The 72,089-nt window shown below is 39.4% G+C and overlaps 1 protein-coding gene across 1 annotated transcript; it reads right to left on the bottom strand.

Moving 5' to 3' along the window:
* Positions 1-39,598: 39,598 nt before the first annotated feature.
* LOC145657963 (eukaryotic translation initiation factor 4 gamma 3-like) lies at positions 39,599-69,086 on the bottom strand. Its single transcript, XM_081714843.1, has 9 exons — positions 69,076-69,086; positions 43,174-43,327; positions 42,961-43,080; positions 42,689-42,835; positions 41,659-41,856; positions 41,329-41,475; positions 40,934-41,170; positions 39,866-39,970; positions 39,599-39,781 (listed from the first exon to the last, which is right to left on the bottom strand). The coding sequence occupies exons 1-9, from the start codon at positions 69,084-69,086 to the stop codon at positions 39,599-39,601; spliced, it is 1,302 nt and encodes a 433-aa protein (XP_081570969.1).
* Between the last annotated feature and the right edge of the window lie 3,003 nt (positions 69,087-72,089).

The raw sequence follows: 72,089 nt of genomic DNA, 5'->3' as shown, positions 1-72,089 counted from the left end.
CAAATGTTGCTGTTTTGTATTCACAGAGAACATTTATCCAAGTATGTGTACTGGTCAAAAAGTTGGGATGCGGCTGGGAGACAGGAATCCATCTGCCTCTGAGATTGATGTGTGAGTTGGGGAGGGGAGTGCAGTGGCTAGAACACTAAACTTGGCGAGGTTTTACCACAGGCACACAGAGGAGCATGCAGCATACAGTGGGAGGTGCTGCGCTGCGGCGGTGGACATTAGCTGCTGGTGGGCAGGATGAGAGAGCAAACTGGGGGTGGAGGAGGGTGGGGGGAGCCAGGCAGAGACTGTGGGGGCAGGATGCGTGCAGACGCATGTCACATGCTGCAGGAATCTGGACCATGTTGCTGACAAGTTCATTGAATGTTTTGAAGCCAACTACAGCACATGCATGTCTGTGTTGTATCTGGGCTTGGTGGATTAGGGTCAAGGAAGACTTATTTTTAGCTGAAGATGTCTATCAATAGCAACACACTTAACTGCAGATAACCATATTTACTGCTAAACTTTGGCTGACATCTCAAGTGAGGCGCACTTCATACAGAATGAATACAAGAGTTAATTTACTGTCTTGTGCAGTTCAATATAACAAGCTCATGGTTCATTGCAGGTGGAGCCACCGTCCTTGTTGATTGAAAACCTTAAGAAGCAGAAGCAACAGTCCTATTCCAAGCTAGAGAAAAAAGGCACAGGACTCTCACACAGCAGACTCTGAAATGGAGGATCTCTCACATTAAGGTATGGCTATGCAGCCTTGAATTTTTATCTCCAGACATTCTTGTGTGGTTCCTAGATTTTTCCCACATTCCAGTCCTTTTCTCAAGTACACTTTAAATAGAAAATAAAGTAATTAATTGAAGGGAATAGCCGGTGCCATCTTTATTCTGAGCTCAATGTTGCATACAGACGAGGTATTGACCACAGAATGTCTAACAGTCTCAGGTGGGTTCAATATTTATACATTTTCATCAAGTTACAAAACCATTTTTTTTTTTTAATTGTATCTTTAGGTGGTATCCTGGCCTCAATCCTGGACTTGCCACAGAGGCCATATTTGGTCATTCTCACTTCCTGCTTACTTCTGAAGCCTAATTTGGTCTTTTACAATTCCTGCCATCATATTATTACATTAATAATTTCATTTTATTACCTCACTTGAGTACACCTCTAGCTGGATATTGAACCACTTGGTTGTAATCCTAAATGAATCAAGAATGATACAATCAAAGGATCACTGCTTGAAGCCAAGCAAAAAAGTTTGATTTTTCACATTCACAGACATGAAGAACCAGCAGGACGAATCAAGACTCATGTGAACTGTGTGGGAAAGTAGACTTTTCACAGACTGTAGAACAAAACCGCTTTGATGAAGTTGTAAGCAAAGAGCTATTAAGAACATAAGCCTGTGTAAATCCTGATAAGCAATTGTAGTTCAGAAGTGTTTGAATATGTGTATTGTTTGTTTGTATTTTCACAGGCCAAAAACAAGTACTGATTAGCAAGATTTACTACCTCCCAGTACACCATTTCTTTTTACTGCCTGAGTAGATGTTGATGGAAGTCAAAAGGCCAACAGAAGCAACAGCCATCTGGTGGTTGCTTCCAGACTACCAGATCAGCTTGATATTCTCTATTGCCTCTCTCTGGCAGAAGACCCACCAGGTCATTCCACATTTGCATAGTTTTGGTGATGCTCTTTGCTTTGGCTTCAGTGTCACTTTGGTGGGCTTCTTTGGGTGGGATGATTCCCCCGCTGAGAGTGTGCGGGCTGTTGTGGAGAGAGGATGTGTCTCCAGAGTCACATCCAGACCCACATATGGCCATCGCAACCAGAAAAGCACAGGTGAGGAAGGCAAGGCTTCTGAGAGCTACCAGCCAAGCAGGTGTGGACAGAAAAGAGGTGCTCTGTAGCAAAGAGAAAGGAAGCTGATTGCTTGGTATGTAAAAGGACAGAAACCTGGAAGCTGGTGTGGATAGTATGAAACCCACCAAAAATGAAAACAACTGCTTCATTTGGAAAGAAAACAAAACAAAAAAAACCAAAAAAAACCACAAAATGCAGCAAGAGAGAACAGGTCTTTGCTTATCTTAGATAAATCAATGTTTGAGATAATCAATGCTTAAAAAAGCATGGTAGCCAGGAACAAAAAAGTAACCAAAAGTATTCAAGGTGAAATGTGCAGTGTATTGGCTCAGTCATTTCAACTGTTCCCCATTTGTTTTATATCAATTTTCATCTCTGACAAGGAAGATGTGGAGGGGAACCTGGGAGCCTGTTGGACAGGGTAATGAACTGGATTGCAGGCTCAAACACTGTATGCACTTGAAGGACAGTGTTCACTGCAGTTCTGTGTACGCCTTTTTTTCTATCGTGACTTTGTATCAACCGGGAAGGAGCAACTGTCATTCACACCCAACAGGAATGCAGCTAGTTGTGACCTTGAGAATTCTTGGCTATGGAATCGCCAAAAAGTATCTTAAGCACTTTAGCACCATTCTAAGACAACCATTGACAATAATTACTCACCTTAATGAATGCTTTGTCCGCATCTTGGCTGCATCTGAGCTGGTGGTTGAAAAGCAGGGCCCGCAGCTGTCAGTTCTGGTGCTGGATGTCATACTGCTCAGCGGTCTGACAGGCACGCACAACTCGTAGGTCTGTTCAAGGTGGCGCTTGTACACCTCAATTTCCATCGTAATTGTCCTATACAACCATTAAAAACTTGACAGAAGTTAAAAAACAGCAGAACGGTTTGTTACAACTGGAAAAAAATAAATAAGAAAAGATTGTTTGTTGTACATGAAAGTCAGTGAGCCATGAGGATAAGCCCTCTTGTCCAAAGTTCTGATCAGCAGTTATGACCTCCTAACACTGCAATCAAAATGCACGGGCAAAAGATGCATTACTAAAAAAATACACTGCAGATCTGGAATTCATGTCACCACAGTCAAAGTTGAAGGCTTTGTTCGGTGAAAAGAAAACAAATGCATCAAAGTTGGCGTTATACTCAGTAAGAACTCAGTAGAGTAAGAAACTGCAAAATACTCAGAGAACTCTGTGCATGAGTCAGTGGCTCAATAGTCCAACTAAAATCAGCCAGGACCAAAGTTTAGTTGGGCTAAACATGAGTCAACTAAATCCTTAGTCAGAGAATGATATTCTGTCTTTGCTGCTTACATGATCAGCTTCTTTCAAATAGCCATGTAAACTTAGTCAACTTAGTTATTTAGGAATAATATCAAACTACATGTGGGCCATCAGATCCTGTTTGCCCTTGAAGACCCACTCACAATCTCTGCCCAAGTCAGAGACTATTTAGAGCTATTATCTTAATTCCAGCACTGGACATGCATTACCTTGCACAGTTTCACAACTCTGGCCCTGCAATAAACCCTGCATACGTCTTAACTAAGAAGGCAACAGTTCAAATGGAAAACCTACTTCCTTTCTGGGAGTGAAGGAAGCCAGCTGCTTGATCTTCAGTGTCTGGTTGAGTCTTGGGTGCATCAAGCACAGGGACACCAGCTGATACCCCATGGTTGAGGTGCTCCATATATTGTGCAAGGATTGGTTCATTATAATCACCATTCTGCATTTTTTAACAGCAGCAACAGCATAAAATGGTTCAGTTAAGGGTGCATCATTGGAAGACTTTCACTAAAATATGTCCTCACCATGTCTCAAATACAGCAATACCTCTTAGAAGCCATTGTACTGCACACAGAATGGACAGTCCCAGCAGTTTCTGTTCCAATATGGAACCTCAGTGTTTTGATTACAGAAAAAGCAATTCACAATGACATGAACTGGTTTCTTCCCATTGAATAGGGAGTTTATATATATAACTGAATTTGATCAAACTGTAGCAATGATTGTGAGCAAGGATCTTTCATTCTACAGCCTAAAAATGAAAGTGACAAATACATGTATGTTACAAATAAACCAAACTTGAAACTTTATATGAATAGCTTCATGTTGAATATACACAGTTAATCAGTCATTAAAAACTACATTCTATTAATACAGAATGTTTATGAAAGTTAATTTAATCTAATTAACAATAAATGAACAGTCGAATATTGTAGTTCAAACAGTCCAATAGCTGTAGTAATGGCTTAACTCATTTTGCTTATTTAGAGAGAACGATCAATTTGAAAACCCACAGGTTTGTGGATTTGGGTCTCTAAATTATACAAAAGTAGGTTTTCTATTGCTGAACAGTTAGCTAGCTAACAAACTACCAGCACCTAAACGATCAAAGTTGAAAGCTGAACAATGAAATGGTTCCACAAGGAATGGTTTATAGCCCCGAGTTTGACACTCGCTGACCTCAACTATTAGCTAGCTAAATAGCTTATCGCTGTGATAAAGCGATACAATCTTTAGCAATGAGGACATGAATAAAGTATCCTTTACAATTTTCACAATATTGTGAAAATTTAATTTGCTGGCATTGGAGGTTATTAAATATTCACAATATCAATAATAATTCCTTGGCTCACAGAATCAGACATTACATTTTTGCTGTTATGGCAGCTGTTATAAAGATCATATTTATACAGAACGCTGTTCAGTTAGTGCTAGTATTGACAAACCATTGCATAACTAATAGCGGTACAGAGACAGAAACATCATGTGTTCAGATGAATAACTGGATGTGTGTGAGACAGTCTGTGAGAGGTTTGCATTTGTGTGTGTTGCATGACTATGAGTGGAAAAACCATATAAAGGTAAAAACATTACCTCTGCAACAAGGATCTCTTCTATTTGAAGGAAAGGTTTAAGTTAGACACAGTCTCCACAGAGTAAGTTAAATCTGTCTGTGTTAAGACCAGTTGACATATCAGTGGTTTATCACTGATTATGCCTGCCACTGAGATACCACAAATTAAGGACTCCAGATTCCAAGACATAGAGTTGTGCAGTGTGAGCCATACATCAATTTGAAAACTTCAAGTCACGTAATGTGTGCATGGCCACTGAAATACCACAAATTAAGCACTCCAGATTCCAAGACATAGAGTTGTGCAGTGTGAGCGATACATCAATTTGAAAATTTGAAAGTCACGTAATGTGTGCATGGCATAAGCATATCAGCAGGTCCCAAAAACATTTGCTATCAGAAATGATTTCATCATAGAAAAAAACTACAAATTCTAGACTTGAGAATGTGAGCATCAATCCCAGTAACACTCACATACTAAAAGAGCACTCTACCACTTGAGCTAGTTCTCCTAGAGTGGGACTTGTTTGCAGATCGGACAAAAGCTGAAGACACAGTGGAATGGCAATTCTCTAGGAGATCATACCAAATTCTGATATGCTATGCAAACACTATAAAATGTGAGCTATGTTCGATCTGGCAGCCGATGCCTAGGTCCCGCAGGAGTCTGCCTATGTTCAGTTAGAACAGGCATCAGTAAGACAATACTCGCTGTACTCACTCATTATCTTAATACTGTTCATTAAATTAAGTCAGCGGTTTATATTGAGTTTACGTCATTTGGTACGACGACTCTACAGTCTTGAATTGATTTCTGCAGTGTAATATGGATATAAATGTTAAAATGTTCTATTACAGAACACGACACCTATTGCGTTTTATATTTTATATTATATCTCTGATATGACCACTGTAACATAAAGTTGCGGTTCTAAGTACGTGAAACATTTTGATCGACTGAAATGTAGATGTATGTACATGCAATATATTTGTGAGAATGTAAATCAAACAGCTATTCTTATTCTTATGGCTAGCTAAATAGATTGCAATTTCGTCGTCTTCAAGGCATGGCATAGTGTTTATTCATTCTTTGGCATACAAAATGACGCCTTTTCACGTTGTGGAACTACAAATATGGCGGCCTTTTTTCTTTAGCGTTTTAATGACGTAAAAGCAGAGTCGCACCGTACAGTCGGGCAGGAGGATCTGGACTCATTTATTTCTTCGTATCTTCCGCCATCTAGCGGTCAATAACGGGTAGTCTTGACTTGATTTCTATCGCGTAATACTTTGGATATAAATGTTTAAATTTCCTGTTGCAGAACAGACAAAGTATAGTCAACCAGTTCTAAACTTTTGATCAAAACTTGAACTTCAAAGTAGGTGAATCTATTTCCTTAAACCAATCAGATCACAGTTCATTTACATAACATCAATGCTTTGAGTGCTTTAGATATGAGAACATCACAGTGATCTTTCTGCTCACACATCAGTCAGTCTATAATTCTGTATTATGTGTTTCTATAGCTTCCAACTTTCATGAGTTCCTTGAATCTGTGGAGAAAAGTGCAGACCAATGTAGTTTCTTATTTGTGAACATTTATACATTTATTGTAATTTATTTATCATTTAAATGTTTTATTACTTTTACTTTATAGACATAAGGACACAGAAAACAGTTCATATACTGAATGAATTGTTACAAGGTAATATTTTCTAGACTGTGTTTACCATATGTTTTTATTTCTAAACGTTAATGCAGTGTGTTAATCTGTCATACCGAGGCAGAAGGGGTGAATCTGATATACCCCTCTTCCATTGTCAACTATTCAGAGTCCTCCAGTGGAGCTCATACAACTAAAGAAACACATACAGAGGTCACTGGAGGTTCTAAGTTACATCTAAAGTGGTCTAGTTGTGACGTTGCGAGGATAAGCAGGATGCGGGGACGAGGCACGATGAAACGCACTTTTATTTTTGCAAACATGCAAAACATACAACAAAGCTCAAATACTATGCACATCTCAAACACCAACACACGTACTATGACACACGAGACATATATACACCCAAGCCGATTACACATAACAGAGAACAGGTGAACGGCACGAGAGGGTGTGGCAACACAGACGAACACACACACACCAAGATGTTTGAGGAGGGGGCGGGGCCACAACATGACACTAAGCCTGTACACACTGTTCCAACACTACCCTGTAGGGCACCATCTCCATGGAAGTTTATTTTTAAAAGCATGTTTGATAACCATATTTATACTGGAACAATTTAATCAAATGAGTTGTGTTTTTTGTTCCTCTCTAAGACGGTTCGGATGCCGATATTGAGATTTGAGTCTGAGCAAGTTGAGAAACCCACTGTGAGGGTTTCTGGGTGCTCTGGAGGAGCACCCAGAAGTCGTACACCTGCACCATGCCTGAGACCCCTCTGCCCCTGACACAATTGCCCAGGAATGTGGGCATGTACCTAGACTATGAGGATGGACAGCTGTCTTTCTATTACATACTAACATATCTACATATTTATTGGAAACCTCCGGGAGAAGAAGCTGTATCCCCTCTTTGCGCTGCTGGACAGACACACTTATGACACTGTACTCATCAAAAGCAGCACCAGAGATGCACTGAGTCATATCCCGCTACACACCTCTCAGGCCAGCTTGTTTGCACATTTTGTCATAAAACTTAAGATGTCATTTGTTGCTGTTATATATAAAATTACCAAATTAAAAAATAAATAAATCAAAAAGTACTTGTGGCTAGAGAAGCACAGCCAATCACATAAACAAGATATAATGTCAGTAATGTTTGCGGCAGGTGTTTCAAATGTGCCCAGACTCATATTCAAAAATATCCATGTTTCAACAGTTTGAAGGTGGCCATGACACTAACAGTCTGGTGGAAATTCCACAAACTATTCATTCTCCCATTTGGAACAATCCAGACTTTACCATGAACAAAAATATTAAACTTTACATCTTGGATAGAAAAGGGCATTACACACCTTAAACATATTTATCATAAGACTTCTTTCATGTCACGCCCACAGCTAGCCCCAAAATACGGTATAAAGAGCACCCAGTTCCTACAATAACATCAGCTAAGATCACCTATGTGTTCAAAAATCAATTCCGATACCTACATCCATATCAGAATTTATAAACAAACATTCTTAATACAAAAAACCTATTATCTAAGATATACAAAATAATAGTGAAATCAAATCTCACAGTTACTCTCCCATCGAGACAATGGGAGGAAGATTCATTACCAGCCCCCGACGCCGCAGTTTGGATTAAAATGTGTAATAATCATTACCACATGACAGCAACACTAACCTACAATGCATTCAGTACAAAATAATACAGAGTACATTATACTACACATTGGATGTTTAAAATTGGTTTCACAAGCTCAGCAATCTGTACATACTTTACTCAAAACACAGTTGACGATTACATTCACGCCACCTGGCAGAGCACACCTATCAAGCAATTTTGGCAAGTCATCATCAAGTTCGAGTTCAAGTTCAAGAGGTTTTATTGTCATTTCAGCTATATACAAGTACACAACAAAAACGAGACAATGTTCCTCCAGGGCCATGGTGCAACATAAAAACAACAGTGCAACAGACAACATGCTACACAAGTGCAAACAGTCCAATATAGTGCATCACCAACATATCCCATACTTTAAATAACCATATCCATCCAACACCATCTTTATGTCTCCTAGGAGACATATCATCATCCAATATGACAGGATACTATGGATAACATTATTATATTGATATAATAAAAATATTATTGCAAAAAAACAACAAACAAAAAAACATACTCATGAACTGGAAAACAAAAAATAATATTAGTGTCACGCAATAGAAAATCTATTGATAGAGTATATATATCAATAGAATAATTCTCAGAATTAATCAATAACAGAACCAATAATCTAGAGTGGACACCTTTGATAAAATCCATACAGAGCCAATCCATAAACGATAAATATCACACTCTAATACGTGTACATATACAATCCAACATACACGTACTCACACATAACCATATACATAGATACATAGATACATACATACATACATACATACATACATACATACACACACACACACACACACACATCATTCCTGTAATGGTGCAGATGGCGAATACTTAAAAATATTATATATACATTTTGCGTTTGTCTGTTCATCTGTCTGCCTTATTTTTAATAATAAAGCTCTAAAGGTCCACTGATGGGGGGTAATAAATTCATATATTTATTTCTCCAGATTTCTAACTCTGAGAGAAAAAAAACGTCCTTTTACAAATTGCACCTCGTTGTGGACCTCAGCTAAGTTTACATTCCAGGTGAGTATTTTTAAGAGGCTAGATTTGTGCTCACAAGCTGCGATGGTGGTTTTTTCATAGCTTCTAAAAGAAGAGGCTGTGGTCAGGGTGGAGTGAATCTTTGATAACCAAGATTGTTGTTGTTTTGGCCTTCGAATAGACAATGGCATTACCCAGGTCTTTCTCAGTAAACTGCAGAGAATGATATAGAGGGCAAGAAATGGTCAAGCACAGTTTAATTGGGTGTGTGTCTGTGAAAAACACTAGAGCTCTCTGATACATTTTTGGTTCAAGATTTAATCATCATGCAAATGATTGTGATTAATGCTTTGTCTGTTTAATTCAAATATTATACTATAAATCTAATATTTTAATAGGGTTGGCAACTTTCTAGATCCGATTACTACATGTGTTGTTCATGTAACTGTGCAAAAAAACTGCAAACACAATTACTTTTAGAAGTATCATCCAGTTTGTTTTCACAATTGCCAAAATGTAATGAATCACAGCCAGTGTTCTAAAACAGAGCTGGAATGTATTCCTGGTTGATGTGTCCTGTTTCTGGTAAAAAAAAAAAAAAAAAAAAAATTGGTGGATGAATTTTCAATGAAAGTGCTTCACTCAGCAGCCATTAATGATTCTTATATCCAGTATGAATAAATTTAAATTCCTATCCTTGTATCAGGTGCAGCAATTATGTGTAACAATTGTGAAGCAAAAAAGCAAAAGCAAAATTGTAATATAACAATATTGGTAATATAGAACTTGATCTAATGATATTAATTAGGCTATGCAAATAACACAACTATTTCGGTAGCACATCATTTATGCCTGTTGAATAGGCAGTTTTCTGCTTTGCAGATACTTGAAATCTTTTACTAATCTTTCCCCAAATCCAGTAGGAGCTGCCTTTTACATTAACATGCCAGGATACACACTCACTGGATGTTTAATCTTTCTAGTGGTTAAGCTATATTCTTATAGTCAAGAAAGATATTTTTAAATTATTAATCAGTTAAAAGGATTTCTTACTGTAGGCCTATTATAAACAACATGGAGGAAATAAAAATAAAAATACTTGAGTTAGACAGTGGACACAGGTTGCTAATAAATCAAGTAAATGAAACTGGATGGACTGCTTAATTATGTAACAACACAACATTTATGGCGACGAAGATGTTTCACACATATACATTCTTACGTGATGCTGACCTCGATATCCATATTTCACATTGATACTGTAACACTATAGATGAACCTAAACCTCACATTCTCGTCACGTTGATAAGCTTTTTGAAAGTTTGATCATGATCAAAGATCATGATCTTTGTTTTCTAAGTGTGTTTCCAAATTGCCTTTGACTGCTGTATGCCTAATTGCGGCATTTAGCACCTCATTTCGTCTCTAATTTTTGACATGTACTCTTGACATAAGTCTTGCATAAGTGGAAAGTCGATCAGCCCCCATTTAAAAATGGTAAGCTTTTACTGTCACGTTAATAACATCACGCACACGCACACATAATGCTTCGACTGTCCTACACTTTAAATATCTTTTGCACATTATGGAGTGTGAGCATAGTTACCAGTTCCCTTCATGCAAAAGGGTTGTCTTAGGTTACTGTAAAGTCTAATGCACATTTGGAATTATTAAAAGTAGTTTATAATCAATACGAAATTTTACTGGGAGCCAAAGTAAAGTAGCTAAGATATGATTGATGTGATCAAATTTTCTAGCTCTATTAAGAACTATGGCTGCTGCATTTTGAACTCGCTAGGCACTTTAGGCACTTAATAGCACAGCTAGATAGTAAGGGATTACAGTAGTCCAATATTGAAGTAATAAATGCATGGACTACCTTTTCTGCATTATGTGTGGAGAGCATGCTCCTAATCTTTGAAATGTTTCTAAGGTGGAGAAAGGGGGTCCTAGAAACATTATTTATTTACGTGAGCTTCGAACGAGAGACTGGGATCCATAACTCCAAGATATTTAACTGTTAGAGAAGATGTGATTGGGAGACCATTGAGGTTCATTGAGTAATTAGAGAGTGGAGACCTAGCTGACTCTGGGCTTAATAGAAACACCTCTGAATGTCTCTGAATGTTAGAAATGAATTAAAAATACTAATGTCAATGTATTTACAACGCATTTATTTAGGACGTAATTTTTTCAATCACAACAAAATATGTTGTTGTATTTTTTGCATTATGCTTACTACAGAATTAACAGTCAACTGTTCAGTGACTTTGCATGCAGAGTTGTAACACTGCTTATTACTAGAACTGTGGCTAGAATCAAAATCAACGCTAGTGTCGTTCCTAAATCCCCAATCAGCTAGTCGTAAAGTTAACATTCAAATAGAAAATAAAGATGCAGACTTCAGAATTAGTTAAAGAGAATAGCTGAGAGAATAGAATAGAATAAATTACTACCCCTGTCTTTTATCATCCCTCCATCCCTACATCCCATGCCATCTTCCTCTATTATTTGCTTTTCTATTTTGTTCTGGTATCTCCTTATCTCTTTTTAAAAAAAACATTGGCCAAAAGACTAACGAAAACACTGACATACTTAAGACCTTTAATATTTTTTTAAAATATAACATTAAAAGGAGAATGTTACTTATTTCACCCTGACTGTCCACTTATATATCTGTTTTGAGTATGATTTTCCTTGTTCAAGTGAAAACAGTAACAAATGTAGCATGTCACAAATATATACATGACTATGTATGAAAAATGAAAGACATCAACATGAAACACTGGAGCTGATTTCAGTTAAGCACCTAGTTATGGAAACTATAAAGACTAACATTGTCATAAAAATGTTGTGAATGTTAATGCTTAGAAGATTACAAGTGGCTAAGACATACCTTGCTATAGGCTGTGCTTACTGATGTACACCAGGTGGACATAGTGTCAAAGCAGAGGGTCTGATGGAGCAGGTGGAACATCAACATTTAAAACAAAAATGAACTGCTTGTATTTAGTGAACTAAATAAAGCATAAGCGTCCTATGCATGGCATACAGATCCCTATAAGCTTTGATAAAATCCATCCTCATGTAAAAGATGTATTGTCCCAATCATAGTAAGTGAAAACTATGACATAAAAAACTTTCTTTACCTAATATAAGCAGGCAATTATCTTTTAATTTGACCTACCCCAGTAAATCACGGTACCTAAGTTGATGAATAACAGGAATAATCACAAACTTCTAATGAAGCAAAGTAATATATAATTACAATTATAAAGGACTAATTTGGTTTGTCTCCCCCAAAGCCATTAGAATGTTCTTTATATAACAGGTGAAAATGACCTAAACCAATGTGATATACAAACCAATCCTGCTTTTATTACACAGAAGAGCTGAGCAATTATGGGGAGGCACCCTAAAAAGTTGAGGGTGGAATTACCTGTCAATAAACAAAGTACAGAAGAGAAAAGCAAAACTATTCTGTTGCATCATCTTTGAAATGACTCTGCAAGGAAAATGTTGATATGAATAAATGCTTGTATTCCTTTCTGATACAAGTCAAAAAATATATTTATAAATATATTTAAAGTGGGTCAAACATGAGAACTATGTGCATTCCTTCACAAACATATACAAATCAATGAAAAAATCTCCCCTAATATATTTATATACACAAGTGTCTGTGGGAGCCCCAAAGCTATATTATGCATTCAAATAACAAAATATATATCACAGTCCCTACAAAAAATGAAAGTAAAAAAGCAAACAAACAACAAAAAGGGGAAAATCATAAATGAAAATATCCCAAAAATAATATACTAATGTCATGTTTGTAAGCAGCCCTGCTTTCCTGCTTCCTAAAATGGTGACATATTTTAGGTACTGAGGCCACTGGAAACAAAAATATACACAGCAGTTCTTCCACACATTTAGAGGAACCTGTTTTTTTTGTTAGATAAATATGTGTCGGTTATGACCGTTAAAAAGACCTGAACAAAAAAAATGTTTGGATTTTTATTTCCTGTCACCTTTCATCACGGACAACATAAAAATTCACACTACTGCAATATCGCTAACATGTTACTGGCATGCGAATAAGACACCTGAGCACAGAGAGAAATCCAGTGTTATGATTACAGTTGACATTGGAACTAGCTAGATAGCTCATATTAAGACACTTCTTTGGAGAACACGTGCTAAAGTGTTTTCCGCACAATCTATATGCATAATTTATTTGCCAACTGTGACCAGAGAGAGAACATACCTTACTCACAGCCTAGGACATGCATGGATTTTGATGAGGACTGCATATGCCTGGGATCAATTCAAACACGTCATGACGATGATATAAAACCTGATGAAACAAACTTGACAAGCAGCAGTTCCGTTTTTCCGTGAAAGTATCAAACACAGATGAAGACGTTTCTATGGTTATCTCGGTTTTATAAATATTAGCCTATAGAGTTGGGCTTAGTACGTGAATAAAAGATGGAATTAAACATGCATAAATTACGGTGTCCTGGAAAACCCATCGTGCTGCAAATACACAAAGCATATTCATCAAAGTGGTAACACACTTTAGAAATGTGGTGCAAATTTAGAAAACGCATACAACTTCAGGAACAAATCCCGTCACAACACAACGGAAGTGCAGTTTCCGGAGGACACGGAAAGGGGCGGACTTCTATGAGATTAGCGTGAAGTCTATTGGAAGTAGTGACAACTGAGTAAAAAGGGTTGTTGTTTTTTCCAGTTACCACGGTGTTATCAAGGGTAGGTATGTGATACAGAATGGAAGACTGACCTATTCATGCTCTGCATTCTTGCATATTTATTTATACATAAGGCAGCCTTAAAAACATGGGATGGAAATCCCATTTAACAAAATATGCACTGTTTTACAGTCAGAGTGAAATAAGTAACATTCTCCTTTTAATATATATATTTTAAATGTTAAAATTCTTAACTATGTCAGTTAAGCTGCCAAAAATGCCCCTTTTGAAATTTGTATTTCTAATGTCACAAGAACACTTTATTGACCTATCTCTGCCTATTCAGCCTATAGAGGTTTAGCACACCCACTTAAATTGCCTTTCTCAGGCATTTCAGCTCTGAGTACCTTTTGAATGAAGCACAATACAGGGCCACCAATCATAAAGGAGCTCATTTATCTTACATCCGTCTTAAAGGTGCAGTAGCAACAGGTGCCTGTTGAATTCCAAGCGATATCTATAGAGGTTGGAAATTGGTTGTGTAAAAAAAAAAAAAAACAGGCTGAAAACGAGTCGTTTCCGCTCTGTGAATTGGGAGAAAGGGACAGTGTGTGGAAGCCCAACCCCAGTCATATAGGTTTGCTTCTAACAGTACCATTACCATCACCCACTCTGGTGCACTAGTTTGAGTGTATTAGAACTAGTAGCAATGCTGAAGCATTACATGTATCTATAACAAATATTCTGACCATGATGAAGTGATAGGTTTGTTAAGGCAAACTGTGTATGCAATACATGTTGCTTAGGTCACTTGCTCCAATTGTACACAACTCTAAAGCTACACAACTGTACATTAGTTAAAGTCTACACAGTGTCAGTCATGTGAAGTACAACTGAAAGTTCCCCTGTTGTATTCTTCCAACAATCAAGTTCTGTGTAAGTGGGGGCAAAATAATATGACCTTCACATCAAAGAACATTTTAAACAAATGGACTCTCTTATCAGTGGAGGATGCACTTGCTCAAACCTTTCCTTTAGATTCCTTTTGTACACACTACAGACTGTGACCTCGAGATGCTTGAATGAATGTTGAACATTCACACTTGTGTATGAGTGCCGACTGTCAGCTAATGCATCATGATAAGCCTATCCTTTTTGAGTTACTTATTGAGATCATTCTCATAGCGAGTTCATTACACCTTGTGTACTCGATGTAGTGCGGTGAGCAGTTTCAATCTTAGTTACAATCTTAGTTATCAAAGACTCACTCCACCGACCAAAGCCTCTTCTCTTAGACAACATGACAAAACCATCCCAGCTTGAGAGCAAAAATCGAGCCTTGTAAGAGGTGTTATGTTCCATAGGCAGATTGACATCTTAATGCGATACACATGAACTCAATTTTCTTTGCATACATGTACATTGCACTTGTAATGTTTCTGATATTGCTTCTATCCTGAATAGCTCAGTCAGTAGAGCATCAGACTTTTAATCTGAGGTCCCTATTCAAGTGAAAATATTGTTCTTTGCCACTAAAGTGTGCTTGAGAAGTTTCTTGAAATACCTCTAGATCAAGCTCAGTCAAGGGACAGGACCCTGTTGCCTTGAGCCTTGCCGATTAAACTGACATTTCACATCCGTTTCCCCCAGCTGTGATGCTGTGCATTGGCTGTCATCCCAGGTTAGGCTAGCTAGTTCTGCTGGCAAGCTTGAAATATCAAAATCCTTCCTACTTTAAAAAAAATCAACACTTCTGAGCCTATCATTTTTGAGTTAATTACTGAGATCATTCTCACAGCAAGTTCATTACACCTTGTTCACTTATTGTAGTTCGGTGAGCAATTTCTATATTGGATGAGAGAAGGAGCAGACTTGTTCAAGTCACAGAATCCATTTACACTTAAAAAACAGGAGCTTGTCAGTGGAGGGTGTACTTGCTCACACCTTTCTTTTCGATTCCTGTTGCATAAGGGAATAAGGGACAAGGTAAGTCATTTTGGAACAAACCTGTGAGGCAACTGTCTTTGAGGCAAAGTGTCTGTATCCAGGCAAGAACATGTGCATGTTCAAGTGCTTGCCCTGTACTTCATTCTCTGAAGTTTACTGAGAAAGACCTGACAGCAGTTGAACACCTTTGGTTGTTGTCTGCTACCTTGTCTCTGTCTCTCTCTGTGTTCGCATGATAGGCACCACTGCATGCCATGCACCAGGCCTGCTTTCTTGTGAGGCTGTCCCTCATGACATCTATGGAGTGCATAATTGAAGACTAAGTAAAAGGATTCCCTTAAGATCCGAATACCTTTGGTTGTTGTCGTACATCGTCTCTGGCTCTCTCTGTGTTAAATGCAGTCTGCTCAGGTCATGGTGTTGACAGCTTCTAGTATTTTCACTAGATCCAAAGCAGTGTCAAACCTGTTTTTACATTTAAATGTTTTCACTTGGTTTTACATTTTAATGTTAAGAAACAATACACATTATAAACATTAGGTAGCTACATATTTGTACTTCTTGTATAAACTAAGAAAATAATAGAACACTAATTTAGTTGTGTGACATATTGACACCTGAGCAAGACATGAGTGAGGGATAAAAAGGCAGGATATTAGTCACACAAAGCACTGCCAAAAAGTTTTAAAAACACAGATGTGGGGAAGCTCATGAAGACAGGCTCAGCTTTAGTCCACAGTATGCTAAATGGGAAACACTGGAGGATGGTACGTGAGGGGTTTAAATAGGGAGAGAGTTAATTAGTAGCAGGTCATCGTGATGGTTGATAAGTGTGTGATTGTGAACTGAGCAGTGGTCGTGGTAGGTGATTTGTGCAGATATGTGTGTACGTGTCTGTGTGTGCGTTCCTGGTTGGGTGCGGACCAGAACCTGACAACTTGTTTCCACTTGATATCAGAATTAGTTGAAGAGAATAGCTGGTCCTGTCCTTTATTGCAACTTAAATATAAACATGCTTTTGAGGGACCCTCTGGAGAATGCCTGAGGGGTACACAAGAGTTTAATTCTTATAAACTTTTTCAAGGGCAATTATGTAAACAACCCTCCTTTTTTTTCCATATTGTTCTTTGAAGTTTCCACCATTATGCTCAAATTACACATGACATTATAAAAGCTAGTCACCTATGAACCTGCGGGCTTATATAGAAGGGAAAATAAACTATGGACTATTCGTGCTCTGCATTCTTGCGTATTTATTTATACTAGGTGGTACATAACGCAGCCTAAAAAACATGGGATAAAAATCCCCATTTAACACAATTCAGGTTCTGTCTAAATGCATGGCTAGCTAGCTAGTTATTTTATAATCCCATTTAGAACATATATCGTCGCGAATGTCCTGAACAAAATGCGCTGTACCTAATCCCCAAAAATGACATATCTGTCACTGAATAAAAACTTGTATGCTTCAACAGTATACAGTGGTAGAAATGGCGATCACCTTTAAAAGGATTTCTTACTGTAGGCCTATTATAAACAACATGGAGGAAATTAAAATAAAAATACTTGAGTCAGGTGTCTGTTGAATTTCGAGCGATATATATATATAGAAGTTGGAAATTGGTTGTGTAAAAATGAATTGTGATTGTTAAGTCACACAGATGTAAGTGGACATCGAGGGAAAAAATAGTGTGGGTGCCAAGTATGGTGATTGTATCTTAAAGGCTGTAGGAAATGTTACATTCAGAATGTTTCTGAGACAAAAAAAATAACATATAATTACTATCCATGGTATAATTGACTGTGTTGCAGACAACATAGGCAGGGATTAGACTGAAAAATGTCAGAGTATTTTTAATGCTGTTTATTGCTGTCGTCAGAGGTTATGCAGCCATATCCTCCCTAGCAAGTACGGCGTCTAATACCTGCAGACACAAATACCGTGTTGAGCAATATTTAATTACATCTACTTGAAATGCATATTTAATTGCATTGTTAGTATTTATGGAAAACAAGTGTTAGGATTGCTCTGCTGCATTGCAGACTTTCTCACTCTAACAACTGTGGATTCCATCTCCTCAATCAGTTGGCCCATATCATGTTCACAGGTATCATACTGCATCTTTATGAAATAATTCAATTTCACCTCCAACTATGAAGAGAAACAGTGTTAAGCAATATTTAATTACATCTACTTGAAATGCATAGTTCATAGCATTGTGAGAATTTATGGAAAACAAGCGTTAGGATTGCTCTGCTCCACTGCAGACTTTCTCACTTTAGCAAACACGGCTTCCAGGTCCTCAATGCATTTATCTCTCTCAATGACATTCATATCTTTAGGTTCCACCTGTAGATATGAGTAGAAATATTGTTGAACAGTATTTAAATACATTTAATTGAAATATGACTTTAATTACATTTTGATACATTTGGAATTTATAATTTGAATTGGACTGGAAAGGAAACAAATACAATTTTTATCGCATAGCCGTTATCACACAGCCTGCAGGCCTAATGATGTAAAAATGTGCCCCCAAACATCAAATGTTCAACAGAAATAACAGGACCTGACACACTAAGGTACCGTAGACCCATTCAAATTGTGCTATTGGAATAATAAATTCCAATGCATTCAGTCATTTTAGCTAGTGTTGATTTTGATTCTTGCCACAATTATACTAATAATCAGTGTTACAACTCAGCATGCAAAGTCACCGAACAGTCGACTGTTAATTCTATAGTAAGGAGAATGTAAAACAAACAAACAAAAAACCCACCAACAGTATTTTTTTTTCCTGTAACTGACAAAGATTGCATATGCTAAATGTATGTGTCCTAAATATATTCTAAATACATTTACATTAGTGTTTTTAATTAATTTCTCGAACATTTGTTGAAATGCATTTGTAATTTATATTCAGAGACATTTCAGTGTACTTAAGTACAAGCATTCAATTAGCATCACTGTTCACCATAGCTGTTTTTCCATTTTTTGTGGCTTTTGTCCATTGCCACAGTATGGCTTTAAATCATTCGTTTTGGTTCTACTTTACTTACTATGGCTGATTGAGTTCTCTGAGTAGTGAAGTCCTTCTTCATTAAACGCTTTGTTCTAGTATCTGTTTAAAAAGTAACAGAAAATGTCTTATTAGCGTTGTATAGATACTTAGAACACTTCGACGTAGATCTCTCTCTCTCAGACAAACACACACACACACACAGTTCATCCAAGAAGTCATCCTCTATTCTGGCAGGGATCTGGGCTCGTGTTTTTTCCGTTTTTCTTTTTCCCATATTTACCAAATATCCCGTGCTTTTCCTTTTCATATTTCTCAGAAGGAACATGTTCCTTGCGTCTTGGATTGCAATTGTAACTACCGCACTGACCCATAATAAATTTAGTGTACCCGTTATCTGTGATCTGTAGTCTAAAAATGGGTCACAGAAATTGTTCATTTGAAAAATCTGTTCTTTGACTACATCATAATCGCTTAATTGATGCGGCTGCATTATGACATCACACGCCACCCACTGAAATAAAAGCTGAGGATGTCATTGCAAAGGTAGGAGGAGCCAGAGTAGAATATTACAGAATATTACATTGCTTGAATAGTGGCTCTGTCTGCCCTGGGGGTATTATTGAAACCCAAAGGCTGAAAGGATGGGGAGAGAGAGAGAGAGGGAGCGAGCGAGCATGTGTGAACATATTCTTGTCACGGTACGCCCCCCCCCCCAAACGTCTCCCCGTGTGTGTTTGCTTGTGTGTGTGTGTGTGTGTGTGTGTGTGTGTGTTCATCCGTGTGGCCATGCTCCCTTGTGTTTCACGGCTGCCCTTCATTGTGTTGTTATTGTTTGCGTATATAAGTCCTTTGTGTCAACGTTAACGTTGTCAGTGTTTGATCCCACGATAGCCTTAGTGCTACGTTGTCTTCCATGTCTCTAAATAAACATCGTTGTATGCATCTTTGCTCCTCTTTTGTATCCTGCCAAGCCTCCCTGCGTTACAATTATGATAAAATTTGATAAAATACTAGATCATAGTTTGCAGTCTGAAGTACTTTTGACCTGCTGAGAGTTAGCCTGATTTGACTTAGCCTGTTCCTAACCTTTGTTTAGTATGTTGCATAAAAGCTCATGGAAATATTTCAGATGTAACATACATGTAACTGACCTAGTAGAGCAAAATTACAGAATTGTAAGGAGGAAGTGACGTTCTTGGGGCATATCATTAAAGGGGGAAATACACACAAGCTGTCTCAAAACCGACCACAAGCCATAATTTCGCTACCTAAACCATAGTGGCATACTCCCCTCTTACTGTTTTAGTCCCACACGCATTACACCGAATACTGCAGGACCAAAGAGTGTCACACTTATCAGCCCAGTGGTAGCTGAGATACCACACCACCCTCTTAGATATGCCTAATATAACTGTCAAAAGGTGTATAACACTGAACCCAGCTACACTCCTTCCTACGGAGGAGGATGGAGATCCACAAGACTGCACAGCAGTCTTAGCTGAAGTATATATACCGCGGGTTGATCTCTTTGAAGAAGCCATAAGTAACCCAGACCTATGTCTCTATGTGGATGGGTCAGCATGCAGGGACGACACAGGGGTCAATAGGGAAGCATACGCCATAGTAACAGATCATGAAATACTTAAAACAGAAGTATTACCATCCTCCTATTCAGCGCAGGCTGCTGAACTAGTAGCACTGACGGAAGCATGCAAACTAGCTGCAGACAAAACTGTTAATGATTTTGGAGCCATATGGAAACATAGGCAATTCCTGACAAGCTCGGGTAAATATATTAGACATCACCATCTTGCTAGAAGCCATTTCGCTGCCAAAGACAATTGCAGTTGTTAAGTGTGCAGCTCACAGGACTACAGAAGACCAAATCAGCAAGGGGAATAATTTTGCAGATAGAGTAGCAAAGGCAGCTGCAACTAAAACCGCTGTGCAAGCAATACAGGAAACCGCTGCTACCCCGCAGGCCACATTACGGGAAATTCAGTCAGGGGCTACCGCCACTGAAGGCACCAGGTGGAGACAACTAGAACCTCCTGTTAACAACCCACACTGCTGTCAAAATAGAAGGACGAGGAACCTGGGTACATCACACACACTGTAAGAAGGCTCCGACACCAGCCCCAACTCCAAGCAGCAGCACCCAAACAGACTAGGTCGGAACTGTGTTGAGTAGGGTGTTAACGGCAAGGCCTACCCTTTCGACACTCGGAACCGTCAAGAGACGGTAGAGAAAATCAGACACAGCTAACACAGTCAGAACATAGACTGAATATTAATATGGATGAAGAATCCCATGACTTATGAGAAGACTTGTTACCATTTCAGGGTCCCAACGCCACTGAAGCAGAATGATTAGCAGCTAAATGCCAACAAAATACAGCGTGTATGTCAGCCCTTGTGCATGCCCAACATATCGAGCAAGAGTACCTGGTGTGCCAGCACACCAGTGTTCCAAGGACTGTAATCCCTCTGAAAAACGCAGACGTAGGAGAAGTGAATATGACAATCTCTATGTGCCAGGTTATTAACCAGACCTCAAACTGTCCCAGTCCCACTAACCCCGCACCACCGGAAATGATGCTGCATGTGGCAGCTAGTAAGGGTGAGATATTTGTATAGCAGATGAAGCAGCAGGTGCCGGAAGTCTGGTCCAGATGCATCGATTATGTGCAGGTGCACAGCAATGGCACTTGCAGTGACTCCAATAGCAGTTCCCTGTGGAATTGCTCCATGACAACCCTGCAGGGGTATTGGAATGTAATGTGGGTCGGTGGTTCGGTGGCCTATGGTGAATTGCCACAGAACTGGACTGGTTGTTGTTATCCAGCTGTAGTGCGCCCAAGGAAGCAGGTGTATACACTTCCCCATGCCAAGCAGCACAGGGTGAGGAGAGACATAACCAGCACAGACTATTGTGGTAGAATTCTGAGGGACCCATGGACCACTCCGGGTGAAACCATTGGTTGGTCCCTTTTCCTGGGCGGTGGCACAGTAGCAGCCCTGCAAAAGATCAATGGCTTAGCTTATCAGTTACTGCAAGTAGTTAATGACACCTTAGCAGCAATAGGTGCCTTAAAGATAGAACAACAAGTGATAAGGGCAGCAGTGCTTCAACATAGAATGGTATTAGATCTCCTAACCATGAAGGAAGGAGGAGTGTGCAAAATGATTAACACTTCCTGCTGTTTTTACATTCCAGATCTCAGCGCTAATATTACTGATTATATGAATCTTATGTGATCTGCCTTCACTCCGCAGCCTACAGTTCCAGTAGCGGCTGTAGCGTTGCCCATTCTGCTACTCATTCTTCTTCTTTTTCTTCTTCTTCTGTGTTTACCTCCTTTTTTGTCATTGCGTGTCAGACGTCTTTCTAGTGTGTTCACCATGCCAGCACTCAGCGGCCATGCCAATGACCAACCGCAGCTCAGTGAAGACATTCTGCTCCCCAAGATGGGCGGTGCTGGTGATCCACATGAAGACATCGTAGTGCTATTTGCTGAATAAATGTGTGATAATGTGTGATATAGAATAAAGGGGGGAAATGTTGTGGGAATTTACCTTACTTTACCTTACTTCATTTTGTGGAAATTTACTTTGCTTTATTTTACTTTGCTTTATGTTTCTATAGTCACAGCATAACAGTCTGCAGATAAGCATTTGAGTCAGGTACACCAGCTGCTCACATACCGTTCTAACCATAGAGATAGAAGAAGCCTTCAGCGCTCAGGCTAACCAAAACATGAATTAGCCGATACTCTGTAGGAGTCGTTTTTCTTTTTTTTCTCTTTCTTCTGTTCTCTGTATAAGGGGAGGGGGACCGTACTGCGCGTCAGTCCTTTTACTCTGTTATATAGGGGACAGAACTCAATAAAATTTTACTCTTTACTACTCAATGCATAAAGCTGTCTGTGTTTGATGTGCTCTCATTTTCCCACCACATCCATTTAGTAGTACTTCTGAATAACCGAAATGGCTTAAAACAGCTGAGGGGATGTTTGAAACTGAGTGATAAGATGTTCAGCAATTTATATATGATAATACAAGGCAGTAAATTAAATTTGGCTGAACTGGACAATAGTAGCTGGCATGAAAAGTATGTCGTAGAGAGAGTAACAAAAAACTCAACCTCTCACCTCGTGCTCTGAGATGTCTCCGTCACTGTCTGTAGTGTCCTCTAGGATACTGCTGCCCTCACTAAAGTGTGTCACCCTGACCGGGTCAAACATCTCTTGAACATAATAACTACACAATGGAAAATCAGCTTCAAGTGCTGCATTGAGCAAGAGTGCACTTTAAATGGCCAGATATAAATGGCAATGTCAGTAGTAAATTTATATATGCAGTCATGGAACAGGACCTAGGTGTAGAGCACAGCTTTAAGGTGCCTATTATGATGTGCTCTTACCAATCATCCTCCTGGCTGTGTCTTGCTCTTTTGGCCAAATGTTTCTCTTCCAAAGCAGACAGACCAGACTTGCTGCATATTACTCCGTGCACTATAAATAAACCACATGTATAATGCCTTGTAAACAATGGAAGAAGGGAAATTTGAATTGTGACTACTCTGTTAAAGGGGCGGATAAGGCAACCCACCCAAACCCCCCCGAAAGCTGTTCTGTTATCTCTAATTGCTATGCAATAGTCCTGTGATTAACTCAAAGGCTGGAGAAGTTTCACCTTTCTCTACTTGAATCCTGAAGGCTGTTCGGTTCTGTCGCCCACAATGCATCCTGTGTAATTAAACATTCACATCATAACTCGACCCCGTGTAAAAGGGCAAACTCACTCGGATGGGGGAAAGGATCACAGACTACCTGTACTGCTGCCGCAACTCTGCGGCCATTCCAACAACATCCACATACATTCCAGCAACATCCTATTATAGGACAAAGTGGGCTTAAGTACACCCATTTAATAGCATGTTGGACCTTCTTTGGCCTCCAGAACTGCAGCAATTCTTTCTGGCATAGTTTCCACTATGTGCTGAAAATACTCTGCAGGAATCTTGGTCCAATCTTCATAGGATATTTTCTCTCAAATTACATGGAGGGACTGACATGTTCTAAACTGCCTGTTATACTCTTACAGCCGCTTTGAAATACAAAAAAAAACATATTTATCTTCCACTCCACTCAAGGATGGCCACACTTGGAATTTCCCTTGGCACATTTAAAACATTGTGTGAGCCAGATAGCTTCTGTTTTCAACCTTCCAATGCTCTGAGTATTAGTGTTCCATGCATATGAGATGCTTCAACACGTCCATGCGTGTTGTAAAGAAACACAGTGTAAGCAGTATTAATGAAAGTGCATCTCTACCTCAAACTCACCAGTGTAACAATTACAGTTTGTGAAATCTAATTTTAAATGGCGATGAGCCTTCTTAACAAATCTCCAATAACAAATAAGCAGAACTCACCTTGTTAAGTGTTTGTGTTTGTGTGTGTGTGTGTGTGTGTGTGTGTGTGTGTGTGTGTGTGTGTGTGTATGTGTAGTTTTAAGCATAGCAAGGCACTTCAGGGTTGCCAGGTGGAGCCTTCCTGAAGACCCTGATACTGAAACAGCATTAAAAGCTGCAATGGCACTGTAGTTGTATTTATCTGCACTAATACAGCTTTGAACTATTGCACTCTTACATACAGTAAGTTTCTGTGTACCGGTGTACATTTCTGTGTACCTTTAGTAAATAAAGGGATTCTATTCTAATATTACAAGTGCTAGAAGTGCTGAAACTCCAAACAGTGAAGAAACCAGTGGAGCTTAATGACTGGTCAGATGAAGAGAGTGAAGTGAGGAGTTTCCTTCAGTGTCTGCCATGTCCCAGCTGAGCTGAGTGTGAAGCTTTTATTAGTACTATAGGAGTTGTGTTTAACTTTGAAACTGATGGTGTCACAGCCATTTGTGGCTGAGAGTCTAGAAGAGCATAATTGGCTGTACTCTTAGGGAGAGAGGGAGTGGCATACGCTCTCTCCCCTGTCAATTACAGAGACACCGTGCAATCAAGGGCGTCTATAAGTTCACGCGTCAGAAGGGGGAGGAAAAGACTATTTTCTGAGTACTTAGAATAACATTCCGTATTTTTTGGAGAACATTTTCTAGAGTGTTTTCATGTAGAGAGAGAAATGAGTGGCTAAAATGTCAGAAACATTAAGGAGACAAATAGGGAATACTATAACAGCTCTTTCCATGTGTTAGTGACACCAGCGTTCCCTCTTTTCCCAGATGGTAAAAAAGAGCCCTGACTCTTGCAAACTTCATTTTTTTGTAGAACAAAGAGAAAGATAAATTACTCGCTTTATGGCCTTTTTCCACTCATGCATACCAAGTCCAGTATGCATCCAAACATTGTCAGAATAGTAGGAGTGCAGAAAATGGTCTTGTCATGTAAACTCAGTAGCTTTGTCCCTGGTTGTCTAGTGGTTAGGATTCGGTGCTTTCACCGCCGCAGCCAGGCTTCGATTCCCGGTCAGGGAAAAACCTCTTTTTATGCTCATATAAAATGACAGATTCTGCATTAAAACATAAAGTTTGTGTGAGTTGGAGTTGAGCCGACAGCCTAAGGATGACAGTTTTAACTTCTACTCTACCAACTGAGTTATTGAAAGCGACATGCAAGTAATCCCACATGTCCAAACACCAGTATGTTGGCAAGAAACACAGCCAGTTTTGGATGTTTCAATTGTTAAGTTCATTTGACACAAAGAAGAAAGATCGCATTGTATAAGTTGTTCAGCTACAAACAGATATATCTTTTGATGACATTTGGAATCATACTGGACTTTGTGTACATGAATGGAGAAAGGCCATAAATGGTTAGAATAACATTCAGTGCTTTTGGAGAAAAGTTTCGAGAGTTTTGTCATGTAGTGAGAGAAATGAGTGGCTGAAATATCAGGCATTAAAAGTGCAATTTGCACTCATGGAAAGAAAATTGCTTTCATGTGGACCGCATTGAGATATCGATCTGCCTGTGGAACATAACACCTCTTAAGAGGCTAGATTTGTGCTCTCAAGCTGCGATGGTGGTTTTCTCATGGCTTCTAAAAGAAGAGGCTGTGGTCAGGGTGGAGTGAGTCTTTGATAACCAAGATTGTTGTTGTTTTGGCCTTCGAATAGACAATGGCATTACCCAGTGTCAGGTCTTTCTCAGTAAACTGCAGAGAATGATATAGAGGGCAAGAAATGGTCAAGCAAAGTTTTATTGGGTGTGTGTCTGTAAAAAACACTACAGCTCTCTGATACATTTTTGGTTCAAGATTTAATCACCATGCAAATGATTGTGATTAATGCTTTGTCTGTTTAATTCAAATATTATACTATAAACCTAATATTTTAATAGGGTTGGCAACTTTCTAGATCCGATTACTACATGTGTGTGAAGTACAGGTGCTGTAGCTATACGGTATACAATTGTCCACAGTAGCCTAACTATAATATATACAACCAAAAATCCATCTAAAATAAACACCAGAAACCTGGACTAAGGGTAATTTACATAAGTGCATTAAATCTAGGTAGGACTGCTCAATAGATAGGATAACAGCAGAACAATTGTCCCGCCATATAAGCAAAATGAGTGCGTGCTAAGGCCATGTATTTATTTCGATTTGTTTTTTACCTATGTTATGAAGGGGCAGCTCAGATTTCTACATGGGGCCCCACACAGGCTTTGGCCAGCCCTGGTATCACAGTGTCGTGCACTGGAAAACCATCAAGCCTGTTGACTATGCTACCAGAGTTGTTCATGTAACTGTGCAAATAAAATGCAAACACAATTACTTTTAGAAGTATCATCCAGTTTCTTTTCACAACTGCCAAAATGTAATGAATCACAGCCAGTGTTCTAAAACAGACCTGGAATGTATTCCTGGCTGATGTGCCCTGTTTCTGGTTACAAAAAAAAAAAAAAAAAAAAAAAGAATTTAAATTGGTGGATGAATTTTCAATGAAAGTGCTTCGCTCAGCAGCCATTAATGATTCTTATATCCAGTATGAATAAATTGAAATTCCTATCCTTGTATCAGGTCTGGCCAGTACAGGCAGAAGGTCTCTGGGGTTTTGCTGCTTAATGTTGGGGATGTGTAGTGCTCCCATGAGCTGGTCGAAGCTCGTCTACTTTGCCGTAACGTCACTGGCGCTGTTTCTGGAACATTCTGAAGGGCTGTCAGAACTGGACCTTAACCACTGTCAGCTCACTGACCACTGCCTGCAGCTGCTGTTCCCACACCAGCACAAAGCCCACATCCTGGAGTGAGTGGACAAGCGGGAGGAGGGATGTGTAGAGAGTCTTGATTGTTGAGTCCACAGTGAACACTAACATAGATATAACACATTTTACTCTTTTTCTCACAATTTAACACAAAATCCGGCATGTGACTGAACATAGAAGCTGTGTGTGTTCATTGTAAAGCATTGTATGTTCCTTGAAAGGCTCTATATAAATGTAACTTTGCTCATTCAGTCATATCCTGTGTTCCTTCAATGACTTATTTTTTTTTCAAAAGCAAACAGCAAAAAGCTTGATTTTCTTGGTGATTTTATTTGGAAATGACGACCTCTCTCATTGGCTGCCTGGTTCACTGATCACTTCCTGTACTTGACAGGATGGACCTCTGTGGTCTACAGAATATCCAGACTGCTTGTAGAAACACATGTTCTCATTAAAAAGAGAAATAAGGCATAACAGACTCTTTATGATTTACAGTTTCATGCCTGATAGATAACAAGTCATGTGTACAAGAACTGAAAGAAATGATAATTTGTTTAAAATGTCAAAATGCATAATTATCTGGCCATTAATGACTCAGGTCCACTGACACAAATATACTATTTATTGCTTTGCTTATTCATTAATTTGCTAATTCAGTCATTCGTTTATTCATTCATTCGTTCATTAATTTAATTCATTGATATATAAATCTACAGGTGTTTGTACTACTACACGGTGATTTAGTAGAGGGAGGTGTGTTTGGGAATCCTGAACAATGTGGTAATTATAATCCATCTAATTTCAACCTCAGTCACAATGACATCACTGATGTGTCAGCAAAGAGGATCTATGATACTTTCTCCACCAACAACAATATTCACACTGTGAGGTAACTGTGTGTGTGTGTGTGTGTGTGTGTGTGTGTGTGTGTGTGTGTGTGTGTGTGTGTGTTTAGGCATGTAAAATAAGGCTGTATTTATTTGAGTTTAAAATTTCAAATTTAAAAGCCTATTTTGATTTTATAGGCTCTTCAACAACAGAATTACAGGCATACAAATCTTCCTCTTAGACAAGTGCTTTGAAGTCTGGTGATGTTGATGTGTTGTTGGCACTGTAATGATGAGATTTGATTTTTCTAGATTATTGGGACTCTCCAAATTCTATTTTTGTTTTAAGTGAAAAAATGTAATGATTAAAAAACAAATTTTAGTTATCTTATAAATGTTAAGATTACATATAAAAATCAAATACTCAAAATTTATTTATAAAGTGCTTTTTAAAATTTTATTTTATTTTATTTACAACAGGTGTTGTTACAAAGCAGCTTTCAAATGTCCAAGTCCAAGCCCCCAGTAAGCAAGCCAAGGGTGACAGTGGCAAGGAAAAGCTCCCTAGAGCATGAGGAAGAAACCTTGAGAGGTACCAAGACTCAAAGGGGGCCCCATCCTCCTCTGGCTGTTTAAAGAGAGACATAAATTAAAAAATGAAATAAGCATTTAATGTTTAGACCAACTTTCTGGAGGTTCTAGTCTTGTCCCGATAGTGTGCATGTGTCCGAGACCCAAGTCGCAAGAGAACGTCCATTAAGGGCAACAGAGAGTAGTTGGTTGGGGTGGAGGTGGTGTGGGCTACAACAGGGGACATCAGGGGATGATGAGAGTAGCCAAGGCATCTGAGACAGGATGAGGCTCAGTAACATCACGACATCAGGGGTAGGTGTACCTCATCAGAGTCCACTATCAGTCCAGTGTATTAGTGCAATGATATTTGATTCCTACTCAAAGAACATGTGATATTTCCAACATTCACTTTAGGTATCAATGAAGTTGTGACATCAAGCAAAGGAGGACAGTGAGACATGAGTAGACAAGCACAATTTGGACTTATTAGGGACAATGAAACAAAACTTGAAGACAAGACAATAGAAATGAAAGCCTGAGTGAGCTGAACTGAACTGAATCAAACTCCTACCGCTATATGGACCTAGCTCTGTAATATAGTTGAAACTGTAAGTTGCTATAGATAAGCGTGTCTGCCAGATGTGAGCAGGAGATCACATAAAGCAGTGCAGTTGTGCAGTGTGAACACGACATCTGTTTTTTACAGCAAAATCAGGGTCAAACGCCTTTATAGGCTTTATAACTTCATAACTATAAAAACATTTGAAGATTATTTTATTATTCTTTAAATGTCTTCAAGGTCTAGCAACCCATGATGGCATTAGCACTTGAAAGGAAAAAAAACCCAAACAAACAACAAAACAAAAACATCTCAAAACACACTTATTGCATTGAGTTCTGTTTAGATGACTTTTGATTTTATATTAACACATCTACTGTTATCTATTTACGTTTTCCTTTTATCATTATATATGTCATTTAATTTTTTTATCCTTTGGGCAATTAGTCTCTTCTTAATGTCTTTTATTTTCTTTGTGCAGAGAGAAGGGGTAAGAAGATGCATATACAGAGGTCTGGACTAGCCGTGCTGTCAAAGGTTAGGGGAAATGAAATAAATAAATGTTTCAAAATGTTTTTTAAATAGTTTAGTATCCAACATTGTAAATTCTAACATTTATGGTCAGCAGCAGCAGCAGTGATCAGTGGTAGCCCATTGGTTAAAATACTTGACTTGTAGTCAGAAGCTTACTGGTTCCAGCCCTACTGCTGCCAAGTTGCCACAGTTGGTTCTCTGAGCAAGGCCCTTAACCCTCAATTGCTCAAGTTATACTCACTCGTAAGTCACTTTGGATATAAGTATCAGGTAAATGTATGGTTATGTTTTTTATAATCTTGTACACATAAATATCATATTCAACCAGAATATGTAAAACACACTGTCAAATCGTGTTTATAAAAATACGTTTTAGTTTTAATTAATTTCTGTAACTTCATGTCACTTATGTTGATATGGTTGTTGGCTCAGACAACAATGGCCACAAGAGGGAGACAAAGAGCTTCCCTAGTAATCAATGAAAACAGGAATACCCTGTAACTGTATGCTATACTATTCTTTTATTTTATATTTTTCCTTGATGTCCACTTACAATGTTTGCATGGCTTTATGTTCCAAAAATAATCATAATCTATTTTACACAAATATTTTCCAACCTGTTTATCTTGTAGAATTAAATAGGACATGTATTACATTACGAATAAAGAATTCTGCGCTGCATACACTTAGACATCGGTAATATAACTTGCAGTTATATAACTTCTAGTGAAAATCCTTGAAGCAGTCAACACCATCATCTGAGTGAGCTCCATTTAACCCTCTGAAGTTAAACAAAGAATTGCAGCTAAATGTGTGAACATTATCACATGTGTCAGTTCATAACAAGTTAAGCTTCATAATAAGTCACGAAGTCAAGAAAATTCATACCTAAGCATTACCTTGTTTGATGTGTTTATTGATGTATTTGGGTATAACCAGGTCATTTGCCTGTTTTTATGTATTGATCTTTATTGCTCCAAAAAACTACTCACGTCTTCCAATGTTCTTGATCCCCACTTCTAAGAAATAGTAAATGGACTAATCCTAGTTGTGGATAAGTATAAGACTAAACAGCTGTGAACTAATTCCACACGAGGGGAGTCATCACTGGAAAGGTGTCCTGGTGCGAGGTGTGCAGTGGTCCCTGTCCTGCGAACACAGAGAGACACAGAGGTGAGATACCAGTTAAAAAGGTTTGAGAAAGTACATCCTCCACTGACCAGATTCTGTTGTTTACATGTAAATGGTTCTGTGACTTGAACAGGTCTGCTCCTTCTCTCAGCCAATATAGAAACAGCTAACTGCACTACAACAAGTACACAAGGTGTAATGAACTTGCTATGAGAATGAACTCAGTAAGTAACTCAAAAAGGATAGGAGCTTCTCCTTCCTGTTTTCTTTGTTCTCTTCTTGTTAGTGTTTGTATTTGCTCTTTCAAAACACTCCTGCACTCATTCCTCACACTAAAACATGAACCTGGTGTTGTTTACACAGTGACTTGGTGTGAGGCATCTGATCCACGATTTCCCCCTGGGGTCACAGGTCTCGTTTGTCGCCTTTTTTTTCTCCTTAAGACAAAAACAAATTCAAATAAGAGCAGAAAAACTGAGCAGAAATAAACAACTATTAAAATTCTAGATGCACTGTGGAATGTTCAGAGAAAAACAAGACACTCCAGTCTCTATTGTATTTAATATGTGGTATTTAACTGTCAATATGGGGACATTACGACAAGGGAGTGGGCTCAGCTGACCTGTCTATGATTTTATTTTATTTTATTTTTTTAATCCTAGTCTTTGATTAAGTTAAGGAATTTTTCTTTCAAAGAAAAGAAAAGGGATGGAACATCTGAAGCACAAACAGAAAAATAGGTATGCATTTATCTAATAAACTGATGACTACGATTAGGTGAGACAAGTTTTAGGATATAATAATAAGTGTATAATTTCCATCACACTTTTCACCTGAGTCTCCTGTGTTTCTGAATAAAAGAAAGTAATATAACACAAGCAGTTATACAATTTCCGAAAGGCATATTATTTAGAAATAAAGAAGAACTTGGTTATTATTTGGTTATTAGGACACATGAGGAAAGCATTTTAGTTGCATTCATTTTGCCAAAGACATCCATGACTGAAACAAGCTTCCTGTCACCACTGACCACCCTCCTAGCGTTCATGTCTCCACGGTTTCCCTGTCTAGTGTCTTTATTTTGATTTACTCCCTTGTTGTGGTTCCATTCCTTCGTTTCGTTTTCTGCACCCCTCATAATTTGCACTTGTGTCTGGTTTAATGCTCATGTGACCATGTTTTTAAGCCCTGTTTTAGTTTAGTCTTGTTGCTATTTATTGTAAGTCCAGCTGCTGTTTGTTAATCGAGGCTTCCGTGCATGTGAATATAAGCCTGAATGTTTATCCTCGCCCCAATGTTATAGCCTGCATCCCTGGTTTGTCTTCGTGCACTTTTCTTTACTTTAGTTTATCGTGAATTCTCGGACTCTCCATGTTAATAATTTGACCCTGGACTTTGGATTTGCCCCTAATAAATCTCACTCTTTTCCACACACTGCTCATCGTTACACTTCCCCAACCTACTATATTTACATTAAAACTCCGTCAACAGCAGTCTTTAGCGTTGAGGGGTTTTTTAATCTGTGTAAAATTACATAATTTCTGCTGTTTCAGAAGTGAAGGATTTGCGTGCTCTAAATTTTCATCATGCCAATGCACAGAGGTTTTGGTATGGAGATTTTATCCCGATCTATAGGAGCAAGTGTGATGGACTATAACGTTGACGAGAAAGAAACCATCCGTTTCCCCGCCGTTTATGTCCATAGATGCTGCTATTACCAAAACTAGTACTGCGCTGATTCTTAGAGGACGGTTGATTTGACCGGATGTCGCAGCAGTACGGCCGACTACTCCTGATCATAACGTATTCATGACAACTCAGCCCTTTTTACGACTGAGGTGCTCACACGACAACGTGTGATCTTGCACCTTTTATGTGTTTTAAGAAAAACGCTCAGTGTTTTAAAGTGCAGCAGCGAATTTTCCTCTAACGCGTTACTAAGCTCTGTGAGCAGAGTAATTTCTCCCATTGTGTTGAAATGAACAGGTGTCTGTTAAACTCATTCATGAGCGTATTTTAACGCGCGTTCAATATCGTCCGAGCTGTAATCTTTTGAATTCTGTAACCATGCGGCGTCATACGTATAACATTCTAGTCGCGTGGTGTGATAGCAACTGCTAGTCAGAATAAACAAGACAAACAGTAGTAGAAACATTTAAAAAAGATACGATTAAAAAAGTGAGATGCATTTTTGGCAGAACAGCGTTCATCCTTTTGAAGTTAGTTGCAGCAATTCTCCCACTTTAGAGCCGACCTACATTGTAAGACATCCTCCTGTTGAGCTGGATATCAGTGTGTTAAGCAGGTTTCTGTTTTGTAGGAGGACGGTAAGCAGCTGGAAGATTCCACCGTGTCAGCGCATCGTAGAGTGAGTTATCAACACAGCTGGCGACTGTTACAACTAACACACCACTTTAAATTTTGATATGAGCCCTTTTTAGATAGAGATTGCCTTTTAGGGATTGGAATGAGGCTCTGCAACATCTCAGATTGAAAAAGAAAGAAAGAACGCAGAGAAGAACAATAACTATATATATATATATATATATATATATATATATATATATATATATATAGTTATATATATATATATATCTTTGTCGGCTGAAGATACCGAATACACATTGCTGGGTCATATGTCTCTGTATGTTCCAAATGGGAATCCATAAGGTGGAGGAGGAGTTGAGCAAAGAGACCCTGGGTGAATGTCGGAGAAAGACATGGGAGGACAACCGACGGAAGGCTGCACGTGTGGGGCGGTGTCTTGGAGGTCTAGACCTCGAGCTAGCAGTGCGAGAACTGCAGAGGGAGAATGTGGAGATCAAAGCTGAACTGAGAAGGCTGAGAGCACAGCTTGAGAAAGTAGGAAAAGAGAAACACTTAGTTACACTGCAGTGCACATCCAATGAAGCAATGTTCTGCTATACACAGCAGATGGTTTTAGACTGAAATAAGGAACTATAATTAAAGTCCAGGTAAATAGTGAGCATAAATGTATTAGGGCATATCAACAAATGGATTGCCTATGGCACTACAATATCACTTACATTATATTTTTGATAGTATATCAAAGTGTGTGCACATGCATGTATTTAATAGTGATGCTAAATTAAATGCTTTTTCACAGTTGGAAAGCCCAAGGCCCAGTTTCCCCCTGGAGTCTCCCAAACCACGAGACAACAGGTTTCCCTCACTCTCCCTCAGACAGCCTACCAGATTTGCACCTGGTGAGCCCCACTGGTTCCAAGAAGCCCCATCATCCAGACCCTACAGGCCTTGCCGTCCACTACTGCCTCACTCAGATGTGAGGCCAGCACCAAATGCACAGGAGAAACAGTTCAAGGAGAAAAAGACACATGGGAAGAAGAAACTGAAACGTCATCAAAAAGACATAGAGCAGACATCGAAAGAAGCGAATGGAGCCTCGGAAGCAAGAACATGTGAGAAGAAGAGATTTCGAATTAGGATTGTATGGAAAGGATTTAAAGGAATTAAGTCTTTCTTTCAAAAATAGCTGTATGGTATAGAATTTCATGTCCTTTCCATATTAACATAACTTTACTCCTTTACTGCATGCAATAAGCCTGCCAAAATAATTTTCCAGGCATTTTTCATAGATATTTAATTGATTTATAATATGAATGTCTAACTTCTCATTTCAAAATGTGCTTATTAGTTCATGTCTGTTTTATAATGTAAATAAAGATATTTTCTTAAATAGGTGCAAAGTCTGGCATCATCTTAATAGGTACAGTTGCATCATTTAAGTCCATTTAAGTTCCAAGTAAGATCATGTCATGATTTATTGACAAAATATTAAAAATGTATAGTTTTGAAAGGATTAACAGCTCAACATTTATTCAGTAAGAGGTTCAGGAGTAGAAAAAATGTTAAGAAGCCCCCTAGTCCCCCAGTCCCAGAGTCACATGCGAGGTTTAACCATCAAATATTAAAACCCTGAGAAATGTTCAGTCTGAGATCTGAATGAATAGTTTAAGGAAGATATTTGTCCAACCGTCCATGTTCTGTCACAAAAATGGGGTTGCGGTCTGGACCTCCTTGACACCAAGAATCGTACAACCGTTTCCCTTTGTAGATGATGAATCTGCCCAACAACATTCCCAGTGATGTGGACGGTTATCTGTTCCCTCCCAATTCCACCTGTAGTCTGCTACATAATCTTACAGGATTTGTCATGGAACAGTGACAAATCCTGTCTCATCTACATTGTAGATATTCTGGGGTTTTGTTGTGAAATCTGTGAGATAAGCATATCAAAGCAGTGGGTGAATATTCCAGTATCAGATGAGGTCCTCACTGTAGCCACAGGAAACTGTTCTGATTTGTGAATGGTCTGCTCAGGATGATCTCACATAAAATAATAAAATCATTTTCTCCCATTGGGGAAAGGGCTCTCAATTCCACTAGCCAGATTATAATCCAGAACAAGATGTAAAACATCTGTTTCAGTAAAGCTCCAACCCCAGTCACACATGACCTGCCAGGATTGTAAGAACACATGGACACATTTGCCTAAGCCATTTTATGATCACATCGTAACTTCATATTTGTCATTCATTTATTCCATCAAACAGCATTTATTTTGCATATCATAATTTCTTACTTGCAGCCAGTACAGTGAAAACTGATGCAAGTTTGTACTTGAAGGAACTCCTCATTAAAACACTCTAAGGTCATCTTAAATGGAGTGTAGTGGGCTTAAATGGTTTCAAAGCGACTAATGGTGAAAATAGACAATGTGTTCATTTTTAAATAAAAGATATATTTACATGCATGGAGCCTAAATATTACGTGGACTAAGAATCATATTATTATTTTGCCCACATACAGAAATATTAATTTATTCTAATTCAAGGATTGCTTGTTGCCTATGGTTGGCATGCTTTTTGTAGTGCTGTATCATTTAAACCCACCTTTTAAAGAATCAAATTTTTGAAAATATTCAGATGTCCAGAAACTAGATGTCTGCTTATTTGTTAATATGTTAATGTAATTAGAAAACTGTGTACACACGTGGTAATGTTTAAATATAGGTGTATCTGCCAGTGAAGTTTATGCTTTGACCTTTAGATTAGCTGTAATGCTGAGACAGGCAGGGCAAGACACAAGCGTGTTGTCGAACTTTGTTTATTAGGAGGAGCAGAAACATTATCCAAGAGCATGTTACCAGAATACATGATAAACAAAAAACAAAGTGAGGCTAACCAGGAAGAAGAAAACATAGAGGTAAAAGTAAGATAACACAGATATTAAGAACACGGGAACGGAGAACAATATGGAAAACGAACAGGCAGAGAAAGAATACATATGGTAGAACTCCAGTGTAGTGATGGGATGTTAGATACTGAGGCATCAAAGCTCACTATTGCAAAGCACATTGATTCAACACTGTATTGAAGATTGTATCAAAGTTACTATTAGCATATGACTAATGAGGTCTAAGCATCAAACGTCGTCTAAACACTGGATGAAGTGGCACTGTTTCACGGGTCTGGCACTGTCCTATAACTTGCAGGCTATAAGAGACTGTAAAATCTCCAGACATCTTTTTCCCACAAAATTTGAAATATGGAAAATATGGAAGCAAATCTTTCCATATGAGGATAAATAACATAAATTGATCAAGTACCATTTCTTAATACACAGAAATTAAAGCATTAAAATCTCATTTGACATAATATAAATGCAGTTACCAAAAAGTGGCTGAAAATAAGCAGGAAACTGGGCGTGTTATAAAAACTTATATACATTTACATACACTTATATATTCATTTATGTGTGTTTTGGAAAGTTTCCAAGATGTCATTTTGTGCCAGCATTGTTTAGGTTTTATTGAGACTCCTGTGTCAGGTAATCAACATATTACAGTCCATGGTAATTGGTAAATTCGGGTGAAATATTTATATTAATCTGAAATTAACTGCCCTGCCACTGTGTGTGTGTTTGTGTGTGTGTGTGTGTATGTGTGTGTGTGTGTGTGTGTGTGTGTGTGTGTGTGTTTTGTTTTCTCAGTGTTGACAGGCTGCTGCTGAGGCTGCTCCACTGCTACAGTGTCTCTGACCTCCAGCAGGGGGCAGCAGCAGCAGATCTGCTCTCTGCTCTGCAGCACACTGGACTTCTTCTGCAGCTCTGCTCTGGACCTGACAGCAAACACACAGACACACACTCTGACTCTGAGCACTGAGGACTGCGCAGTCGTCTCCATGGTCATCCAGAGAGCTCACACATACATACCTACATACACACACACACACACACACACACAGCTCACTCTGCATGACTGTGAGATAGAGGAGGCTGGAGTGGAGTTACTCTTCCCCATTTTACACACAGTCACCCTGCAGTAAGCCACTGACAAACAATTTAACACAATATCCAGCATGTGACTGAATGTAGAAGCTGTTTGTGTTCATTGGAAAGCATTGTATGTTCTTTGAAAGGCTCTATATAAATGTAACTTTGCTCATTCAGTCATATCTTGTGTTCTGTCAAGGACATTTTTTTGAAAAAAAACAGCAAAAAGCCTGACTTTCTTGGTGATTTTATTTCTCTTACTGGCTGCCTGGTTCACTGATCACTGCCTGTCCTTGGCAGGATGGATATTGTGTGTCTCTGAAAATGTATTAATATTATTAGTATGTGCCTAACGCTCCTCTCTATTCCAAAGCTGACCCGATTTCCATAATTCTCGTATTGCATAAGACATTTATTTCCATTATATGTTTTAGCAATCAGGTGGTCATTTTTCTTTTCAACAGTTATTGGCGGGATCCAATAGATCCAAAGTCAAACGAGTACGCACATCATGTGTTGAACCCATCCATAGTATTTTTCTGCTTATCTAATATGCCAATATTTGCTTGTAACCATCCCACCAAGTCCTAAGAACACCCAAACCTAAATGCTTAGTAACTACAGTAAAGCTTGTGTCAGTGTCTTAATTTATATTCTGCATTAGTTCATCAAATGGTTATTTATTGAGAGTGAGTCTGTATTTTGTATTTGAAAAAAAAATAAAACTGTCAGCATTAAGCAGCTTTGTTGTCTGGTTTGAAGGCTGTGGTTGTGCTATTTTTCTGGCCTTTCTGGTCAACTAATTTCTGTACCCAGTCATTCCATCAAGGGAGGTGTGTTGCTATTGAAATGTCTAAATTCCTTCATCTAGGGAATTCATGACATACATTAGAATTACATTTATTATAGCTGCAGGTGGCAATTAAAGGGTCCAATCATTTTATCACATCTGCACAACTTGGTTGCTGATGACATGCCATATTAAGTTCACCAGCCTTTGTGGTTGGTTTTGACATTTTGTTTCCAGGAATGTTGTATTTTGAAACCAATCTCTCAATTTTCTCTGCTGAATTGCTTTATATAAACATTATTTTTCTGATTCGACATGATTAAGAAATATAGTTCCCCCACAAGGTCAGTTCACCCCAAATGTACTTGCATTCACAGTATGTTCATATACACCATTGAAGTTTGGTGATAATCTAACACTCTATGGCTAAGTTTTAGCCTATTAATAAAAATCCTGCTCTTGGGGATTGATAGTTAAATACACATATTTTTGATCATTATTTACAAGAAGATCTGCATTTTTTACATTTAAAAGGTATCTCTAGATCAAAAGGTCACTGACTTGTTTGAAAGGTGCATTTGCCCAACTAATTTAGGTATCAAAAATCAGGCTAAAAAAAGATTTACAAAACGTATTGAACTTTTTTTATGAAATAGTCACAAAGTATTGCACTGTATAAACTGCATTTCTCATGCACAATTGGTACACAATGGGATTGACTCATTTTTCTTTTTTTAAATACCTTTTCATATGTCAGAGGGGCTGTTGGCAAAAATGTCCTATAATTGCCATGCTAGCTCAAAGTCCATAAATCAATACTCATGTCAAGTTTCATAAGAATTACTCAAAGAAGTCTTAATTTTTTTTCAGCTGTTTTGAATGAATCAGTACACCTTGGAAGGATTGATAGGTATGTAGGGGCCATATACCATACAAATATCAACATGTTTCAGTCTCATCAATATTTTGATACCAAATTTGTGAAGATTGGAGAAAGGTCCTACGACTAGTGTGTTACAGTTCATCAGCAACATAAAAAGTAGTAGGATATTTAAATTTAAAGTAATTTCTACAAGAATCAACGTTATAGCAGTCCACTGAAGCCAGTTCTATGATTAGCCAATTACTTGAAAAACATTAGCCAATGTTTGAGTCATCCTTAGGAATCCTTCAGCTTGCTTACAGAAGCAGTATGCAAAATTTCATCTTGATCAGAAGAGCAGTCGTTGAGAAACAGTTATTTGCAATATTATAATGCCCCATATTGACAAAACTGCTACATTTGGTAAGCTACCTCAAAGTCAATACTGGTATAAGTCTTTTAAATTTCATGAAATCTGAACATGTCCTTCAGGAGTGACAGCTAGTTAAAGTTAAAGTTAAAGCCTGACCTTTGTACTACTAATTTGTACTACTAATATTAGACTGGAATAGGACAACTGTATTTTTTATGTCAGGTTTTTGTTTAAATAATTATTGAGATTCAGACTCTTGCAAATATTTTGACACCAATTTCACTCAGATTGTGTGAAAATCCTAGGACAGGTTTGAAATTAGCAAAAAGAAATTAAAAAACAAACAAACAAAAAAGTGAAATCTAATGGGCAGAGCCTATCTGAATTCACGAGAAGCCAAGGAAGAATAAAATAAAAAATAAATAATATTATTTCTATATTCACCTCTGTCTTTTCTTTTGAACATCTGCAAATGTTAAATATAGTTTTGTCTGCAGTTCATAAAGGAAAAAGCAAAAATACATTAGAGTCAGAACTTGTTTCTTTGTCACACAGTTTTATTATTTTTTTTGAATTATTGCATTGTCTTTTAGCACACGTTGGCAAATGTGTCCATCCTCTTGTCGATTGTCCTTGGACTTGTCCTCGGCCTCACACAGCCAGGTGAAAAAGGCTGTCACGGAATTGAGGGCCACACCTTTGCCTCTTGTTGTGCTTGGACAGCAGCTGCTGGTGCACCTTCCTCTGCTCCTCCTGCTCCTCAAGTTTGGCCTCCTTATGAATCTGCTCAATGGTCTTGGGCCCGTGGTCAGCTCGCCGCGACACCCAGTTATTCTAGAAAAGCAAAATCAGCAGATGCATACTTTTGCATCACCATGCGCTGGAATGGCAAACACAAACACAGGCAGAGTCTCTAACCAGTCGCAGGTCAATGACGTCCTGGAGCAGGAACCGAATGCGTGAAGAACCCCTCCTCTCCTTCACTGTCTTTTCTATATATTTAAAGTAATGATCCATTTTTGGCTGAGAGAGAGAGAGAGAGAGAGAGAGAGAGAGAGAGAGAGTGTAAGAGAAACGTCGACAAATTTCAGATATTCTTCACCTTTCGATTCGATCAGGTGTGCTCTCAGCTGAACTCATGTCGCAAGACGTTTATGACTCTTATGTAAACCCTGCTGCCTTGCACGTTGGTCAGTGCTGTAAAGCAGTTCACTGCCACTGTGGGTGTAGCTGTGCTGTCATCAGCTGCGCTTGGCTTTGGGGAATCCAGGGTGCAGCAGCAGGAGGCGGCAAACGTGGAGGAGGCTGTGAGAGCAAAACCTTCTAACAGCTGACCAGTCCTCAATAAAAGCCTTTCATTTTGTCAGCTGTAGTAGGAGCAGAGCTAACAACCACACTAACAACTTCACTAAACAACATGAACTTGGACACTTTCAAAATCATTGCCAAGGCCTAATAATACACTGATATCAGCACAGCATGCTAGTCGCACTATAGATGATGATCCTAATTAGTTGGCTACCCTGTAGTCAGAGTGCAGGCAACAGGCAAGCAACAGAAAACACTGACGGCAAAACTTTTATAAACAACATTTCAACATGCTTGTTTTTTGGTTAAAAGCGTGCATGGAAAAAAAAACAAAACAATAAAAAAGAACAAGAAACTTGAACACAAATAACTGTCACACTAGTTGGTGACTGAACTGTCAACATCACAACTGCCATTCCTACTAGAGACAAAATTGACAGTCAATATACAATATCCAAAACTTCTTCATCCAGTTTCGATGTGTAAAGTACTTGTTGTGAAAAACGCAACACAGACCAAATCTGGACAAAATCCGCACAGCCGCTGCACTGCACACTAGCACTCATGTACACATGCGCCGTAAACCTTTACATGACATATTAAAGATAAACCGATGCAAGTGCTGAGCATCTGCTGAGAATATTAAATCAACCCAGACCAGGCCCGCGGCCTGCTTACCCTGGCCTTCTCCAAGTCCAGGTCTTTGCCGATGGCTGTGAGGAGGTGGCACAGACGCTCCAGGCTCTCCTCGCTGTGGTTCATGAACAGCTTGACCACACAGTCGTGCATGATGGCCTCTGACAGCATGTGCAGCTTGAACAGCTCCCCGATGAACTTGATGTTACCAATGGACCTCCTGTGGGCCTTGTCCTTCGCCTCCTCCAGATCCTCCTCCAGCCTCTCCCGCTCGCTGGCCTTGCGAGGAGTAACCAGAACAAAGACAAAAGCAAGAAACAGCGCGTTTGGACCCGATAACGACCTGGCCGCCTCCCAGCACTGCTGCCGATTGTAGTCCCCTTTCTCCTGATCTGTGGGTTGGTGAGTCGGGTAAACTAGACAGGAGTGCTGCTTACTGAAGTGGCCGCTTCCAGCTGGTGCCGCAGCTTCCCCAAAACATCATCGTTGACCTTGTCCTTCTCAAACTCCTTCTGACAGCGGTTCAGCAGCAGCTTTTGGAAACCCACAGTGCTGGTGGGCTTGTCTGCCATGGGCACTTTTAACTACACAGGAAAGACATGTAGGAGAAACACTTGGGTATAAGACAGTGTTGAGAGTTCTGTTACTAAATAGAAGCTGATTAAAGCTCCATGTCAGTTTAGAGTGGTTCAAACAGAGTTCACTTCTGTGTGGCATTTGCCTTTGTATGGAACTTCAGCAGCAATGTATGGGAACATGTTACTCACCATAGCCAGGCAGCTGCACATATTGCCATAGACCATAGAGAAGCTGGGCTCATCGATGGCTTTTTCAAAAACCAGATCAACCACGCCTTTGAGGCGCTCCTCTGTGTCGATGGTGAGGTCCATCACCTGCTTCATCAGCTGGTTAAACATCTGCGGTGTCAGTTTGTTCAGGATACTGCGCACCTTCTGGAAAAGCTCCTGGAGAGGAAAACAGACTACCGACTAAGCTTTCCATTACAAAGATCCCAATCTTTTGTTAAATTCAGAAGTTCTTCCACATAATGACTAACTCCTCACTTTCACCAAATATTTACTCTGCCATTTGGAACTTCCTCATGAACAAAAATCACTCAACTTTGCTATATAGACCGATAAAGGCATCATACATCAATCACACTTTCCGAGAAGTGTAGCACTGGCAGCAAACAGTTTATCAAATCTTATCAACTAAAACCCCTCATGTGCTCCAAATTCAAATTAAAAGAAAACCCATTAGAACCAGCTACAAGAATTTTAGATTTAATCAATATATAACTCCTACAAACAAAAAAAATATATACATAATAACCAAATCTGATCCAATAATAACCCTACCGACCAGACAATGCAATGAAGATCTGTCAATCTCTCCAAATGCTGAATTGCACACAAATTTGCAAGAATATTTTTAACACAACCACTGGGTGTTAACCTATAATATATACAAGATCATCCACAGAATACACTACAATATCTACAATACTCTCTCACCAAAATCAACACCACAATCAACACAAGGAACAACAAGCACACAAGATCTGGTCCTCAGTATCATCACACCCCCTGTTTACACTAGAAACCAATGTCCCCCTGCATAGCTACATTCGTGCACACTCCCCGCACACCCACCCAATTAAACAACGACTCTATAATTTAAATATCCAATTCTTGAAGAGCATATCGCAAAAAAAATTAAGTAGCTTTCAAGCCCACCATAACAGGGTGTGACTCTGAAATCTGAAAACAGGGCACAGCGGAGTGAGGTGCTGACCTGAGTTTTCTGGGTCTCGGGGTTCTGGGTGTTCTCCCTTTTCCTGCCAGGTTTCCAGGCATTCTCGGCCTTCTTCAGCTGCACCTCGTCATTCACGTTGGTAATGATCTTGCGGGGAGGCAGCCGTCTCGGGCCTACACTGAGCAGCTGAAGCAACGAATGGGTGCTCTTTATTATGGGCGGTAACAATGTCACAAAGTCCTCGGTCACATAAGATGACCAGGCGCTCATTCATTTGTGACAGAAGAGAAGGGATGAGCGGAGAGACCCACCGGTGCACCCCTGCCTCCAGGAATTGCCCTGCTGAAGTCTGCAGAGGCTGGGTTGAAGCCTGGGTCTCTGGCGATAATGCGAGGGCCCACCTGCTGCAGGGGCAGCTTGTTTTGTTTGATCTAGAAAAGAACAGAGTCAAGTCAAAGTCCATCAGCCCCTCTCCATGGAATGGTTTTAAAGCTCCCCAAAGGCCAATGTTTTAGCAGGCTTACCTTGTCCAGTACCACATCAGAGATGGGAGGAAGCCCCTCTGGCTTCTGCATGCAGGCAGGCATGAACTGGAAGGCCAACAGGAAGTCTCTATCATACTGCCTCTTCCCATCCTTCAGCTCTGGCTCTGCATGCAGAGAGGGGTACAGTGAGCACCTGGAGAGAGGAATCACCTCTCTGTCAGGACACTGGGCCTGCCCCACAGGAGTGTCCTCTTTTGGCTTCTTCCAGGTGTTGGATAAACTAATAGCTGTAAAACATAACAAATCGGTCTGGTGTCTTTTTAGTGTCCTAACATAGCATGTCATGCATGTGGTTATTTACCTTGACTCAAGCTTTGCCTAAGCTTGGACTGTAAGATGGGCTCCACTTTATCCTCCAGCAAGACCTCTGGCTCCTTCCCAGTCTCTTTCAGCTCTGCCCCAGTGGAGGCTCCACAGGCCTGGACTGCCTCTATAACAGCCTGGCCTGGGAGAGTGAGGCCTGAAGGAGCAGCAGTGCTGGAAGGCAACGAGGGCGTCAGCATGCCTGAGGCAACCGCCTCTCCGGCTGCTGGACTTGCAGCCTTCGCCGGACAGTGGGCCTCCAGGGCCAGGCCGACATTGACATTCCCCTGCTCTGCTACCTGGCTGTTCAGCTGCTGGGATTTGAGGTAGAAAATGCGAGGATAATGAGGGTGTGGACATAAAAACTAGCAAAAGACGGAAAAGATGGAGAGAGAGAGGGAGAGAGAAAGAGAGAGAGAGATACTGCACACACATGCAGAAGAAGGGGAATGGCAATGAGGGTGGGGGGGTGAGCACAGCACAGCACAGCACAGCACAGCACAGCACAGCATAATTAGAGAAGTGAGAAGAGAAAGAGGCAAAGAGAGAGAGAGATGAAATGAGAAAGCACAAGAGGGCAAAAGATCCAGCCGCAAAGGCACAAAATGTGTGTGTGTGTGGAGGTGGGGGGGGGGGGGTGAAGACACAAAGACAGCAAGAGATAGCAGACAAGCATGGGGTGCTTAAATAAATGGGCAGGAGAAATAGAGAAAGAGAGGAAAGAGGAACACTGTTAACATTTAGGGAAAGAGGACACAAAGTAAGTGCAACGGCGCAGTAGTGAGTGTTCCCTTTACAGAGAAGCCTTTCCTCAGAGGAGCTGAGGTGCTCAGGGTTTGGCTGAATCCTTCTTACAGGGCCTTTACGTGGGCTGTCTGTGTAGAGGGAACACGAGGGAAGATCAGGAGGATTCGAGTGGCTGTGAGGGAGAACTAAGATGGAGGCAGACGAAAGAATAGGCACGGCAAGTCGGAACATCAAAACACATCTGAGAAGCCTTCTTAAATCAGAACAGCCACAATCACACAAGCTACTGGAACCAGTCAAATATGACGGAGGAGGGTCAACGGTGTGACCGAATCACTGAAGAAGGAAGAGAGAATGGCCGGAAATCAAACTACACCATCAGATTTTGTTGCTGATTGTATGATGCTTTTAATAGGACAAGAGAATGAAAGCCAGCCAAACAACCAAACAATCAGCTCAGAGCTTATTATGAGGGAGGACTAGATGAGAGAGTACTTTAACCTGTGGAGTGGATCACGCGAAGCAGCGGCCTGCAGCCGATCAGGGGCTCGGGCTGCGGGACTGAATGGCTTACCTGTGGAGCAGTAGGGGTAGTGCAGGGACGTCCCACTGGTGGGCTTGTGTTCTGGCTAATGCCTACTCCTGACATGATCTCCTCTGTGATATCCTTGCCATCCTGGTTAGGGTCTCGGATACGGATCTTAGCGAACAGCAAGTTATTTGCATCTATTAAGTCAATCCACAATTAAATTAATTTCACCTCTGAGGCAGGGGGAATACTCACTGTTTTCTTTACCCTCTTAGTGGGTGGAGGCTGCTGAGCTGTATGCAATATTATGGATGGAGATTTGGTGTATATGGTCTGGCCAGGATAGTATGAAGGCCCTGCCACTAGTGGTGACCAAAAAAAAGCACTGGTTTCAGTTAGAGAGCAAACGAAAAAGCAGTTTCAGCCAGCGGGAATACCCAGAAGAAAGGTCTCTTTATCGGTGAGAGCACGCGTGTGGGTTTCCCAGGTGGGGGTAGAGAAAGGGAAGTCCAAACTCACCATATGCTAGTGGGCAGTCTGCAGGAAAGAGCCCAGGGTAGAATGTACTGGGTCCTGTGGGCTGGACGGAGTACTGCTGGGGATGTCCCACGTAGGGAAGGCCACTGTGGTGATACTGAGAATGAAACAGAACAGCAGAAGTAAAGGGCCTAGCACCAGACATGGCCATTCATATAGGACACTCCTAAAAGAGATATTCGAAGCAGTAAACAAACAAAAAATACAAAAACATTTAGTTTTTACACTGAAAAAAACTAAACTAGAATTTCTCATTTCTGCTTCCAAGATAAAACATATTTCTATCTACACATTTTAGGAGCGGTTTATTTATTGCTGGCCAACCTGTTTATAGACAGATTTTCAACCCATTTGCTACACTGTGTACATATTTGCACAGGCGCTTTTCTCTGCTCTGGGTACCTGAGGCACGTAGTACTGGAGTACGTAGTACTGGGCGGTCTGGGATGAGGTGAAGGGCATGGGTGTCAGGAACATCATGATGGGCTGGCTGGACACGGGTCGAAAGGAAGTGATGTTACTTGGAATGGCAGGCTGGGCTGTCTGCATCTGAGGGATCTGGAAAAGCTGGGAGAGGAGAGGAGTGGAGAGTGAGGGTCACAGAGCAGCGTGGCGTATGCCGCAGCAGCCGACTCAGACGCTCGGAGTGAAGACTTTAGTCAAGAGTTGAGTCGTGGACTCTACAGCAGTTGTACTGGGAATGTTGAGGAGATATATACATAAAAAAAAAAAGTTTAAAATTTTCAAGGGATTTTGAATGTCCTATTATGCTAGGCATGCAAGATACAAAAAGAAAATCTTTCAAGAGTCTGTTTCACATGCATGGCACTAATACAAGGGTGAATGAACCAGCATGAAAAATTAAACAATTACAATGATGGATGCAGCTAATTAGCCATTATTGCAGGAGAGGGGATATATATGTAAAAGACAACTAATCTTGAATGTAAATTTGTACCGATAACCTGAGTCTATCAAAGCCAATGCTGACAAAATATGACATGAGCTAGAATTCAGAATGTGACAAACCCCCATCCCAGTTGGCTTTGATGCTCAGAATGGGAACATAGTGAGGGAATTCCTTCTACATGAGAAACAGTAAAATGAGCCTAAGAGGTGATTCTCACATACTGTCTCCCACCGAGCTGTTGCCATCTTAACATTTTCTGGACATAAAATCCTCCCTCCAGCAGTTATGCAGGCAGGCAGAAATGAACCTTTGTATGGGCTCCTGGGTAATGGAGCAGCCATACCATGTCCAAAACAGATTATTAAAAAGCACTGGAGTCCAAAGGAAATAAAAAGAAACAGACTAAAAAAGACTAAACATAAAAGACTAAACATAGGTGCTGGCATCCTCCGAACTGGGGAGCAGAGTGGAGCGCAGGTGCACCACTGAGCTACTGGAATGTCTTTCAATGCATTTTTTGAAGACTGCAAAATTACCTGAATGGATCTCAATCCTCCCTTGAATATTGAAGCAGGAACGAGAGAGAAGCTAGTGGAAGAACGCACTAATGGGTGTAAAGGGTCAGAGAGACTGTAACACGCTCAGATACACTGGCACACACAATTTAAACAAATCTTTAAACAAATTTAAACCAAAACAAGTTTGTTTGTTTTTTTTAAATGACGGAATTGAACACTGTTGTTACAGTGGAATTGTGAGGTCAGAGGCAGAGCAAATGTGTTCCACTAACCTTCCTGGCCCTTTAAGTGCACTACTGCAGATAGACTGAAAACAAATTTCATCTAAATAAAATCACACTGCAACACTGAAAACATAAACACAGACAAGCACTGAATGAGTGGTAAAGGGCATTAAAGCCTAAGTATTACATGGAGATCACCGCTCACATTTTCAATTCTTTCCTTTGACAAAACAACTCACATCAACAACCAAGGCACTGCACTGCCTTTCTAAAAGGAGATGGCAGATGGCACTATCAATTAGCTTCACTCAAAAATGGGAGAAAACAAGGAATGCGGCATGTTATGCGCTCGTGCACATAGTTCGGTCACACGTCTCTGCTATGGTCTTCCAACGTACACTGCCCTTGATATGAGGCAATATGGCCACCTACTGTAAGCTCAACCTTGGGTCACGATATCATGCAGAGCCTTCATAATACCCTATGCTTCTGTGCATGTGCTAGTCAGATTCAAGCTCAAATATCGTCTCTCTCAGCTAGCACAGCCCGGCCTCATCTGTCTACAAAACTTCCAAGAGGTCTCCGGTACACTAGACAAATGTTGCTGTTTTGTATTCACAGAGAACATTTATCCAAGTATGTGTACTATTCAAAAAGCTGGGATGCGGCTGGGAGACAGGAATCCATCTGCCTCTGAGATTGATGTGTGAGTTGGGGAGGGGAGTGCAGTGGCTAGAACACTAAACTTGGCGAGGTTTTACCACAGGCACACAGAGGAGCATGCAGCATACAGTGGGAGGTGCTGCGCTGCGGCGGCGGACATTAGCTGCTGGTGGGCAGGATGAGAGAGCAAACTGGGGGTGGAGGAGGGTGGGGGGAGCCAGGCAGAGACTGTGGGGGCAGGATGCGTGCAGACGCATGTCACATGCTGCAGGAATCTGGGCCATGTTGCTGACAAGTTCATTGAATGTTTTGAAGCCAACTACAGCACATGCATGTCTGTGTTGTATCTGGGCTTGGTGTAGTAGGGTCAAGGAAGACTTATTTTTAGCTGAAGATGTCTATCAATAGCAACACAACTGCAGATAACCATATTTACTGCTAAACTTTGGCTGACATCTCAAGTGAGGCGCACTTCATACAGAATGAATACAAGAGTTAATTTACTGTCTTGTGCAGTTCAATATAACAAGCTCATGGTTCATTGCAGGTGGAGCCACCGTCCTTGTTGATTGAAAACCTTAAGAAGCAGAAGCAACAGTCCTATTCCAAGCTAGAGAAAAAAGGCACAGGACTCTCACACAGCAGACTCTGAAATGGAGGATCTCTCACATTAAGGTATGGCTATGCAGCCTTGAATTTTTATCTCCAGACATTCTTGTGTGGTTCCTAGATTTTTCCCACATTCCAGTCCTTTTCTCAAGTACACTTTAAATAGAAAATAAAGTAATTAATTGAAGGGAATAGCCGGTGCCATCTTTATTCTGAGCTCAATGTTGCATACAGACGAGGTATTGACCACAGAATGTCTAACAGTCTCAGGTGGGTTCAATATTTATACATTTTCATCAAGTTACAAAACCATTTTTTTATTAAAATTGTATCTTTAGGTGGTATCCTGGCCTCAATGCGGGACTTGCCACAGAGGCCATATTTGGTCATTCTCACTTCCTGCTTACTTCAAAAGCCTAATTTGGTCTTTTACAATTCCTGCCATCATATTATTACATTAATAATTTCATTTTATTACCTCACTTGAGTACACCTCTAGCTGGATATTGAACCACTTGGTTGTAATCCTAAATGAATCATGAATGATACAATCAAAGGATCACTGCTTGAAGCCAAGCAAAAAAGTTTGATTTTTCACATTCACAGACATGAAGAACCAGCAGGATGAACCAAGACTGATGTGAACTGTGTGGGAAAGTAGACTTTGCACATACTGTAGAACAAAACCGCTTTGATGAAGTTGTAAGCAAAGAGCTATTAAGAACATAAGCCTGTGTAAATCCTGATAAGCAATTGTAGTTCAGAAGTGTTTGAATATGTGTATTGTTTGTTTGTATTTTCACAGGCCAAAAACAAGTACTGATTAGCAAGATTTACTACCTCCCAGTACACCATTTCTTTTTACTGCCTGAGTAGATGTTGATGGAAGTCAAAAGGCCAACAGAAGCAACAGCCATCTGGTGGTTGCTTCCAGACTACCAGATCAGCTTGATATTCTCTATTGCCTCTCTCTGGCAGAATACCCACCAGGTCATTCCACATTTGCATAGTTTTGGTGATGCTCTTTGCTTTGGCTTCAATGTCACTTTGGTGGGCTTCTTTGGGTGGGATGATTCCCCCGCTGAGAGTGTGCGGGCTGTTGTGGAGAGAGGATGTGTCTCCAGAGTCACATCCAGACCCACATATGGCCACCGCAACCAGAAAAGCACAGGCGAGGAAGGCAAGGCTTCTGAGAGCTACCAGCCAAGCAGGTGTGGACAGAAAAGAGGTGCTCTGTAGCAAAGAGAAAGGAAGCTGATTGCTTGGTATGTAAAAGGAGAGAAACCTGGAAGCTGGTATGGATAGTATGAAACCCACCAAAAAGGAAAACAACAGCTTCATTTGGAAAAAAAAACAAAAAACCCAACAAAATGCAGCAAGAGAGAACAGGTCTTTGCTTATCTTAGATAAATCAGTGTTTGATATAATCAATGCTTAAAAAAGCATGGTAGCCAGGAACAAAAAAGTAACCAAAAGTATTCAAGGTGAAATGTGCAGTGTATTGGCTCAGTCATTTCAACTGTTCCCCATTTGTTTTATATCCATTTTCATCTCTGACAAGGAAGATGTGGAGGGGAACCTGGGAGCCTGTTGGACAGGGTAATGAACTGGATTGCAGGCTCAAACACCGTATGCACTTGAAGGACAGTGTTCACTGCAGTTCTGTGTACGCCTTTTTTTCTATCGTGACTTTGTATCAACCGGGAAGGAGCAACTGTCATTCACACCCAACAGGAATGCAGCTAGTTGTGACCTTGAGAATTCTTGGCTATGGAATCGCCAAAAAGTATCTTAAGCACTTCAGCACTATTCTAAGACAACCATTGACAATAATTACTCACCTTAATGAATGCTTTGTCCGCACCTTGGCTGCATCTGAACTGGTGGTTGAAAAGCAGGGCCCGCAGCTGCTGGTTCTGGGGCTGGATGTCATACTGCTCAACGGTCTGACAGGCACGCACAACTCGTAGGTCTGTTCAAGGTGGCGCTTGTACACCTCAATTTCCATCGTAATTGTCCTATACAACCATTAAAAATTTGACAGAAGTTAAAAAACAGCAGAACGGTTTGTTACAACTGGAAAAAAAATAAATAAGAAAAGATTGATTGTTGTTTTACATGAATATCAGTGAGCCATGAGGATAAGCCCTCTTGTCCAAAGTTCTGATTAGCAGTTATGACCTCCTAACACTGCAATCAAAATGCACGGGCAGAAGATGCATTACTGAAAAAAACACTTTGCAGATCTGGAATTCATGTCACCACAGTCAAGGTTGAAGGCTTTGTTCAGTGAAAAGAAAACAAATGCATCAAAGTTGGTGTTATACTCAGTAAGAACTCAGTACAGTAAGAAACTGCAAAATACTCAGAGAACTCTGTGCATGAGTCAGTGGCTCAATAGTCCAACTAAAATCAGCCAGGACCACAGTTTAGTTGGGCTAAACATGAGTCAACTAAATCCTTAGTCAGAGAATGATATTCTGTCTTTGCTGCTTACATGATCAGCTTCTTTCAAATAGCCATGTAAACTTAGTTATTTAGGAATAATGTCAAACTACATGTGGGCCATCAGATCCTGTTTGCCCTTGAAGACCCACTCACAATCTCTGCCCAAGTCAGAGACTATTTACAGCTATGATCTTAATTCCAGCACTGGACATGCATTACCTTGCATAGTTTCACAACTCTGGCACTGCAATCAACCCTGCATATGTCTTAACTAAGAAGGCAACAGTTCAAATGGAAAACCTACTTCCTTTCTGGGAGTGAAGGAAGCCAGCTGCTTGATCTTCAGTGTCTGGTTGAGTCTTGGATGCATCAAGCACAGGGACACCAGCTGATACCCCATGGTTGAGGTGCTCCATATATTGTGCAAGGATCGGTTCGTTATAATCACCATTCTGCATTTTTTTAACAGCAGCAACAGCATAAAATGGTTCAGTTAAGGGTGCATCATTGGAAGACTTTCACTAAAATATGTCCTCACCATGTCTCAAATACAGCAATACCTCTTAGAAGCCATTGTACTGCACACAGAATGGACAGTCCCAGCAGTTTCTGTTCCCATATGGAACCTCAGTGTTTTGATTACAGAACCAGCAATTCACAATGACATGAAATGGTTTCTTCCCATTGAATAGGGAGTTTTTATATATATATAAAAATTGTGAGCAAGGATCTTTCATTTTACAGCCTAAAAATGAAAGTGACAAATAAATGTATGTGACAAATAAACCAAACTTGAAACTTTATATAAATAGCTTCATGTTAAATATAGTTTATCAGTCATTAAAAAAAACCACATTCTATTAATTAAGAATGTTTATGAAAGTTAATTTAATCTAACTAACAATAAATGAACAGTCGAATATTGTAGTTCAAACAGTCCGATAGCTGTAGTAATGGCTTACCTCATTTTGCTTATTTAGAGAGAGCGATAAATTTGAAAACCCACAGGTTTGTGAATTTGGGTCTCTAAATCATACAAAAGTAGGTTTTCTATTTCTGAACAGTTAGCTAGCTAACAAACTACCAGCACCTAAACGATCAAAGTTGAAAGATGAACAATGAAATGGTTCCACAAGGAATGGTTTATAGCCCGAGTTAGACACTCGCTGACCTCAACTATTAGCTAGCTACCTAGCTTATCGCTGTGATAAAGCGATACAATTTTTAACAATGAGGACATGAATAAAGTATCCTTTACAATTTTCACAATATTGTTAACGTAACTGTAATATCTGAAAACGGACCACACAGGAAGGTGTAAAAATGAACAACTGCAAACACCCCGTTCCTTATCTTACCTCGTTAGGTAGCTAAAATAGCTAACCTAGGTTAGACCCTTTAACCATTTAAAGGTCTGAACTGTCAAACTGCGTTTCCGTTAGGCAGATCAATAGTTTGACGCCGTTTGGTGAAACTTATGCAGCCATAAGAATGATTTCATCGCCGATACCTTTAGACATCATGGAATAAAAGAGGCTTATTTTAGCTGATGTGTGTGTGGAGTTGTTTGGGGGCAGCTATGAGCTGGAAGCTAAGCGTTGGTTCAGTGGCTTCTAGCATGGACTAGCTACGTTCATAATTCTGCTACAAAATGTATAAATGAGGAAATATACAATTATTTACAGTATTACAGCATTTACAGTATTAAAAGCGTGATTTAATGGGATGAATAGTTAACTAGCTAACGTTAGCTATCCTAGCTTGATGGCTATCTTTGCTCACTAACGGTTACTGCATCTTAGGGCCAACTTTATGCTGCACTTCGCCCCCTAGCGGGCCCGCGGGAGAATCCACACTGGCATACTCAAATAAATCACTTTATAACAACCAATATTCTTAAAGTACAGTACATTTTTCGAGATAACATTTCTAAGGAATAAAACAATTACCTGCTTACCGATTTTCAGATGTCTACATGCAGCTTAATTTTGTCTTTTACACTTCCTGCCATCATATTATTACATAAATAATTTCATTTTGTTACCTCAGTGTCAGGAATTCTGTCACTGAGCCACAGTTCTGTGAAAACTAAAGCACAACATTCTCTACACTCGCGTTGGGTGCTATGCTAGAGTTGACCTGTTGACCAGGGAACAGACATTGGAGAGCAGGATGGACAGTACAGCTGGTCTGCTAGGGTTAGCTTTTTTTTTTTTTTCCAGTGGTAGCTCAGTGGTTAAGGTATCAGAAGGCTGCTGCTTCAAGCCCCCCCACTGCCAGCTTACCACTGCTGGGCCCCTGAGTAAGGCTCTTAACCCTCAATTGCTCAAGTTGTACTCAGTCATAATTGTAAGTTGCTTTGGATAAAAATGTGTCAGCTAAATGTAAATCCAGCATGAACTCATGCCCTCTATGGTTTGTTTTTATTCAGCAGTGACTCCTGTCTCTAGGGTTTCTGTTTTTTCATTTGTTAACTGTTCTATGTCGTATGAATTATGTGAAGCGACCTTGAGTATGAGAGAAACATTTTATTTATATATATTACATCTATTGTTATTATTATTATTGTTAGATACTGGAGCCTTTCTGTCTTCAGGCACCCAACACAAGGTCTCTGCCTATCAGCCATGACATGGCGGCTTGACCGCGAGCTGGTCGCCCGAGGTCTTCCACTCCTTCTTCTTGTCTCCTTTACCCCTCCCTTTCTCTTTCTTTCTCTCCCTGTCTCTCTTTAAGCACAGGAGTACCTCATGGCGGGTACGGGAACAGCTCGTGGGTCGTTCATGCCAAGAACATCTAATTTTTAATAACCTTGTCTCTTTCCTTTCTACACAGACCCTTAGAACATGCCTCACTTTTCCCCGTCATTCTGTAGATTTAGATAGTAGATATAGGACACATATATACTCTGTGCTTTCCTCAATAAAGTTGAACTCTCTTCATTCACTACCTTGGTGTCAGTGTCTCTTGACTTCCCCAGATCCGGCTACAGAGGACGGAGGGCAGAGGGTAACTTGGAGGAGATCGAAACTGAAGGACTTGTCACTTTGAACCAGTTCCTAACAAGAAGTACGAAATACATAAGGTCTACCATAAACATTGATAAGTGCAATAAACAATAAGTACTAGAGTAGTACTAGACCAGCAAGTAGTAAGTTGCAGTAGTTCAGCTTTAAGATCACAAGAGACCGCACAAGCACCCGGGTAGCTTCCTGCGAGAGAAGGGGCCGAATCCTTCGTATGTTACAAAGGGGAAATCTGAAACATGAGTTGAGAATGACAACTGGTTGTCCAAAGTTATGATCGTGATACCAGGGAGTTCTCAAAGGGAACTGTGAGGTCCTGATAAGGGCTGGGAGTAACCGGGATGTACAGAAGGTTGCATGTTAGCTTGGATAGCTAGCTGGCTCATTCGCTTTCTAGCCATCTTAAAACTGCCAAAGTCTCGAAGTAAACATCACTAGTGAGTTATTCTACACATCTGGCATTAGCAGAGTGTTACAATAATAACAGTTCACCGCAGCAGTAAAGCAATAAACACTTGTCTTATGTAGCTGACAAGCTCGCAAAATACACCAAGCCCGTTGTCATAGCAACCAGCACTTAGCTTGCTCGAACTAGCCTAGCTAAGATAGCCTTAATGGGCTAACAAAGACTCATTTCTACGCCAGGCGCACATACTACAAATGCATATTAGCTACATAACTGTTCCAATAAATGCGTGTATTACCATGCTATTCATTAATTTTCCTGTATGTGCACAACTGTAGACCGGGGGTTCTTTAACGTAATCCTCTTCGCCATTAGCTTAGCTAGCTAATAAAGCTAAGCTAGTTAGCCAGCCTAGCTAACTAACTGATATGTTTCAATGTGGAGACGCAGTAAGAGTGTCTCTAATAATTTGAGTTTGTTTTCAGTCGGTACGTACGCTCAAACGGTGTCATACAGTTATTGAATAAATCAGCAGAAGCTGTTATTAAAATAAATTTCTGCGTCTTTTCGAGGTCTTATCTTGACAGTGGTGAAGCTTAGCAGTGGTAACCTACATACGATTCGCATTAAATAAATTAAATACAAAAAAAACACAAACATCTTTCTACGGTCAACTGAGAAGTCCATGTCTTTGTGAAATTTATTCTATGAGAATAATTTAATACTACTTGCTTTGGAAAAAGCAAACACTTCATGCCAAACTTAAGGTGTGCACGGCACAGTAATTGCTGTAGAAGACACATACATGTATTTTACACAGGCTGTTTATGTCTGTTCAGTACATATGGTTATATTACACCTTGGTTATGTGTAATATGGATATAAATGTTAAAATGTTCTATTACAGAACACGACACCTGTTGCGTTTTATATTGGTAAATCTCTGATATGACCACTGTAACATAAAGTTGCGGTTCTAAGTACGTGAAACATTTTGATCGACTGAAATGTAGATGTATGTACATGCAATATATTTGTGAGAATGTAAATCAAACAGCTATTCTTATTCTTATGGCTAGCTAAATAGATTGCAATTTCGTCGTCTTCAAGGCATGGCATAGTGTTTATTCATTCTTTGGCATACAAAATGACGCCTTTTCACGTTGTGGAACTACAAATATGGCGGCCTTTTTTCTTTAGCGTTTTAATGACGTAAAAGCAGAGTCGCACCGTACAGTCGGGCAGGAGGATCTGGACTCATTTATTTCTTCGTATCTTCCGCCATCTAGCGGTCAATAACGGGTAGTCTTGACTTGATTTCTATCGCGTAATACTTTGGATATAAATGTTTAAATTTCCTGTTGCAGAACAGACAAAGTATAGTCAACCAGTTCTAACCTTTTGATCAAAACTTGAACTTCAAAGTAGGTGAATCTATTTCCTTAAACCAATCAGATCACAGTTCATTTACATAACATCAATGCTTTGAGTGCTTAAGATATGAGAACATCACAGTGATCTTTCTGCTCACACATCAGTCAGTCTATAATTCTGTATTATGTGTTTCTATAGCTTCCAACTTTCATGAGTTCCTTGAATCTGTGGAGAAAAGTGCAGACCAATGTAGTTTCTTATTTGTGAACATTTATACATTTATTGTAATTTATTTATCATTTAAATGTTTTATTACTTTTACTTTATAGACATAAGGACACAGAAAACAGTTCATATACTGAATGAATTGTTACAAGGTAATATTTTCTAGACTGTGTTTACCATATGTTTTTATTTCTAAACGTTAATGCAGTGTGTTAATCTGTCATACCGAGGCAGAAGGGGTGAATCTGATATACCCCTCTTCCATTGTCAACTATTCAGAGTCCTCCAGTGGAGCTCATACAACTAAAGAAACACATACAGAGGTCACTGGAGGTTCTAAGTTACATCTAAAGTGGTCTAGTAGTGACGTTGCGAGGATAAGCAGGATGCGGGGACGAGGCACGATGAAACGCACTTTTATTTTTGCAAACATGCAAAACATACAACAAAGCTCAAATACTATGCACATCTCAAACACCAACACACGTACTATGACACACGAGACATATATACACCCAAGCCGATTACACATAACAGAGAACAGGTGAACGGCACGAGAGGGTGTGGCAACACAGACGAACACACACACGAACACACACACACCAAGATGTTTGAGGAGGGGGCGGGGCCACAACATGACACTAAGCCTGTACACACTGTTCCAACACTACCCTGTAGGGCACCATCTCCATGGAAGTATATTTTTAAAAGCATGTTTGATAACCATATTTATACTGGAACAATTTAATCAAATGAGTTGTGTTTTTTGTTCCTCTCTAAGACGGTTCGGATGCCGATATTGAGATTTGAGTCTGAGCAAGTTGAGAAACCCACTGTGAGGGTTTCTGGGTGCTCTGGAGGAGCACCCAGAAGTCGTACACCTGCACCATGCCTGAGACCCCTCTGCCCCTGACACAATTGCCCAGGAATGTGGGCATGTACCTAGACTATGAGGATGGACAGCTGTCTTTCTATTACATACTAACATATCTACATATTTATCGGAAACCTCTGGGAGAAAAAGCTGTATCCCCTCTTTGCGCTGCTGGACAGACACACTTATGACACTACTCATCAAAAGCAGCACCAGAGATGCACTGAGTCATATCCCGCTACACACCTCTCAGACCAGCTTGTTTGCACATTTTGTCATAAAACTTAAGATGTCATTTGTTGCTGTTATATATATATAATTACCAAATTAAAAAATAAATAAATCAAAAAGTACTTGTGGCTAAGAAGCACAGCCAATCACATAAACAAGATATAATGTCAGTAATGTTTGCGGCAGGTGTTTCAAATGTGCCCAGACTCATATTCAAAAATATCCATGTTTCAACAGTTTGAAGGTGGCCATGACACTAACAGTCTGGTGGAAATTCCACAAGATATCAAACTCCACACTCACACGAACTATTCATTCTCCCATTTGGAACAATCCAGGTTTTACCATGAACAAAAATATTAAACTTTACATCTTGGATAGAAAAAGGCATTACAAACCTTAAACATATTTATCCTAAGACTTGTTTCATGTCACGCCCACAACTAGCCCCAAAATATGCTATAGAAAGCCCCCAGTTCCTACAATACCATCAGCTAAGATCACCTATGTGTTCAAAAATCAATTCCGATACCTACATCCTTATCAGAATTTATAAACAAGCATTCTTAATACAAAAAACCTATTATCTAAGATATACAAAATAATAGTGAAATCAAATCTCACAGTTACTCTCCCATCGAGACAATAGGAGGAACATTTATTACTAGCCCCCGACGCTGCAGTTTGGATTAAAATGTGTAATAATAATTACCACATGACAGCAACACTAACCTACAATGCATTCAGTACAAAATAATACAGAGTACATTATACTACACATTGGATGTTTAAAATTGGTTTCACAAGCTCAGCAATCTGTACATACTTTACTCAAATCACAGTTGACGATTACATTCACGCCACGTGGCAGAGCACACCTATCAAGCAATTTTGGCAAGTCGTCATCAAGTTCGAGTTCAAGTTCAAGTGGTTTTATTGTCATTTCAGGTATATATACAAGTACACAACAAAAACGAGACAACGTTCCTCCAGGGCCATGGTGCAACATAAAAACAACAGTGCAACAGACAACATGCTACACAAGTGCAAACAGTCCAATATAGTGCATCACCAACATATCCCATGCTTTAAATAACCATATCCATCCAACACCATCTTTATGTCTCCTAGGAGACATATCATCAACCAATATGACAGGATACTATGTATAACATTATTATATTGATATAATAAAAATATTCTTGCAAAAAAACAACAAACAAAAAAATATACTCATGAACTGGAAAACAAAAAATAATATTAGTGTCACCCAATAGAAAAATCTATTGATAGAGTATATATATCAATAGAATAATTCTCAGAATTAATCAATAACAGAACCAATAATCTAGACTGGACACCTTTGATAAAATCCATACAGAGCCAATCCATAAACGATAAATATCACATTCTAATACGTGTACATATACAATCCAACATACATGTACAAACACATAACCATATACATAAATATATACATACATACATACATACACACACACACACACAAACACACACAAACACACACACACATTATTCCTGTAATGGTGCAGATGGCGAATACTTAAAAATATTATATATACATTTTGCGTTTGTCTGTTCATCTGTCTGTCTTATTTTTAATAATAAAGCTCTAAAGGTCCACTGATGGGGGGTAATAAATTCATATATTTATTTCTCCAGATTTCTAACTCTGAGAGAAAAAAAACGTCCTTTTACAAATTGTACCTCGTTGTGGACCTCGGCTAGGTTTACATTCCAGGTGATTATTTTTAAGTTATAAATAAAAATAAATAAAAAATAAAGTGTAACAGTTCCCGATGAGGCGGTATGGTGGTAGCGGGCCAAAAAAATCAAAATCTTCAATATGTCGCATGTAATTTACTCTAAATAAAAAGATTTAGATATGATTTACATACGAGTTATATTTTTAGGCCTACTAAATGTATACTTTAAATACATTTATTAATTAGCACAGATAATATATCTGCTCTTTATACTTGGATTTCTAACCTACATATTTAAAAATTTAACTGATGTATTTATTTCTGCAGATTTCTAACTCTGAGAGAAAAAGACGTCCTTTTACAAATTGCACCTCGTTGTGGAACTCTACTAGGTTTAATTCCAGGCGAGTATTTTTAAGAGGCTAGATTTGTGCTCACAAGCTGCGATGGTGGTTTTTTCATAGCTTCTAAAAGAAGAGGCTGTGGTCAGGGTGGAGTGAATCTTTGATAACCAAGATTGTTGTTGTTTTGGCCTTCGAATAGACAATGGCATTACCCAGTGTCAGGTCTTTCTCAGTAAACTGCAGAGAATGATATAGAGGGCAAGAAATGGTCAAGCACAGTTTAATTGGGTGTGTGTCTGTGAAAAACACTACAGCTCTCTGATACATTTTTGGTTCAAGATTTAAATAAGATTTAAATGCAAATAAACTGCAAACACAATTACTTTTAGAAGTATCATCCAGTTTGTTTTCACAATTGCCAAAATGTAATGAATCACAGCCAGTGTTCTAAAACAGAGCTGGAATGTATTCCTGGTTGATGTGCCCTGTTTCTGGTTATATAAAAAAAAATAAATAATAAAAAAAAAAATTGGTGGATGAATTTTCAATGAAAGTGCTTCACTCAGCAGCCATTAATGATTCTTATATCCAGTATGAATAAATTGAAATTCCTATCCTCGTATCAGGTGCAGCAATTATGTGTAACAATTGTGAAGCAAAAAAGCAAAAGCAAAATTGTAATATAACAATATAGGTAATATAGAACTTGATCTAATGATATTAATTAGGCTATGCAAATAACACAACTACTTCGGTAGCACATCATTTATGCCTGTTGAATAGGCAGTTTTCTGCTTTGCAGATACTTGAAATCTTTTACAAATCTTTCCCCAAATCCAGTAGGAGCTGCCTTTTACATTAACATGCCAGGATACACACTCACTGGATGTTTAATCTTTCTAGTGGTTAAGCTATATTCTTATAGTCAAGAAAGATATTTTTTAATTATTAATCAGTTAAAAGGATTTCTTACTGTAGGCCTATTATAAACAACATGGAGGAAATAAAAATAAAAATACTTGAGTTAGACAGTGGACACAGGTTGCTAATAAATCAAGTAAATGAAACTGGATGGACTGCTTAATTATGTAACAACACAACATTTATGGCGACGAAGATGTTTCACACATATACATTCTTACGTGATGCTGACCTCGATATCCATATTTCACATTGATACTGTAACACTATAGATGAACCTAAACCTCACATTCTCGTCACGTTGATAAGCTTTTTGAAAGTTTGATCATGATCAAAGATCATGATCTTTGTTTTCTAAGTGTGTTTCCAAATTGCCTTTGACTGCTGTATGCCTAATTGCGGCATTTAGCACCTCATTTCGTCTCTAATTTTTGACATGTACTCTTGACATAAGTCTTGCATAAGTGGAAAGTCGATCAGCCCCCATTTAAAAATGGTAAGCTTTTACTGTCACGTTAATAACATCACGCACACGCACACATAATGCTTCGACTGTCCTACACTTTAAATATCTTTTGCACATTATGGAGTGTGAGCATAGTTACCAGTTCCCTTCATGCAAAAGGGTTGTCTTAGGTTACTGTAAAGTCTAATGCACATTTGGAATTATTAAAAGTAGTTTATAATCAATACGAAATTTTACTGGGAGCCAAAGTAAAGTAGCTAAGATATGATTGATGTGATCAAATTTTCTAGCTCTATTAAGAACTATGGCTGCTGCATTTTGAACTCGCTAGGCACTTTAGGCACTTAATAGCACAGCTAGATAGTAAGGGATTACAGTAGTCCAATATTGAAGTAATAAATGCATGGACTACCTTTTCTGCATTATGTGTGGAGAGCATGCTCCTAATCTTTGAAATGTTTCTAAGGTGGAGAAAGGGGGTCCTAGAAACATTATTTATTTACGTGAGCTTCGAACGAGAGACTGGGATCCATAACTCCAAGATCTTTAACTGTTAGAGAAGATGTGATTGGGAGACCATTGAGGTTCATTGAGTAATTAGAGAGTGGAGACCTAGCTGACTCTGGGCTTAATAGAAACACCTCTGAATGTCTCTGAATGTTAGAAATTAATTAAAAATACTAATGTCAATGTATTTACAATGCATGTATTTAGGACGTAATTTTTTCAATCACAACAAAATATGTTGTTGTATTTTTTGCATTATGCTTACTACAGAATTAACAGTCAACTGTTCAGTGACTTTGCATGCAGAGTTGTAACACTGCTTATTACTAGAACTGTGGCTAGAATCAAAATCAACGCTAGTGTCGTTCCTAAATCCCCAATCAGCTAGTCGTAAAGTTAACATTCAAATAGAAAATAAAGATGCAGACTTCAGAATTAGTTAAAGAGAATAGCTGAGAGAATAGAATAAATTATCCGTTACTACACCTGTCTTTTATCATCCCTCCATCCCTCCATCCCATGCCATCTTCCTCTATTATTTGCTTTTCTATTTTGTTCTGGTATCTCCTTATCTCTTTTTAAAAAAAACATTGGCCAAAAGACTAACGAAAACACTGACATACTTAAGACCTTTAATATTTTTTTAAAATATAACATTAAAAGGAGAATGTTACTTATTTCACCCTGACTGTCCACTTATATATCTGTTTTGAGTATGATTTTCCTTGTTCAAGTGAAAACAGTAACAAATGTAGCATGCTTTGATAAAATCCATCCTCATGTAAAAGATGTATTGTCCCAATCATAGTAAGTGAAAACTATGACATAAAAAACTTTCTTTACCTAATATAAGCAGGCAATTATCTTTTAATTTGACCTACCCCAGTAAATCACGGTATCTAAGTTGATGAATAACAGGAATAATCACAAACTTCTAATGAAGCAAAGTAATATATAATTACAATTATAAAGGACTAATTTGGTTTGTCTCCCCCAAAGCCATTAGAATGTTCTTTATATAACAAGTGAAAATGACCTACACCAATGTGATATACAAACCAATCCTGCTTTTATTACACAGAAGAGCTGAGCAATTATGGGGAGGCACCCTAAAAAGTTGAGGGTGGAATTACCTGTCAATAAACAAAGTACAGAATAGAAAAGCAAAACTATTCTGTTGCATCGTCTTTGAAATGACTCTGCAAGGAAAATGTTGATATGAATAAATGCTTGCATTCCTTTCTGATACAAGTCAAAAAATATCTTTAAAGTGGCTCAAACATAAGAACTATGTGCATTCCTTCAAAAACATATACAAACCAATGAAAAAATCTCCCCTAATATGTGTATATACACAAGTGTCTGTGGGAGCCCCAAAGCTATATTATGCATTCAAATAACAAAATATATATCACAGTCCCTACAAAAAATGAAAGTAAAAAAGCTAACAAACAACAAAAAGGGGAAAATCATAAATGAAAATATCCCAAAAATAATTTACTAATGTCATGTTTGTAAGCAGCCCTGCTTTCCTGCTTCCTAAAATGGTGACATATTTTAGGTACTCAGGCCACTGGAAACAAAAATATACACAGCAGTTCTTCCACACATTTAGAGGAACCTGATTTTTTTGTTAGATAAATATGTGTCGGTTATGACCGTTAAAAAGACCTGAACAAAAAAAATGTTTGGATTTTTATTCGCTGTCACCTTTCATCACGGGCAACATAAAAATTCACACTACTGCAATATCGCTAACATGTTACTGGCATGCGAATAAGACACCTGAGCACAGAGAGAAACCCAGTGTTATGAGTACAGTTGACATTGGAACTAGCTAGATAGCTCATATTAAGACACTTCTTTGGAGAACACGTGCTAAAGTGTTTTCCCCACAATCTATATGCATAATTTATTTGCCAACTGTGACCAGAGAGAGAACATACCTTACTCACAGCCTAGGACATGCATGGATTTTGATGAGGACTGCATATGCCTGGGATCAATTCAAACAGGTCATGACGATGATATAAAAGCTGATGAAACAAGCTTGACAAGCAGCAGTTCCGTTTTTCCGTGAAAGTATCAAGCACAGATGAAGACGTTTCTATGGTTATCTCGATTTTAGAAATATTAGCCTATAGAGTTGGGCTTAGTACGTGAATAAAAGATGGAATTAAACATGCATAAATTACGGTGTCCTGGAAAACCCATCGTGCTGCAAATACACAAAGCATATTCATCAAAGTGGTAACACACTTTAGAAATGCGGTACAAATTTAGAAAACGCATACAACTTCAGGAACAAATCCTGTCACAACACAACGGAAGTGCTGTTTCCGGAGGACACGGAAAGGGGTGGACTTCTATGAGATTAGCGTGAAGTCTATTGGAAGTACTGACAACTGAGTAAAAAGGGTTGTTTTTTTTTCCAGTTACCACGGTGTTATCAAAGGTAGGTGTGTGATACAGAATGGAAGACTGACCTATTCATGCTCTGCATTCTTGCATATTTATTTATACATAAGGCAGCCTTAAAAACATGGGATGGAAATCCCATTTAACAAAATATGCACTGTTTTACAGTCAGAGTGAAATGAGTAACATTCTCCTTTTAATATATATATTTTAAATGTTAAAATTCTTAACTATGTCAGTTAAGCTGCCAAAAATGCCCCTTTTGAAATTTGTATTTCTAATGTCACAAGAACACTTTATTGACCTATCTCTGCCTATTCAGCCTATAGAGGTTTAGCACACCCACTTAAATTGCCTTTCTCAGGCATTTCAGCTCTGAGTACCTTTTGAATGAAGCACAATACAGGGCAGTCAATCATAAAGGAGCTCATTTATCTTACATCCGTCTTAAAGGTGCAGTAGCAACAGGTGCCTGTTGAATTCCAAGCGATATCTATAGAGGTTGGAAATTGGTTGTGTAAAAAAAAAAAAAAACAGGCTGAAAATGAGTCGTTTCCGCTCTGTGAATTGGGAGAAAGGGACAGTGTGTGGAAGCCCAACCCCAGTCATATAGGTTTGCTTCTAACAGTACCATTACCATCACCCACTCTGGTGCACTAGTTTGAGTGTATTAGAACTAGTAGCAATGCTGAAGCATTACATGTATCTATAACAAATATTCTGACCATGATGAAGTGATAGGTTTGTTAAGGCAAACTGTGTATGCAATACATGTTGCTTAGGTCACTTGCTCCAATTGTACACAACTCTAAAGCTACACAACTGTACATTAGTTAAAGTCTACACAGTGTCAGTGATGTGAAGTACAACTGAAAGTTCCCCTGTTGTATTCTTCCAACAATCAAGTTCTGCGTAAGTGGGGGCAAAATAATATGAGCTTCACATCAAAGAACATTTTAAACAAATGGACTGTATGTACATCTTTTTTCTAATGTTACAATTGGAGTCTAAAGTTATATCTCTTGCTCTATAGCACTTGCTCAAACCTTTCCTTTAGATTCCTTTTGTACACACTTCAGACTGTGACCTCGAGATGCTTGAATGAATGTTGAACATTCACACTTGTGTATGAGTGCCGATTGTTAGCTAATGCATCATGATGAGCCTATCCTTTTTGAGTTACTTACTGAGATCATTCTCATAGCAAGTTCATTACACCTTGTGTACTCGATGTAGTGCGGTGAGCAGTTTCAATCTTAGTTACAATCTTAGTTATCAAAGACTCACTCCACCGACCAAAGCCTCTTCTCTTAGACAACATGACAAAACCATCGCAGCTTGAGAGCCTCGTAAGAGGTGTTATGTTCCATAGGCAGATTGACATCTTAATGCGATACACATGAACTCAATTTTCTTTGCATACACGTACATTGCACTTGTAATGTTTCTGATATTGCTTCTCTCCTGAATAGCTCAGTCAGTAGAGCATCAGACTTTTAATCTGTGGTCCCTGTTCAAGTGAAAATATTGTTCTTTGCCACTAAAGTGCGCTTGATAAGTTTCTTGAAATACCTCTAGATCAACCTCAGTCAAGGGACAGGACCCTGTTGCCTTGAGCCTTGCCGATTAAACTGACATTTCACATCCGTTTCCCCCAGCTGTGATGCTGTGCATTGGCTGTCATCCCAGGTTAGGCTAGCTAGTTCTGCTGGCAAGCTTGAAATATCAAAATCCTTCCTACTTAAAAAAAAAAAAAATCACTTCTGAGCCTATCCTTTTTGAGTTAATTACTGAGATCATTCTCACAGCAAGTTCATTAGACCTTGTTCACTCATTGTAGTTCGGTGAGCAATTTCTATATTGGATGAGAGAAGGAGCAGACTTGTTCAAGTCACAGAATCCATTCACACTTAAACAACAGGAGCTTGTCAGTGGAGGGTATACTTGCTCACACCTTTCTTTTCAATTCCTGTTGCATAAGGGAATAAGGGACAAGGGAAGTCATTTTGGAACAAACCTGTGAGGCAACTGTCTTTGAGGCAAAGTGTCTGTATCCAGGGAAGAGCATGCGCATGTTCAAGTGCTTGCCCTGTACTTCATTCTCTGAAGTTTACTGAGAAAGACCTGACAGCAGTTGAACACGTTTGGTTGTTGTCTGCTACCTTGTCTCTGTCTCTCTCTGTGTTCGCATGATAGGCACCACTGCATGCCATGCACCAGGCCTCCTTTCTTGTGAGGCTGTCCCTCATGACATCTATGGAGTGCATAATTGAAGACTAAGTGAAAGGATTCCCTTAAGATCTGAATACCTTTGGTTGTTGTCGTACATCGTCTCTGTCTCTCTCTCTATGTGTTAAATGCAAACTGCTCAGGTCATGGTTTTGACAGCTTCTAGTATTTTCACTAGATCCAAAGCAGTGTCAAACCTGTTTTTACATTTAAATGTTTTCACTTGGTTTTACATTTTAATGTTAACAAAATAAGAAACAATACACATTATAAATGTTAGATAGCTACATATTTGTACTTCTTGTACAAACTAAGAAAATAATAGAACACTAATTTAGTTATGTGACATATTGACACCTGAGCAAGACATGGGTGAGGGATAAAAAGGCAGGATATTAGTCACACAAAGCACTGCCAAAAAGTTTTAAAAACACAGATGTGGGGAAGCTCATGAAGACAGGCTCAGCTTTAGTCCACAGTATGCTAAATGGGAAACACTGGAGGATGGTACATGAGGGGTTTAAATAGGGAGAGAGTTAATTAGAAGCAGGTGATCGTGATGGTTGATAAGTGTGTGATTGTGAACCGAGCAGTGGTCGTGGTAGGTGATTTGTGCGGATATGTGTGTACGTGTCTGTGTCTGCGTTCCTGGTTCGGTGCGGACCAGAACCTGACAACTTGTTTCCACTTGATATCAGAATTAGTTGAAGAGAATAGCTGGTCCTGTCCTTTATTGCAACTTAAATATAAACATGCTTTTGAGGGACCCTCTGGAGAATGTCTGAGGCACAAGAGTTTAATTCTTATAAACTTTTTCAAGGGCAATTATGTAAACAACCCTCCTTTTTTTCCATATTGTTCTTTGAAGTTTCCACCATTATGCTCAAATTACACATGACATTATAAAAGCTAGTCACCTATGAACCTGCGGGCTTATATAGAAGGGAAAATAAACTATGGACTATTTGTGCTCTGCATTCTTGCGTATTTATTTATGCTAGGCTGTACATAATGCAGCCTTAAAAACATAGGATAAAAATCCCCATGTAACACAATTCAGGTTCTGTCTAAATACATGGCTAGCTAGCTAGTTATTTTACAATCCCATTTAGAACATATATCGTCGTGAATGTCCTGAACAAAACACGCTGTACCTAATCCCCATAAATGACATATCTCTCAATGAATAAAAACTTGTATGCTTCAACAGTATACAGTGGTAGAAATGGTGATCACCTTTAAAAGGATTTCTTACTGTAGGCCTATTATAAACAACATGGATGAAATTAAAATAAAAATACTTGAGTCAGGTGTCTGTTGAATTCCGAGCGATATATATATATAGAGGTTGGAAATTGGTTGTCTAAAAATGAATTGTGATTGTTAAGTTACATAGATGTAAGTGGACATGAAGGGAAAAAATTGTGTGGGTGCCAAGTATGGTGATTGTATTTTTAAAGCTGTAGGAAATGTTACATTCAGAATGTTTGTGAGACAAAAAAAAATAAGATATAATTACTATCCATGGTATAATTGACTGTGTTGCAGACAACATAGGCAGGGATTAGACTGAAAAATGTCAGAGTATTTTTAATGCTCTTTATTGCTGTCATCAGAGGTTATGCAGCCATATCCTCCCGAGCAAGTACGGCTTCTAATCCTAACAGTTTGGCCGCCTGCAGACACAAATACCGTGTTGAGCAATATTTAATTACATCTACTTGAAATGCATATTTAATTGCATTGTTAGTATTTATGGAAAACAAGTGTTAGGATTGCTCTGCTGCATTGCAGACTTTCTCACTCTAGCAACTGTGGATTCCATCTCCTCAATCAGTTGGCCCATATCATGTTCACAGGAACCATATTCCATCTTTATAATAGAATTCAGTTTCACCTCCAACTATGAAGAGAAACAGTGTTAAGCAATATTTAATTACATCTACTTGAAATGCATAGTTCATAGCATTGTGAGAATTTATGGAAAACAAGCGTTAGGATTGCTCTGCTCCACTGCAGACTTTCTCACTTTAGCAAACACGGCTTCCAGGTCCTCAATGCATTTATCTCTCTCATTGAGATTCATAGCTTTAGGTTCCACCTGTAGATATGAGTAGAAATATTGTTGAACAGTATTTAAATACATTTAATTGAAATATGACTTTAATTACATTTTGATACATTTGTAATTTATAATTTGTATTGGACTGGAAAGGAAACAAATACAATTTTTATCGCATAGCCGTTATCACATAGCCTGCAGGCCTAATGATGTAAAAATGTGCCCCCAAACATCAAATGTTCAACAGAAATAACAGGACCTGACACACTAAGGTACCGTAGACCCATTCAAATTGTGCTATTGGAATAATAAATTCCAATGCATTCAGTCATTTTAGCTAGTGTTGATTTTGATTCTTGCCACAATTATACTAATAATCAGTGTTACAACTCAGCATGCAAAGTCACCGAACAGTCGACTGTTAATTCTATAGTAAGGAGAATGTAAAACAAACAAACAAAAAACCCACCAACAGTATTTTTTTTTCCTGTAACTGACAAAGATTGCATATGCTAAATGTATGCTTTTAATAGGACAAGACAATGAAAGCCAGCCAAACAACCAAACAATCAGCTCAGAGCTTATTATGAGGGAGGACTAGATGAGAGAGAACTTTGACCTGTGGAGTGGATGACGCGAAGCAGCGGCCTGCAGCCGATCAGGGGCTCGGGCTGTGGGACTGAATGGCTTACCTGTGGAGCAGTAGGGGTAGTGCAGGGACGTCCCACTGGTGGGCTTGTGTTCTGGCTAATGCCTACTCCTGACATGATCTCCTCTGTGATATCCTTGCCATCCTGGTTAGGGTCTCGGATACGGATCTTAGCGAACAGCAAGTTATTTGCATCTAGTCAATCCACAATTAAATTAATTTCACATCTGAGGCATGGGGAATACTCACTGTTTTCTTTACCCTCTTAGTGGGTGGAGGCTGCTGAGCTGTATGCACTATTATGGATGGAGATTTGGTGTATATGATCTGGCCAGGATAGTATGAAGGCCCTGCCACTAGTGGTGACCAAAAAAAAGCACTGGTTTCAGTTAGAGAGCAAAAGAAAAACCAGTTTCAGCCAGCAGGAATACCCAGAAGAAAGGTCTCTTTATCAGTGAGAGCACGCATGTAGGTTTCCCAGGTGGGGGTAGAGAAAGCGAAGTCCAAACTCACCATATGCTAGTGGGCAGTCTGCAGGAAAGAGCCCAGGGTAGAATGTACTGGGTCCTGTGGGCTGGACGGAGTACTGCTGGGGATGTCCCACGTAAGGAAGGCCACTGTGGTGATACTGAGAATGAAACAGAACAGCAGAGGTAAAGGGCCTAGCACCAGACATGGCCATTCATATAGGACACTCCTAAAAGAGATATTCAAAGCAGTAAACAAACAAAAAATACAAAAACATTTAGTTTTTACACTGAAAAAAAACTAAACTAGAACTTCTCATTTCTGCTTCCAAGATAAAACATATTTTTATCTACACATTTTAGGAGCAGTTTATTTATTGCTGGCCAACCTGTTTATAGACCGATTTTCAACCCATTTGCTACACTGTGTACATATTTGCACAGGCGCTTTTCTCTGCTCTGGGTACCTGAGGCACATAGTACTGGAGTATGTAGTACTGGCCGGTCTGGGATGAGGTGAAGGGCATGGGCGTCAGGAACATCATGATGGGCTGGCCGGACACGGGTCGAAAGGAAGCGCTGTTACTTGGAACGGCAGGCTGGGCTGTCTGCATCTGAGGGATCTGGAAAAGCTGGGAGAGGAGAGGAGTGGAGAGTGAGGGTCACAGAGCAGCGTGGCGTATGCCGCAGCAGCCGGCTCAGACGCTCGGAGTGAAGACTTTAGTCAAGAGTTGAGTCGTGGACTCTACAGCAGTTGTACTGGGAATGTTGAGGAGATATATACATAAAAAAAAAAAGTTTAAAATTTAAGGGATTTTGAATGTCCTATTATGCTAGGCATGCAAGATACAAAAAGAAAACCTTTCAAGAGTCTGTTTCACATGCATGGCACTAATACAAGGGTGAATGAACTAGCATGAAAAATTAAACAATTACAATGATGGATGCATCTAATTAGCCATGATTGCAGGAGAGGGGATATATATGTAAAAGACAACTAATCTTGAATGTAAATTTGTACCGATAACCTGAGTCTATCAAAGCCAATGCTGACAAAATATGACATGAGCTAGAATTCAGAATGTGACAAACCCCCATCCCAGTTGGCTTTGATGCTCAGAATGGGAACATAGTGAGGGAATTCCTTCTACATGAGAAACAGTAAAATGAGCCTAAGAGGTGATTCTCACATACTGTCTCCCACCGAGCTGTTGCCATCTTAACATTTTCTGGACATAAAATCCTCCCTCCAGCAGTTATGCAGGCAGGCAGAAATGAACCTTTGTATGGGCTCCTGGGTAATGGAGCAGCCATACCATGTCCAAAACAGATTATTAAAAAGCACTGGAGTCCAAAGGAAATAAAAAGAAACAGACTAAAAAAGACTAAACATAAAAGACTAAACATAGGTGCTGGCATCCTCCGAACTGGGGAGCAGAGTGGAGCGCAGGTGCACCACTGAGCTACTGGAATGTCTTTCAATGCATTTTTTGAAGACTGCAAAATTACCTGAATGGATCTCAATCCTCCCTTGAATATTGAAGCAGGAACGAGAGAGAAGCTAGTGGAAGAACGCACTAATGGGTGTGGAGGGTCAGAGAGACTGTAACACGCTCACATACACTGGCACACACAATTTAAACAAATCTTTAAACAAATTTAAACCAAAACAAGTTTGTTTGTTTTTTTTAAATGACGGAATTGAACACTGTTGTTACAGTGGAATTGTGAGGTCAGAGGCAGAGCAAATGTGTTCCACTAACCTTCCTGGCCCTTTAAGTGCACTACTGCAGATAGACTGAAAACAAATTTCACCTAAATAAAATCACACTGTAACACTGAAAACATAAACACAGACAAGCACTGAATGAGTGGTAAAGGGCATTAAAGCCTAAGTATTACATGGAGATCACCGCTCACATATTCAATTCTTTCCTTTGACAAAACAACTCACATCAACAGCCAAGGCACTGCACTGGCTTTCTAAAAGGAGATGGCAGATGGCACTATCAATTAGCTTCACTCAAAATGGGAGAAAACAAGGAATGTGGCATGTTATGCGCTCGTGCACATAGTTCGGTCACACATCTCTGCTATGGTCTTCCAACGTACACTGCCCTTGATATGAGGCAATATGGCAACCTACTGTAAGCTCAACCTTGGGTCACGATATCATGCAGAGCCTTCATAATACCCTATGCTTCTGTGCATGTGCTAGTCAGATTCAAGCTCAAATATCGTCTCTCTCAGCTAGCACAGCCTGGCCTCATCTGTCTACAAAACTTCCAAGAGGTCTCCGGTACACTAGACAAATGTTGCTGTTTTGTATTCACAGAGAACATTTATCCAAGTATGTGTACAGGTCAAAAAGTTGGGATGCGGCTGGGAGACAGGAATCCATCTGCCTCTGAGATTGATGTGTGAGTTGGGGAGGGGAGTGCAGTGGCTAGAACACTAAACTTGGCGAGGTTTTACCACAGGCACACAGAGGAGCATGCAGCATACAGTGGGAGGTGCTGCGCTGCGGCGGCGGACATTAGCTGCTGGTGGGCAGGATGAGAGAGCAAACTGGGGGTGGAGGAGGGTGGGGGGAGCCAGGCAGAGACTGTGGGGGCAGGATGCGTGCAGACGCATGTCACATGCTGCAGGAATCTGGACCATGTTGCTGACAAGTTCATTGAATGTTTTGAAGCCAACTACAGCACATGCATGTCTGTGTTGTATCTGGGCTTGGTGGATTAGGGTCAAGGAAGACTTATTTTTAGCTGAAGATGTCTATCAATAGCAACACACTTAACTGCAGATAACCATATTTACTGCTAAACTTTGGCTGACATCTCAAGTGAGGCGCACTTCATACAGAATGAATACAAGAGTTAATTTACTGTCTTGTGCAGTTCAATATAACAAGCTTTTACAATTCCTGCCATCATATTATTACATTAATAATTTTATTTTATTACCTCACTTGAGTACACCTCTAGCTGGATATTGAACCACTTGGTTGTAATCCTAAATGAATCAAGAATGATACAATCAAAGGATCACTGCTTGAAGCCAAGCAAAAAAGTTAGATTTTTCACATTCACAGACATGAAGAACCAGCAGGACGAATCAAGACTCATGTGAACTGTGTGGGAAAGTAGACTTTTCACATACTGTAGAACAAAACCGCTTTGATGAAGTTGTAAGCAAAGAGCTATTAAGAACATAAGCCTGTGTAAATCCTGATAAGCAATTGTAGTTCAAAAGTGTTTGAATATGTGTATTGTTTGTTTGTATTTTCACAGGCCAAAAACAAGTACTGATTAGCAAGATTTACTACCTCCCAGTACACCATTTCTTTTTACTGCCTGAGTAGATGTTGATGGAAGTCAAAAGGCCAACAGAAGCAACAGCCATCTGGTGGTTGCTTCCAGACTACCAGATCAGCTTGATATTCTCTATTGCCTCTCTCTGGCAGAAGACCCACCAGGTCATT

This window comes from Electrophorus electricus, chromosome 5 (genome assembly GCF_041902795.1).
Source record: "Electrophorus electricus isolate QZ-2024a chromosome 5, ASM4190279v1, whole genome shotgun sequence".
Lineage (NCBI taxonomy): Eukaryota > Metazoa > Chordata > Actinopteri > Gymnotiformes > Gymnotidae > Electrophorus > Electrophorus electricus.
This window is presented reverse-complemented; position numbering and strand designations above follow the sequence as displayed.

Bases quoted from the DNA above. Each gene is read 5' to 3' on its own strand.
- LOC145657963 (XM_081714843.1), bottom strand. The intron at 43,081-43,173 runs GTAAGCCTGCTA...GTTCTTTTCTAG, and splicing joins CTGATGTGGTACTGGACAAG to ATCAAACAAAACAAGCTGCC. The intron at 41,476-41,658 runs GTGAGTAACATG...TTTCCTGTGTAG, and splicing joins TGTGCAGCTGCCTGGCTATG to TTAAAAGTGCCCATGGCAGA.